This window comes from Ambystoma mexicanum, chromosome 7p, assembly GCF_040938575.1.
Source record: "Ambystoma mexicanum isolate Mex_15411 chromosome 7p, UKY_AmexF1_1, whole genome shotgun sequence".
NCBI classification, from domain to species: domain Eukaryota; kingdom Metazoa; phylum Chordata; class Amphibia; order Caudata; family Ambystomatidae; genus Ambystoma; species Ambystoma mexicanum.
In genome coordinates, this window is record NC_090939.1 from 638,587,021 (window position 1) to 638,659,109 (window position 72,089).

Below are 72,089 nucleotides of genomic sequence, written 5' to 3' on the forward strand. Positions count from 1 at the left end.
CTTACTGAGCAAAGGCCTTATTTCTCCACCTCCTACTTCATGTCCAAGGTAGACCACTTTACTCTGTCCAATATGGCATTTACTCGCCTTTATGGTCAGATTGGCCTCTCCGAGAGCCTGCAAAACATATCTCAAGTGGTCCACATGTTCTTCCCAGGAATTGCTGAACGCTGCTATGTCATCCAAGTATGCCATGCAGAAGTCCTCCATCCCATTCAGAACCTGGTTTACCATCCTTTGAAATGTAGCAGGGGCATTTTTCAATCCAAAAGGCATAACCTTAAATTGGTATAAGCCAACTGGGCTAGAAAATGCAGTTTTCTCCTTGGCATGGTCTGTCAGGGCTATTTGCCAATAGCCTGACGTCAAGTCAAATGTGCTGAGGAACTTGGCTGCACCAACTCTATCCACCAACTCATCTGTCCTTGGCAAAGGGTGGGTATCCGTCTTGGTGACTGCATTAAGAGCTCTGTAATCCACACAGAATCTAAGTTCTTTAGATCCTGCCTTTGGTGCTAACACAACTGGGCTACACCATGGACTAGTAGAGGGCTCTATTACCCCGAGATCAAGCATCTTGCTGACCTCACCTTTGATGTGGGTTCTTACATTCTCTGACATTCGATATCCTCTGCTTTTGACTGTCAGACAGTCACCAGCGAGTATGTCATGCTGTCCCCAAGGGGTCAAGCCATTTGAAAGTGAGAACCGAGAGGCAAACTGATTTAACATAGATTTGCACTCTTCCTGTTGCTCAGGTGTCAGATTTAAAGAGAGATTTACTCCTTCAATCTTTTCGTCTAAAGGTAAGCCTCTGAGGAGGTCAGGAAGAGCTTCGCTCTCTTCCTCTTCCTCTGATGATGCTAGAAGCAAAGCTCCTACATCAGGTTTGGAGATATACGCTTTTAGTCTGTTGGTGTGGAAGACTGTTGGAGCCTCCTTGGGATTGCCCAAGTCCACCAGATAGATGACCTCTCCAAGTTTACCCACAACTTTGAAGGGTCCCATCCATTTGTCTTGCAAGGCCCTCTGCCTTGTTGGAATCATAACGAGAACTAGCTGGTCTTGAGTAAACTCAACCATGTTAGCCTTTTGATCATGCCAGTGCTTTACCAATGCTTGTCCAGCTTTCAAGTTGTCACTTGCTTCTGCCATCATGTGCGACATTCTCCTTCGGAGACCTATCACATAGTCAGTCACTCTGACTGGCTTGGGAGAAGGAGAACTCTCCAACCCCTCCTTGATCAGGGCCAAGGGACCTCTGCCCGGATGACCATAAAGAAGTTCAAAGGGAGAATAACCTACTCCCTCCTGAGGGACTTCTCTATAAGCAAAGAGAAGGCATGGCAGTAGAAGGTCCCACTTTCTTTTAAGGGGGTCCTCTAAAGCACCTATCATGCTCTTCATGGTTCTGTTGAACCTTTCAACCAAGCCATTTGTCTGAGGGTGGTATGCTGTTGAGAACTTGTAAGTAACTCCGCAGGTTTTCCACATGGCTTTAATGTAGTGGGACATAAAATTCGACCCCCTGTCAGAGATTACTTCCTTAGGAAACCCAACCCTGGTAAAAATACCAAGACGGGCCTTAGCCACAGCCGGAGCTGTAACACTCCTCATAGGAATTGCCTCAGGGTACCTAGTAGCATGGTCTACTACAACAAGTATAAAACTGTTGCCTGAGGAGGTTGGAGGATCAAGGGGACCAACAATTTCAATCCATACTCTCTCAAATGGGACTCCCACAACTGGGAGAGGCACTAAAGGTGCCACATTCTTGGAGCCAACCTTACCAGAAGTCTGGCAGGTGTGGCAGCTCCTGCAGTACTTATCTACTTCAGCCTCCATCTTTGGCCAATAAAAGTAGAGTGAGAGCCTTTCCTTAGTCTTCTTGAAACTCAAGTGACCAGCCAAAGGAATCTCATGGGCTAACTGCAAGAACTGTGGTCTGTTCTCTTGGGGTACTACAAGTCGTTTGTTGTCCCCAGGTGCAGACTCCGTTGGTTCACTGTAGAAGAGGCCATCTTCCCAGTGTAACCTATATTTCCCAGGCTCTTGCCCTTCAGCCTGAGCATCTGCCTGGTGGCGAAGACCTTCCAGAGTTGGACATTCTCTCTGTCCCTTACTGAAGTCTGCCCTGTTGGGTCCACCTTCTGCCAGTAAAGACTGCAGCTCAGGATGGTCAACAGGATCCAGATCTCCAATGAGTTCCTGGCCTTCCACTTGCTCTTCCTCAGAGTCTAGTTCAACCACACAGGGTTGTACCACCCTCTCAGCCTCAGCTGGAGGGGGAGTTACTGGGGTAACTTTGGACAACCTAGGGGAAGTCGTAGTTGGCTGCACTGGAGTGCTGGCTGTGGGGTTCTTTTTAGAAGTGTTAGGTTTTCCCTTTTTCTTCTGGTTTCTTAGATACAGTAGAGCAGGAGTGATCTCTTTCTTCATCATCTCCTTGGGAGCACCTCTCATGGTTCTCTCCCTTGCAGGTCTGGTGAGCTCCTGTAAACTTTTACTAGGAGGTCTGGGGGTATGTGACACTACTCCAAGAGTTTTCAAGTCATTACCCAACAGAACCCTTCCTGGCACCTCACTTTGTATGCTGACAGGTATTTTCACAGTCATGTCATTACACTGGATGAGAACTGGTAGTTGGGGAAGCATCTGCACAGGCCCTCCAGCTAACTTGGTGAGGCGTTTGGGTGCCTTAGCAACATCCTCAGCCTGCAAAAACGATTTGTCCACCACAGTTATGCTGGCCCCAGTGTCCCTAATGGCAGGAGTCTCCTGACCATTCACCTGGACACTGTCCTTATAATACTCTTTAGTATTATCTGGGATAGAATTATAGACATCTAAGTTCTGTTGTTCCCACAAACCCAGAGACACTAAAGAAACACTGTCTGAGACTCCAATGGGTTCATCAGCCAGTGATAGAAAGTTTCCACTTGCCATTTGTACTTCCTCCTCTGGAGCGAAGGCTAAGGAGACAAGCTGGACCCCTGAAGGTTTACCCTTACATCTGGGATCTCCTTTCACATGGTCAGTAAAGCCACAAACAAATCATTTACCAAAGGCTTTCTGGAATGGTGGCTTGTTCTGACCTCCTTCTGGTTTGGCACCAGAAGGTACACTAGCCTGATTTGGTTTCCCTTGTGGCTTACCCTTATGGTTTTATTTGAGGTCCTCTTTGGAATTGGAATTATTAGAATTCTCTTTGGAGTCCTTTTTTGGCTGTTTTCTCTCATCCTTTTTCTGAGTAGCCCCAGAATCCTTGTGAGTGGCCCTGTTGGCAACCCACAAGTCAGCAGCCTTAGCTAACTTCCTGGAATCCAATTCCTTTGAATCAGCCAAGTGCTGTCTGAGCTCAGGAGAGCAGGCATCATAAATTGACTGCAACATTACAAGATTCTTCATTCCTTCATAAGTGTTAACCCTGTAACCCTTAATTCATCCCTCTAGGTTTTTCACATTTTCACTCACCCAGGTAGCCCAAGGGGTACCATCATGCTTTTTGAGGGTCCTAAACCCCTTAAGGTACTGGGAAGGGGTCTTCCCAAATCTAGCTATTGAAGCTAGTTTCACGCATTCATAATCCTTCTTATCCACCTCCCCCAACTACAATACCACAACATTTGCAATAGGGGGAAGCCTAGAGAACAACCAGGGAAGTAACTCATTCCCTGTGATGTCCTGGAGCCCATGATTATACTCAAACATTTTTAACCAATCCAACACATCCAATTTAGGTTCATACATAACCACTAATTCCTTAGGCATCCGGGGTCTTTTGGGACTGGAACTCCTAGAAGAACCAGAGGAGAGAGAAGCATTTTCCACAGACAACTTTTTCATTTCTAGTTCATGATTAAGCTCTATTTCTCTGAGTCTCAACTCAGCTTGCTTCTGCTCAGCCTGGGCATTCATTCTTCTGAACTCTTGCTCTTGGTTTCGTTCAGTTTGAGCAATAAAACGTTTGTACTCTAATTCAAGCTTCATTTTTTCAAGTTCAAAATAAGCAGGATTACATGTAGGACCTGGTATAGGCCCAGTAGATACAGTAGGTAAAGCAGAAGGAGGCTCAGAGTGGCTAACTTCATTCGGTTCACTTTCCTCTTCTGACTCATTATCAAGACTTTGATTCAGATCAATACCATCACTATTTTCTACGTTTGCTGGGGGGGTAGATTCCTCTGTACCACCCAGACTTTGGTTTTCTAACAATCTTTCTATAAGTTCCATTTTCTTGCCCTTCTCAGAGAGATTCTTATGTCTACACAACACTTTTAAACAATCAGCAGTTTTGGCAGACAATGATTCTAGGGTATAACTCTCCATAGCAGACATAGTTAAAAAATCAGCTTTTTAGTGCTAAGCTTTGTGGTTAGTTGTCCTAAAGTATTCAAAAAGCACTCTAAAGTGTATACTCATACAAATCCCACCGCTGTACACCAGTGTTAGGCAGAAACCTGTGCAGTTCCCTCTGGGACCACTGCAGAAGATTTAAGACTACAGGTGGTTGGCAGTAAACCCAATTGATAGCAGTCTGTACCACCCAGATTTACCTGGTAGCTGTGGCAGAGCAGTCAGACTTCTCTCAAGAAGAGTTAGGCAGTATACAGAGTATTCACAATAGGTCAAAAGAACACAGCAGAACAAGCAAACACTGACCAGAGCTTGGTGTAAAAGAGATGAACAAGTTACTTCTTACCTTGTAACGTTCTTTCGATGGGATGCTCCTCCGACGTATTCCTTATTTTAGATATCTCTTTCCAGCTTTGCTGGCCTCTGAAAAATTTTTCTCTAGAGGGCGCTGCGCGTCGACGTCCGCCGAGTCGATGTCCCTCGACAGCCGCCGTATCGACGTCGACCTGCCTATAAAGGCTGCGCGCAGCGTCCGTTGCTCAGTTCCGTTTTGTAGCCCACAATAATTCTTTCTGGACTAGATAAAATCACCCTGAAGGAGCGTAAGCTGCAACAACAAGGGAAGTAGTACTGCGGGGATGGATGGGAGGGTCAATAAGGAATACGTCGGAGGAACATCCCATCGAAAGAACGTTACAAGGTAAGAAGTAACTTGTTCTTTGAAGGGATTGTGTCCTCTGACGTATTCCTTATCTTAGATAGGCTCCCATAGCAGTATTCTGTTATTGGAGGTGGGAGTACTGACTTCATGCTTCCTTTTATTGATGAATAGAGTGCAATACTGCCCTTCCAAACCTAGTCTCTTGACTGGAGGAGGAATCCAAGTTGTAAAACCGTGTAAAGGTATGGACGGACGACCATGTGGCAGCCGCATATATGTCTCTAACCGGCACTCCTCTTTTGAGGGCTGATGAAGCTGCAATGCCTCTGGTCGAATGAGCCCTAAGATTTTGAGGGGGCTCTTTTCCTGCCAGTTTATAACATTCCAAAATGGCTAGAATGATCCATCTGGAAATGGTCTGCTTAGTTATCGGTAACCCCAGCTTGTGACCTGCGTAGCCTACAAACAGCTGGTTTGCTTGTCTTATCCTAGCCAGTCTACTGATGTAAAAACTTAAAGCCCTTCTTGGGTCCAGCCTGTGTAACCTCTCTTCCTCTTTCCCCGGATGAGGAGGAGGATAGAAAGATGAAAGGGTAATCTTCTGAGTGATATGAAATTCAGAAACCACCTTTGGGAGGAAATTAGGCTTCACTTGCAGAACAACTTTCTCTTTGTGAAAGATTGTATGAGGGGGTTTACAAGAAAGAGCTTGTAACTCGCTCACCCTTCTAGCAGATGTAAGTGCTATTAATATAACAGTCTTAAGGGTAAGAAATCTTAACGAACAAGAGTGGAGTGGTTCCAAAGGTGTGCCCATCAGGAAAGTTAGGACTAAGTTTAAATCCCATAGGGGAACCTGGAATGGTCTTGGGGGATAAACGTTAGTTAACCCCTTTAGAAACTGTATTATCAAGGGTAACTTGAAATAGGATGGTTCTTCCGCAGTGCGCTTAAAGATGGATAGCGCTGCGAGATAGCCCTTGAGAGTGCCAACTTGAAGGCCTGAATTCGCTAAATAGAGTAGGAAGGACAAAACCATTGGTGTACCACATGAAAAGGGGTCGATATTCTTTTCTCTACACCAGCTGCAAAATCTGTTCCAACGGCAGCGGTATAAAGATTTTGTTGCTGGCCTCCTTGCCGAAAGCAACACCTCCATAACATCATCAGGGAGGTCCCAATCCTTGTACCTCAGCCTTTCAGAAGCCAAGCGTGAAGGTTGAGGGTTTTGATGTCTGGATGGAGAACCTGACCTCCCTTCTGTGAGAGCAGATTCTCTCTGAGTGGAAGTCGAATTGGAGGGCAGATGGACAAGTCTAGAAGGTCCGGGTACCACGTTCTCCTGGCCCAATCCGGGGCAATTAGGATCATGGTTTTCCGGAATCTTCTCAACCTCCTGATCATTTGAGGAATGACAGGGACCGGTGGAAACGCGTACAGAAGCGGAAACTCCCAGTCCACTATGAACGCGTCTCCCAGAGCTCCTCTCGGGGGAAATTCCCTTGAACAGAACAGATCGCACTTCCTGTTGACACTGGTGGCGAACAGATCCACCTGAGGGGTTCCCCAAAGGGCGAAGATCTCTTGAAGGACTTCCTGAGCTAGTTCTCACTCGTGGGAGACTGTGCTCTGCCTGCTCAGGGCGTCCGCTGTCAAGTTCTTCTCTCCGGCTAGGTGAACTGCCGATAGAGAGATTCCTTCTTGGATTGCCCAAAACCAGAGCTGCATCGCCTCTCTGCACAGAGGTAGTGATCCTACGCCTCCTCTTTTGTTGAGGTAATGCATGGCCACTGTGTTGTCCGTCATTATCAGGACATTGTTTCCTTGTACAGATGGCAGGAACGCCTTCAGCGCAAGTCTGATGGCCCTCAGCTCTAACAGGTTGATATGTAGTATGCACTCCGATGGAGACCAACGACCGCTGATGGTCAAGTCGTTGGCGTGGGCTCCCCACCCCGTGAGTGAGGCATCTGTGACTACTGTTATCTCCGGCCAGGGTTGCCAAAACTGTTCTCCTTTCAGAATGTTCTCCTGACAGGCCCACCACTGAAGGGCTCGAGCCACCCTGTCGGGAACCTGAAGAAGATCTGTCATTCTCCCCGAGAATTGTGACCACTGAGTTCTCAGTGCCCACTGGAGGGATCTCATTCTCAGGCGAGCCTCTGGCACTAGGAAAATGCAGGATGCCATGAGGCCTAGCAACCTCAAAAAGTCAAAGGCTGGGAGACGTTGGGCATTTTGGAACTTGGTAACCATCTGTAGAATATCTTGAGCCCTCACCTCTGGTGGCAAGGCTTTTCCCAGGGAAGTGTCCAGGATCGCTCCGATGAACTGGAGTCTCTGCGATGGTATCATTTGTGACTTCTTTAAATTGAGGGAGAAGCCCAGTCTGTGAAGGGAGTGGCAAACGTGATTTAGCTGGATCTGAGCTTGTTCCGAAGATACAGCCCTGATCAACCAATCGTCCAGGTAGGGGTCGACGTGAATCCCTTCCCTCCTTAGACTTGCAGCCACTACCGACATTAACTTGGTGAAGACCCTCGGGGCGGAGGTCAGCCCAAATGGCAGCACTCGAAATTGATAATGAGAGTTGCCAATTGCGAACCTCAGGTATTTCCTGTGTTTGAGATGGATAGGCACATGGAAATAAGCGTCCTGAAGGTCCAGAGATACCAACCAGTCCTGGAACTGAAGGGCCTGAAGGATCTGAGAAATAGTTACCATCTTGAATTTGTCTTTCCTGAGGAATTTGTTCAATTCTTGCAAGTCCAAGATGGGTCTCAGTCCTCCGTCTTTCTTTGGAATGAGAAAGTAAGGGGAGTACCAGCCCTTGTTCCTCTCCGCTACAGGTACCAGTTCTATGGCACCTTTCTCTAGCAGGTCTAAAATTTCCTGCAGGAGGAGCGGATCTGGAGCTTTTTGAGAGCTGATCCCCGGTGGATGACTCTGAGGTATGCGTAGGAGAGGCAGGTAGTAACCTTGTGCAACTGTCTCCAATGCCCAAGCATCTGACGTGATAGCCTGCCATTCCGCCAGATGTTGAGTTAACCTGCCTCCTACAGGTATCTTTTGAGGGAAGTCCTCAGAGTGGTTTTGGGGTGGCTGATGCAGATGCCGATGGTAAAGAGGCACCTGCTGTTGCTGCGGCTTTTGAATATCTACCCCGTCCACCTCGGGTAGTTCTTCTTTGTCCCCTTTGAGCCGGTCGTCCTCTACCTCTTCCGAATGCGGAGTAGAAGCGAAAGGACTTGCCTCTCGCAGAGGATCCTGTGGAACGAAAAGGTGTCTGACGGATTGCAGCGCTTAGGGATTTTGCTGCTGCCTTTGATGTTTGCAGTTTTTCTAAACTGTCACCGCCTTTTTCCCAAACAAAGAAGAGCCATCGAATGGCATGTTCAAGAGCCTGGCTTGCACATCTGGGGCAAAACCAGACTTTCTCAACCAAGCGAATCTCCTGGTTGTTGTACTTGCCGCCATTGCTCTGCTGATACTGTCAGCCGAATCAATGCCAATCTGGAGGGATTCGCACATAGCGTCTTTACCGTCCTGTATGATATTTAGGAACGCCTCCCTTTCTTCTCCCTCTGGGACGCCGTCAGCCGCTGTAGAAGCACACTCCCAAAGTGTATGGCTGAATCTAGCAAGGGTGCAAGTAGCATTAATAGATTTTAACGCCATGCTACATGCCGAAAAAACTTTCTTAGCCATAGCATCATATTTTTTATCGTCCCTGTCCTGTGGGACGGTAGGGTAAGCAGTCTTGATGTCAGTAGAAGATGCTGCCTGTACCACCAGACTTTCTGGAGATGGGTGTTTGGACAAAAACTCTGGGTCTGCAGAAGATACCCTGTATTTAGTAGACAGTTTTTTATTTACTGCCGGGACGACATCTGGGGTTTCCCAGTTCGTCATGATTTTCCTTTGAAGAGCTTTATGAAAAGGCACTACAGGATCCTCCTGTGGACCTTTATCAAGAATATCCGTGAGGTCATCTTGTTGGAAAGCCTGTGAAGGTGTTGACCACCCCATAAATTCTGTGATCCTGGCCATTAAGGCTCTATAGGGGGTTTCAGCATGCTCCCCCGGGTCTGGCCTAGCGAACTCCACCTCAGGGGAAGTGTCTAAACCACTTGCCTCATGTAAGGAATCATGGAGTTCCTGTAATCTGCGTTCCTCTGAGGATAACTCCTCTTGAACTGGGGTTGCAGATCCCTGCAACTCAAATGTCTCTTCTTGGTCAGATAGTTCTCCCTCTTCCATAATTGAGGACATAGTTCTCAATTGGTCTGAACTCACAAAGGGTGTGAAACCCATCTCCAAGGCAGAGGGTGCCAAACTTGTTGTAATCGGCCTCGAAAACGTCGATGTCGTCGACGCCGACGTCGAAGGCTTCGAACGTGGCGTCGAAAACAAAGGTGGAGGCCTCGAGGTCCTCGACAGAATTGGGATTCTGCCTGAGGATGTCGACAATCTCGACGCCATCGTCATCGAAGACCTGGGGATAGCCACTGGGTACGCCACAACCGTGACTTTTCTTGGCGTCGACGCCGGTGTCGAAGATGGCGTCGAGTCGACAGACCCGTGTGTCGAAGGACCCTTCGACAACGGCGTCGAAGACACCGACCTCGGCGTCGACGGAACCTTCGTCGACGGCGTCGACGGAACCTTCGAAGAAGGATTCGAGGTCATAGCTTTACTCGAGGGTTCGTGACGCGCTCGAGAAGCTTCCTTCGCCGGGTACTGCGACTCACAGCGTTTTAGACCTTCGGGTCTTTCCACCACAGCATCGCTCTCGGCAGTCTTCGAGGGGGTCGAGGCCGCTTTCTCGAAGACGCTCATCATATTTTTGCCGAAGTCCTCCCATTCAGCCCGGGAACTATGTTTCGTGGGGCAAGGGATTCTCTTAGGTGAAACAGAGGAAGAGGAGGACGAAGAAGGGGATCTTCGACGTCTCCTCTTTGAGTGCTTCGATCTCGAGGAGTGATGGGACCCGCTTCGAGACCTGGAGCGCGAATGGTGACGAGGAGACGAATGTCTCGACTTCGTCGAGGAAGAAGAAGCTTTTGAAGTCTTACCTTTTTCCAGCTTCCCCCTACGCTCCTTCAGGGCCTTAGCTGTCATGGACATAGAGTCCTCGCTCTCCGAACAATGGTGTTCAGCTCCCAAACACCACAGACAAACTCTGTGAGGGTCAGTCAGCGACATCTTTTTCCCACAGTCTCGGCATTTTTTAAAGCCGGACCGAGGGGTCGTCGGTTCCGACCAGGAAGCCATCGAGTATGGATCGAATATCTCGAGGAAATTGGATTAATTCTCTACGAAAACTGAGCAACGATATTCCGAGGCACTGAGTAAGCGTGGAAAAACGGAACTGAGCAACGGACGCTGCGTGAGGCCTTTATAGGCAGGATGACGTCGACGTCGATACGGCGGCTGTCGAGGGACATCGACTCGGCGGACGTCGACGCGCAGCGCCCTCTAGAGAAAAAAATTTCCGAGGCCAGCAAAGCTGGAAAGAGATATCTAAGATAAGGAATACGTCGGAGGACACAATCCCTTCGAAATAATTATTTATTTTAAAACACATCTAGTTAAACACACTGGCACTAATATTAAGCAGTTCAAAAACACGGTCACTAAAAGATATACACTCCCTTCAACGATTATTAGACAAGTCGTAAGTAAAGCAACACTTATTTTCAGACAGCGGTGAACGCTTAACGAAGATGGCACTCTAATCAATCGGTTTAAGAGGGAGAGAAAGGCAGAGCAAAGATAGAAACAGATCCCAACACTTTCGGGAGAACACAGTAGGAGAAGAAGGCAGATTAAAACCGTAAAGTCAAAGTCAAAAAGGCGGGACCCACTTTAAGAGGCTCCGGACGAAATGTGTCCAAGGTCACACGGTTGAAAGTGCCCAAAAGTCTTGCAAAAGTTTCAGAAAGAGTTGGACCAAAAAGAAAGGGACCAGTTAGGTGGTCAAGACGGCTAGCCCAGTCCAGAAGGTTAAGGGGTTATTGTTACCTTGTAGCAATCTTTAGAAAGGGAGGCCTGGCGGACACGGTACCTTAAAATGGTGAGAACGCTCCAGCGGGGGCAGTTGTTCCTGGCAGCGGGTGCAAGTCGGTGCTTTGTCCGGGGGAAGAGAGGTTCTCGTTGTGGAGGAAAACAGGAGTCTGTTGCACTGCCAGGGAAGAAACCAGCCGCGGAGTTCTCAATTAAAAGGAGCGGTCCTTTTATTCGCGGTCCAGTGGTAAGTGGCTATCCGGTTGCCGGGGTGCTTCGCACGGGCAATTCGACCACGAGACGTCCTGGGATACGAGCAAAGAAGGTAAACTGGTTGTGCCCACCAGTCAAGGGAAGAAGACTCTCCAGCCGGGAGATCTCCTCTGTCATTGGGAAGTGGTGAGACGGTTAGCAGGGCTCCACCGGTGGTGTCGTCGTAGCAGGTCGGCTCAGCATCTCCCTCTTCGGATTTTCAGGTCCTGTGGCGACTTCTGAAGTTCCAGTCCCAAAAGCCCTGCTTTTATGCAAGAAACCCCCATTCATTCAGCCTAGCTGTCAATCAAACATGCTAAGTGGTGAGCGGGGTGGCTCACCACTTGGGCCAATCACTCAAGAGTGCGACCTGAGTTGGCAAGGCAACTTAGTACAAGGTGCCTAAACCCCCTCCCACACCCCCTGTGGTACCCAGACAGAGTGGCACCACTTTGGAGGGCTTCAGTGTAGAAGCCCGCCAAAAGTGGAACAAAGGGCTCGACTTTTAGTTTGGAGTTACAGAGGCGAACACAAACGCCATTTTAAAACCGAGTTCTGGCAGAAAATACCAACCGGTGAATTAATATTAAATAAATAAACCGACGGTATGTTAGCGGCTATGTTAAAAAAGTATTAGCCTCGAACAATGGGAAAATCCCATAGAGATATATTCGCGGTTGAATATAAAAAGTAGTATCCACTGCCACCAGCAAAAACTCGACGAGGGGGGACGGGACAGTGGCCCCTCGAACAACAGACCCATGGGCAATCGAATTGCCCCTACCAGTACATCCACAATATGATGGTTTGTACTGGTTCTGTTAGTAATTTGGGACTAGTAAAGCCAATGGTGACTTTACATGCCCTGGGAGACAGTAGTCAGTCCCAGGGTATAGAGTCTATGGTGGGGGGTCACTATGACACCCCGGTGTTACTGCACGGAGGGTGCTGTGTAACACACCTAGAAAAAACAAATAAGACCCTATGGAGTAAAAGACCCCATAGCCCATGAAACACATTAACATTCAAAGGAACACCACAAATCATGTCCAAGAGTGGGAGAAAAAGAGTCTCACTCTTGGCAGGAGAAAAAAACAAACTCCAGAAATCCAGCAAAGCTGCTGGGGGACTCACTAGGCTAGGAAATTCAGTCTAAACCGAGAATTCTCGCTAACACCCTCCCCGGCACCTGGGTTTGGCGGCGGGGGGTCTTTGGTGCGGGGGACGACGTCGGGTCCGGTGCGCAGCCCTGGGGGTGAAGCGCCCGGCGGAGTTGGAGCGACGGCGGCCGGGTGGCCTGGGCCCGGCGCCGTGTCTGCCGCAGGAGGTGGAGAGGTACCCTGCGGCACCTGAAGTGATCCTGGGAGGCTCCGGCCGGGGGCTCATCGTGTGGCGGCCGCCCTGCCCCCCGGCCCCCACAAAGGAAAGGAATCGGGCCGCTCCCGCTCGCCGGACACCCGCGGGGGGAGCGGGCGGCCCACAGAGCTCAGGGCAGCTCGGGAGAGCTCCAGCCATTCGTAGACTGAGGAGGAGGAGGCACGACCGCCTTGGCTTGCCGGGAGGCAGCTACAGAAGAAGGGCACTCCCCCACTGAAGGTGCGAGGAGGGCCCAGAAAGGGTGCGGGGGGGGCCGAGGAGCCCACCCAGGAGCAGGGCGCCTTGGACAGACGGTTCGGATTGGGCCCTGGGATCTGGAGAGTGAGGCACTGCCGCGAGAGAGGTGTGTAGAGCAGCGCACCCGGTGCATGAATTGGGTCTGCGCGGCTGGAGGCCACTGGCCTTAGGACCTAGGGGGATTGCCCGACTGCCGCCGGGGTGGGGCCCCCACTGGACATCAAAGGTCCACGTTTTGGAGCAGCCTCGGTATTTGACTGGTATCGGGTCCACCCGGGGATTGAGTCTCCTGTTTGGGGTCACTAGAAGGGGGGGTGCCCTGAACCGCCCAGGGAGTGAAGCCTGGCTGAAGCAGGTGGTGATATTTGCAGTTCGGCCCGGGGCGGGTCAGGATTTCCCTGCTTACTATCTGCCCTCCCATCGGTGAACTCGCCTTGGCGGCGCCTCCTTGCCAATAATCCGGCTCCCGTTCTTCCGGAAGGGGGGAGGGAGCCCCTCTGTCAAGAAATGTCTAGGAGCAAGGCAAAGGACTGCCCATCTCAAGGGAAGACCCCCAAAAAGACCGCAGACGGCACTCTCCCAAAACTTTGGACTACGGAGCCCGAAATGTCTGAAGCGCAAGAGTTGACCCAAGACCCGGGCAGCAATCCCCCAGCGGTGCCCCGAGAAGTCCAAGATAAGCCGATAACCCAAGCAATGCTAACACAGTTCATGGGTGAACTGGTGGAGAAGATAACGGCGGCGGGGCTACAACAAATGGATAAGTTGCGTGAAGATCTGGCTGAAGGCCTAAGGGAAATCAAAAGAGATGTGAATAAGATTGAGGAGAGAGTGGACATTAATGAGCGTGCCATTCAAGAGCTCACGGATGATGCGAGAAAAGTGGACAATTTGCTGGAGACTTTGGCGGCAGCCACGCAAAACCTAGAGCTACAAGCAGCAGACCTGGGAAACAGATCGAGAAGGGCGAACATTAGAATCAAATCGCTGCCGGAAGATGTCCAAGATCAGGAGCTGGCCACGGTGTTAAAAGTAATATTTGTGGATATGCTAAACTCGGGCACAGAGGCAGATGTGCAGTTTGACAGAGTCCATAGGGTGGGACCCCGTAGGCTCGAGCCAGGATCCAGACCGTGCGATGTATTGGTAGCTTTCCACAAGTATGCGGTCAAAGAGAAGATTATGGAAAAGGCGAGAAGGTCTGCTCCCATTATTTACAATGGCCATGAGATCTCACTCTACCAAGATTTGGCAAAGATTACACTAATTAAACGGAGACGGATGGGCCCGGTTCTGTCATTTCTTAGATCGCAACAAATTCGGTACAGATGGGCCCACCCCTTCAGCCTGTCGTTCACCTGGCAAGGTGCTCAACATAAGATCACGACTTGCAAGCAGGGGATTGGAGGATCAGGCCTCCCCCCACCGGTGGAAATGGAAGCACAGTCGGTGCGTTGCAAGCCATGGGAATGGTCCACTATCAAGCCTAGGAAAGGAAGGAAGAGAGCTATGGACATAGCATCCAGGGAATTGACCAGCAGTGAAGCCCAGGGGGAGCCCTCGGGCTGTTCCATAAGGTTTTCAATGGCGTGTAGATGTTTCGAACTGGGGCCCGGGGAGGGCACTAGCGGAGATTGTTCAGTTGATGTTGAAGGGCAGTTTTCTTTTTTTTTCTTCGTGGTGTAATATTGCCCAGGTCTGGGGGATCGGGGACTGTGAGGTCTTGGAATGGGAATGGGTTTTCCCACGTGGGGAGTTTCTGGGTTTGGTATTGAGTTCGGCTCTCGTGGTGGACTCGTGAGGGGGGACAAGGGGCAGTCGATCTCGCCTGGAGGGGAGGGGGGGTTGGGGGGAGGGGGGTTAGGAGGGAGGGGGGATTGTCTCCGAGGTTCAAGTTGGCACAACCCAAACAGCGACGCATGTTGAGAGTGCTCCTTGCACATGATAAATGGGGATGGTCTCAGTGGCCCCGAAATTGCTGGTAAAGCTCCATTTGAACATGCCTTAAAGTTTCTCTCCCTAAATGTAAACGGCCTTAATTCCCAGGTGAAGAGGAGGAAGGTGAAGAGGTTTCTTAGGAGGGAACAGCCCGTGCTAGTGGCACTGCAGGAGACTCATGTACACACTAAAGATGTCCACAGGATTAGATTCTGGGGATATTCCCAAGTGGTTCAGGCTACCCAAGCAAGCAAAAAGGGAGGGGTCTTGATAGCTTTGTGGGACGGGTCGGGTCTGATCTTTAGGGATCTGCAGAAGGATAACCAAGGAAGGTATCTGGCGGTGCAAATTGAGGACAAAGGAGAGTTTATCACAGTAGCGACTATTATGCTCCAAATCAGGCGCAAGACACCTTTATACAAAATTCCCTCACTCGCTTAGGGAAATTTGCACGGGCGAACATCCTCTTGATGGGGGACTTCAACATTGCTTGGGACCCTTCCATCGACAGGAGTTCTTCCACATGGGAGACTCAGGGGGGGCCGTCAGGAGACCTGCTGAAGAAAATACGAGATTTAGCCCTGGTTGATACATGGCGGGAACTTTATGGACAGGCTGACGGCTACACCTTTTATTCACATGCCCATAGGTCCCACTCGGGAATTGACTATATCTGGATCTCGAAACCACTAATGGGAAGGGCAATATCATTGGAGGTGGGGGTGATCACCCTTGGCGATCACGCGCCGCTTACTCTGCTTCTAGCTAAGCCCAGGGGATCCCCAGGTATTTGGAAATGGAGATATCCGGTCTCATTGTTTAGAGACCCGCTCTTGGTCAGGGAAATGGAGCAGGAAATACTGAACTATACGGATCATAATACGTGGGAGGACACGAGCCCTCAGACTTGGTGGGACGCCCTTAAGGCCACTCTGCGGGGCAGGATCATAGCAGTAAAGGCTAGAAGGGAATGGGAACTAAGACTGGAGGAGCAACAGTTGGAAGCTAGACTTAAAAGAGGTCATGGCCCAGATGGGTCCTTATATGTCGGCAGCCATCAAAAAGGAATAGAGGGCAGTGAGAGGCCAATTTAACCTTATACAAACAAGAGTGGCCAAACGCAATCTCCTTAGGTTACGGCAAAGGTTCTATATCAAGGGCAACAAAGTTGACCGATTGCTGGCCAGAAAATTGCAAAAGGAGGCGGGTGATAAAACTATACTAAAAATAAAGGGGGAGGGAGGGGTCTTGCTCACATCGAGCTCAGATATTGAGGGGGAATTCACTCAATTTTACGTGGCCCTTTATAGTTTCAGCTACCCCGAAGGAGCTGACTAGGAAGCATATTTACGAGATGTTGGCGTCCGGCGTGTTTTGCAGGACGATAGGGATCCGCTGGATGTCGAGATCTCTGTTGACGAGGTGAGGAGGGTTATTAATAACCTCCCGACTAGCAAAGCCTCGGGCCCTGATGGGTTTGTCTCCAAATTCTATAAAACCCACAAAGAGGTGTTGATTCCTATTCTAACCAAATTATTTAACTACATAGGGTCCTCGGGACTCCTTCCCGATTCCATTAACAAAGCCAAAGTTATTTTGATACACAAACAGGGCAAGGATCCGACAGATTGCGCATCATACCGTCCAATCGCGTTAATAAACGTGGACGCCAAGATATATGCTAAAGTGTTGGCAAATCGCCTCGAGACCATATTCCCTAAACTTATTCATAGAGACCAATCAGGTTTCATAAAGGGCCGACAAACTTCAGACAATGTCAGAAGACTGGCTCACCTGATCGAAAAGGCCCAGAAAAAGGATATTCCAGCCCTTCTTTTGGCAATTGATGCCGAGAAGGCTTTTGATCGGGTCGAGTGGGGGTTCCTGTTCGCTGTCCTAGACAGAATGAGGTTTGGCCCGGGCTTCATTTCACGGGTAAGGTGCGTACTATGGGTCTCAAATTTGGGTGTGTCTTGGGAAAGTCGAATTTGGGTGTGTTTGGGAAAGTCAAATTTGGGTGTGTTTTGTTCACCTACATTGCTACCTGCTAGCCCAGTGACCGCTCCATACCTCTGATCTTGTATATTTCTCCTACTGCCTCCTCTCTCTACCTGCCCATGGCATTATCTGTTTCTCCTATCTATTCCAACTGTTTCTCTATCAACTTTCCTTCCCTTCTCACTAAGTCTGGTAAAAAGAAATTCAAAAAGAATATCTTGGTTTCTAACCCTGGTCTCCCCATCGCTGATACCTATTCCAGCGCCTCTGCCAAACAAACCCTCACTGACATCCTCTTTTTCGTTCCTTCACAAGATCTCTGGACCCCTCATATGATCTCTGTGCTCTGTCCTGTCTCCTCCTCTCCCATTAATGGTGGCACCCGCTGGGAAGTATGCATGGATCTCTTTGACTCCTCCAGAGTCTTTATTAACATCTATCTAAATGGTACTGTCATGGTGCAAGGCCCTCAGGCCAACCTCCTCCTCTTTGATAGGCAGTTCTCTCGCCTCATCAACTTCCTCTCATCTCCAGCTGTCACCTACTCTCTTCCTCTGGCTACCCTGCCCTCCTCCGCCTTCTCCTTTGCCCCATCTCAAGCTCCTTCCACTCCTCGCAGGGCGTACCTACGATCTGTACCCCTCCCCGGAAGTCTTTCAGTCTGGCAACCTTCTCCATCTCGCCAATCTAAATTCTCGCTCGGCCGTTAAACACTCATCTAACATCTGTCACCTCCTAGAAGAACTCGACCTTGATGTACTTGGTCTCACCGGGACATGGTTCACAGCCAGCTCTATCATGAGTTTTAACACTCTCCTCCCCGACGGCTACAAGATCCTCTCAGTTCCCAGATCCAATCGGCCTGGAGGGGGTGTAGCCCTTATCTTCCCTGAGTGGATCCCTGCCTCTCTTATTCCCACTCAAGCTTACTCCTCGTTTGAATGCCTAGTCTGCAGGCTCGCTCTCTCTCCTAGCCACTCTCTTACTGTTGCTACTCTCTACCGGCCCCCTGGTCAAATCACCTCTTTTTGCTCTGAGTGGGCTGACCTCTCCTCTTCCATCTTGGCCTCCACCACTCAACTTCTCCTCCTTGGTGACCTCAACATTCATCTTGATTCTACCTGTCCCTTATCTTCACTCTTTTGCGACCTCTGCGATTCACTCTCCCTCTCCATCCTTCCTTCCGGCCCGACTCACTTGGCTGGCCACACACTTGATGTCTTGATCTCATCCGGCCTCCCCCTCTCTACACCCCTTACCACTCCTCTCTCCTGGAGTGATCACTGCCTCCTCTCCTCTGATCTCTCCATCCCCTCCCCTCAAGCCAAGTCCACTCCTAGATTGCCACCCACCTTCTCAGATATCCGGCCCATGAAGCGTGTGTCAGTCGAGGCCTTTGCTGCAACCTTCTCCCCCCCTCTTCCACCCCAGGCTGACTCACACCCTGACACAGCCCTCTCTCTTCTCTACTCCTCTATTTCTGCTACTCTTGATACTCTTGCCCCCGTCATGAGGATCCGTTTGAAGTCCAGAGCCAAGTGCAATTCTTGGTATGACTCTGATCTAGCTACACTTAAACGGAAGTGTAGGGCGGCGGAAAGGAAATGGAGGGCTTCTTGCTCATCCTCTGACAACCTGGCCTGCCGCCTGCTCCAAAGGCAATACCGACTTGCTGTCCACACTAAGAAGAGTGTCCACATACAAGCCCTCATCTCTGCGGCATCTAACAACTCGGCCGAACTTTTCAAAATCTGCAAGGAGCTGTCCAACCCTGCTGCAGTCTCCATCCCTCCTCTCTCCTCACAGGATCTTTGCAATGCCCTTGCCTCCCACTTTATCTCTAAAACCCAGGACATCCTGTCCACCCTCTCCTCTGCTCCCCCTCCTCCTCCCTCTCCTTCTCAGCTGGCTGACCCTCCCTCAGCTACCCCTATCCCCCTTTCTCCTCATTTCCTCTTTTCTCCCCTGATAAGATATCTAGACAAGTCCGATCTATGAAAACCTCATCAAAACAGGTCCATCCCTGTTCCTCTAAAACCATTAAGGACTATATTGACACCCTTGCGCCGGCCCTTGCTGATTTCTGCAACCTCTCCTTTGCCTCTGGCTCTTTCCCCACCCCTATTAAACACTCCTTTGTGCATCCCCTCCTCAAGAAATCCACTGCTGATCCGTCATGTCCGGCAAACTACCGCCCAATTTCCATTACTCCCTTTTTGGGCAAGCTCCTGGAAAAGCTGACCATCTCTCAGCTTAATCTCCATTCTGACTCTGTTGGCTCCCTCCATGACCACCAATCTGGCTTCAGAGCTGCCAGAAGTATGGAAACTGCTCTCCTGAACATCCGTGAATACCTGCTCTCCAACCTCGATTCTAACATTCCCTCTGTCCTCATCCTACTTGACCTCTCCTCTGTGTTTGACACGGTCAACCATACCACCCTACTCAATCGTCTTTGTGACAACCATGGCATCACTGATCAGGCTCTCGCTTGGTTGACCTCTTTTCTCTCTGATAGACCCTCCCAGGTACAACTTGGGTCCTTCCTATCTTCTATCTCCCTCTCCACATGTAGTGTTCGCCAGGGGTCTATCCTCTCGCCCTGGCTTTTCAACCAATACCTGGCAACTCTCGCTTACTGCATCTCAATGTTCTGCTCAACTTTCCAGTGCTATGCTGACGACACCCAACTCATTTTCAGGCTTCCTTCAGCCTCCTCCTCTCCTTCCCTCAATTCCGATTGTCTAATCGCCATTCAGAATTGGTGTGCCGCCAATGATCTATGTCTAAATTCCAACAAGACTGAGATCCTCCTTATTGGTACACCATCTCCATCCTTTCCTCTCACTCTCTGGCCGGCCTCCCTTGGCCCTCCTGCCACCCCCACTTGCGCCGCTAAGAACCTTGGGGTTATCTTTGACTCTACACTTTCCTTCTCCACACACATCTCTGATGTCTCCAAAAAATCTAACTTTTTACTCCACCGCCTTAGAGGTACTACACCTTTCCTCTCCTTTCCTCAAAAGCTCACTGTCTCCCAAGCTCTGGTTCTTTCCAGACTGGATTACTGTAACAGGCTATTCCTAAATCTACCTGCCTCCACTCTCCGCCCTCTACAACTAATCCAGAACAGGACTGCGAGACTTGTCCTTGGCCTCAAGCCCTGGGATTGTATCTCTCCAGCCTTGAAATCCCTTCGTTGGCTCCCAGTGGATTCAAGGATTAAATTTAAAACCCTCTGCATTGTCCACAAGGCTTTCTGGGGCCTGGGTCCAAAATACCTTCAACTATCCCTCCGTAAATACCTCCCCTCTCGAGCCCTTCGCTCCTCTACTTCAAACTCCCTCAGGGTTAGTCGTTTTGCAAAAAAACGAGCTGGGGGTAGATCTCTGTCTTCGGCTGGTGCCTCCCTTTAGAACAGCCTCCTGGCCACCTTGAAACTTGAGGAAAAACATCTTCGGTTCCAGAAACTTCTCAAGACCTTCCTCTTTGCCTCTGCCTTTGCCCCCCTTCTCCCCTCTTGATCTGTTTCTTCTCATGGCATTGTGTACCTGGCCACCCTCTGTTCTTTCGGGCCCAGGTATCTGTTCATCCTGCCACCCTCCTGCACTGCCTCCATGCCACCATCTGCACTAGAGTTCTGTATCTGTACCCATACAGTCCCCCTCCCACGTTTCTTCTGCACTTATCAGATATACCTTTCTGACTAACTTTCACCTGCCACTTGCTGGCTGCACTACCATGGTTTAAAGCCCTTATTTATTATTTATTCTATTTAATATTTATTTATGTTTCCTCTCCATTGCTTCGCACTTTCCACTCCCCCCACCCCCTGCAATTCTCCCCCATTTTCCTTTCCCTTGCACTTGCGCTTTCTTAAATGTCACTGGGCCTAGTAAGATCGCTGTTTTCTGTTTTTTCTTTGTTCCCCTCCCTTTCTGCCTGGTCACGCTCTGAAACACTTGTGTACGAGTACAATATAAATAAAATATCATTTCATTTCATTTTCATTTACTACCAAAACCCAGTTATACGGCTGGCCATAAATGGCCAAGTTTCTGCCCCAATACGTGTGGGAAGAGGCACCAAGCAGGGTTGACCGATGTCACCGCTCCTCTCCACTTGGAACCGTTCCTGGAAGTGGTGCGGGCGATTGAGGATATCGGGGGAATCCCGTTTGGGGGCGAGATTCACAAGATCGCAGCCTTCGCTGACAATATGATCCTGACATTGACTTACCCGATCACCTCACTGCATGCAGTGGCAAGAGAATTGATTAGATTTGGCCAAGTGGCTGGCCTAAAAATTAATACCCACAAATCGGAGGCCCTTCCTCTCACTTTGTCGCCAGACGCAATCAGAGATCTAAGGAAGGCTTATAATTACAGATGGGTTGACACCTCGTTGAGATATCTGGGGATCTACCTGACCAAGTCGGTGGAGCAATTATATGTAGCAAATTACCCTCTGCTCTTTCAGAAGGTTAAGTCGAAGCTGGTGGACTGGGGCCCCCTGGAGATCTCGTGGTTGGGTAGGATCAACACTCTAAAGATGACAATCCTGCCGCTGCTCCTCTACCACTTTTCAGTTTTACCGGTCGGTGTCCCAGCATCCTTTTTCAAGGCTCTGCAAAGAATAGTCACCAGGTTCGTGTGGAACCGAAAGCGCCCGAGGATGGCAGCTTCCATCATGAAACCCTTGCCGGATCGCGGGGGAGTGGGGCAGCCGGACTTTCGGGTGTATTGCCTAGCAGCACAGATTAGGGTGATTAGGGATTGGCAAAGGAACAACAGGGACAAGGTGTGGAGATTAATGGACAGAGCGGTAATAGGAAAGGACCTGGAGGGAGTGCTGTGGATGCCGAAGTTTGATAGGCCAATCAGAATGTATTGTAGTGTAATAACTGCGACGACAGGGGATGCCTGGGACCAAGCTATTGAGAGGGCTCAAATCACTTCTTTCCCCTCTCCGTTCTCGCCCCTGCATGGTAACCCACAATTCACTCCAGCAGCAGCAAATAATCCGAACTTTGTTCCTTGGCTTCAGGGGGGCTGCAGGCTGCTACGGGATATGTTAGTGGGGGGGAGGTGAAAAACTTTGAACAGTGCAAGAAGGACTTTGGAGTGGGGGAGAAACAGAGGTTTTCATATCTTCAGATTAGACATTCGATCTCCCATCCATCAGTAAGGCAGGCGGGGCTTCGTTCCCTTACCCAGTTTGAAAAGTATCTTGATACGGACACGGGTGACAGAGGGGTGGTCTCGTCCATTTATAAACTTATAAAGTGGGAGGAAACTGTACACTCCAAAACTTATATGAGCAAATGGACGCAGGATCTAGACAAGGGCATAGAGGAACAGGAATGGATTAAGCTGAGGTCCCAAATCCCGAAACTTGCAAGGTCTATCCAAATCCGGGAGATCTGGCTGAAGCTGCTATTGAGGTGGCATCTAACCCCTCTCAGGTTACATAAAATATATACCAAGGTGTCTGTTTACTGCTGGAGGGAATGCGGCGAAGTGGGCTCATGGGCTCACATTTGGTGGGAATGCCCAAAAATGGATTCCTTCTGGTCTCTAGTTCAGCGGGCGATCGCCCAGGTTGTGGGGGTCCAGCAGGGCTGTGGCAGGGCGCGGGACTTATTAGGCCTTAATGCAGTGCTGACGACTTTGCCCACCAGAGCGGACCGTAAATTGTATACAATAATGATGATGTCAGTGGCATTGGTACTGGCCAGGAAGTGGAAGTCTAAGGATCCTCCACGGGAACACGAGTGGGTAGCAAAACTGTGGGCTCTGGTATTAATGGAATGGCTTACCTACTCGATCCAGGGGTCTCACAGGCGATTCGTTTCAGACTGGCCAACCTGTTGACATTTCTAAAGGCGGAAGCCCGCCGCGCCTGGTGCCCCAAAGCTATGGAACTATTGGACGTTGTTCATCCTCAAGATGAGTCGGACCTGTGACGTCTTACATTCTGTTTCTTCTCGAGGTTACTTCACCTGGGCTGCTGGGCTACTGGGCTGTATTCATGAGAACAATGTACCTAATTTACTTCTTTAACCTGACCTGTCGCCAAACCTGTAGGATCTGGGGCGGGGGAAGGGAAGGTGGAGGGGGGACAGAGGGACAAAGGGACAAGGGGGTTTTCTGTACCTGTTTCATTCATTCAAAACTGTTAATAAAAACTTATTGGAAGCAAAAAAAGATAATTCCCCATACATTCTAACAATGTTGTTCACCAAGGCCTCTATGATCATACCGCCAGATGTTGAGTCAACCTGCCTCCTACAGGTGTCCTGTGAGGGAAGTCCTCAGAGTGGTTTTGAGGCGGCTGATGCAGATGCCGATGGTAAAGAGGTACCTGCTGTTGCTGCGGCTTTTGAATATCTACCCCGTCCACCTCGGGTAGTTCTTCTTTGTCCCCTTTGAGCCGGTCGTCCTCTACCTCTTCCGAATGCGGAGTAGAAGCGAAAAGACTTGCCCCTCGCAAAGGTTCATGTGGGACGAAAAGGAGTCTGACGGATTGCAGCTCCTAGGGATTTTGCTGCTGCTTTTGAAGTTTGCAGTTTTTCTAAACTGTCATCCGCCTTTTTCCCAAACAAAGAAGAGCCATCGAATGGCATGTTCAAGAGCCTGGCTTGCACATCTGGGGCAAAACCAGACTTTCTCAACCAAGCGAATCTCCTGGTTGATGTACTTGCCGCCATTGCTCTGCTGATACTGTCAGCCGAATCAATGCCAATCTGGAGGGATTCGCACATAGCGTCTTTACCGTCCTGTATAATATTCAGGAACGCATCCCTTTCTTCTCCCTCCGGGATGCAGTCAGCCGCTGAAGAAGCACACTCCCAAAGTGTATGGCTGAACCTAGCAAGGGTGCAAGTAGCATTAACAGATTTTAACGCCATGCTACATGCTGAAAAGACTTTCTTTGCCATAGCGTCATATTTTTTATCGTCCCTGTCCTGTGGTAGGATAAGCCGTCTTGACTTTCTGGGGATGGGTGTTTAGACAAAAACTCTGGGTCTGTAGAAGATACCCTGTACTTTGTAGACAGTTTTTTATTTACTGCTGGTACTACATCTGGGGTTTCCCAGTTTGTCATGATCTTTCTCTGAAGAGCTTTATGAAAAGGCACCACAGGATCCTCCTGTGGGCCTTTGTCAAGAATATCTGTGAGGTCATCTTGTTGGAAAGATTGTGAAGGTGCAGACCACCCCATGAACTCTGTGATCCTGGCCATTAAGGCTCTATAGGGGGTTTCAGCATGCTCCCCCGGGTCTGGCTTAGCAAACTCCACCTCAGGGGAAGTGTCTAACCCACTTGCCTCATGTAAGGAATCATGAAGATCCTTTAACCTGCGCTCTTCAGAGGAAAATTCCTCTCTAATTGGGGTTACAGGTCCTTGCAACTCAAATGTGTCTTCCTGTTCAGACAATTCACCCTCTTCCAAAATTGAGGACATAGTTCTCAATTGTTCTGAACTCATAAAGGGAGTAAATCCCATTTCCAAGGCAGAGGGTGCCGAACTTGTCATTATCGGCCTCGAAAACGTCGATGTCGTCGACGCCGACGTCGAAGGCTTCGAGCGTGGCGTCGAAAACAAAGGCGGAGGCCTCGAAGACCTCGACAGAATTGGAATTCTACTCGACAATCTCGAAGCCATCGACGTCGAGGACCTGGGGATAGTCACTGGGTGTGTCGTAACCGTGACCTTTCTTGGTGTCGACGCCGGTGTCGAAGCTGGCGTCGAGTCGACAGACCCGTGTGTCGAAGGTCCCTTCGACAACGGCGTCAAAGACATCGACCTCGACGTCGACGGAACCCTCGTCGACGGCGTCGACGGAACCTTCGAGGAAGGTTTGGAGGTCATAGTCCTACTCGAGGGTTCGAGACGCGCTCGAGAGGTTTCCTTCGCCGGGTACTGCGACTCGCGGCGTTTTTGACCTTCGGTTCTTTCGACCAGAGCATCGCTCTTGGCAGTCTTCGAGGGGGTCGAGGCCGCTTTCTCGAAGACGCTCATCATATTTTTTCGGAATTCCTCCCATTCAGCCCGGGAACTATGTTTCGTGGGGCAAGGGATTCTTTTTGGCGAAACAGAGGAAGAGGAAGACGGAGAAGGGGATCTTCGACGTCTCCTCTTCGAGTGCTTCGATCTCGAGGAGTGATGAGACCCACTCCGAGACCTGGAGCGCGAATGGTGACGAGGAGACGAATGTCTCGACTTCGTCGACGAAGAAGAAGCTTTAAAAGTCTTACCTTTCTCCAGCTTCCCCCTGCGCTCCTTCAGGGCCTTAGCTGTCATGGACATACAGTCCTCGCACTCAGAACAATGGTGTTCAGCTCCCAAACACCACAGACAAACTCTGTGAGGGTCAGTCAACAACATCTTTTTCCCACAATCTCGACATTTCTTGAAGCCGAATCGAGGAGTTGTCGGTTCCGACGAGGAAGCCATTGAGTACGGATCGAATGACTCGAGGTAAATAGGATTAATCTGACTAAGAACTGAGCAACGGTATTCCGAGGCACTAATTAAGCGCGGAAAAACAGAACTGAGCAACGGACGCTGCGCGCGGCCTTTATAGGCAGGACGTCGACGTCGATACGGCGGCTGTCAAGGGACATCGACTCGGAGGACGTCGACGCGCAGCGCCCTCTAGAGAAAAAATGTTCCGAGGCCAGCAGAGCTGGAAGGAGATATCTAAGATGAGGAATACGTCGGAGGACACAATCCCTTCGAAATGGAACTTTGCACAGCCACTTCATTGGGCCTCATTACGACCCAGGCGGTAAGGGGTTTACGGAGGCGTAAACAGCGCCGACCCTTACCGCCTGATTCCGAGGTCCCTTAGCGCCATGGAGGTTTTAACACCTGCTTTTAGCAGGTGTTAAAATCCATGGCGCTAAGGGACCTTGTTGTTAATTACGCCACCGTAATTTACGGTGGCGTAATTAACGCCTTCCCCACTCCCATTATGCCCTATGGGGCAAAAATGGGAATGGGGAAGGGTAAATGGGTTAATGGGGACTTACCGCCCCACTCACCTCAGAATGGGGCGGTAAGTCCGCGAACCACCATGGCGTAAACGTAGTTTACGCCATGGTGGTAAAGGTACGACCCAGGCGGTAACTTACCGCCTGGGTCGTAATGAGGCCCATTGTCATCATCAATATACGTTTCGCCCCATTCTTTCAGTTCTGCTTTCCTTCCTTTGCTAATCATACTACGAGTCTGTCTAATACTTCCTTGCGCAGGCCCCATCTCTGTAGAACTGCCTGCTAAAGCGGCTAACTCATGCTCTGAAGGCGGTGGAGGAAATGATGTCACAGGCACAGGGGAAGATGAACTGCTTACTGCAGGTGCGGATGGAATCACGCGAATAGGAGGTACATAAGGAGGACGTGCAACTGGGTCAGTATTTTGATGTTCATTTCTTGGCTCATTTAATATTTTATTAGTTCATCTGATGTATGCAAATCTTGTGATGGATATATTTTCTGTACATCTAATTGAAAAGCCCTGTCCATGTTCCTAATGGCTTCTGTCTGCTGATGCTGATCATGTTCTAGCACTTTCTCTACATTTGTTTTATGTCTACATGTGTGTTTCTCCCTAATTCTCAAACGGAGATTAGCTTCCCTCCTCCAGTCTCTTATAACGTTGAACGCTGCAGGTCTGGCCTTTTTGCGTAGCAATACTGATTCTAGGTGTTCTATATGTGCTAATTCAAAACTCCCATTATTAGGCTACTGAAGGTCTGATACATGTCTGGTCTGCCTATGCCAAATCGCATTAAACACTATTCCCCTATACCATACTTGATATATATTTCATGTGCCGGCGACCCTTCGGGTGGCGCGACCTGGCTAGTTTCCAAAGATTGTCTACCGCAGTGAAAATAATTCACTAAACAGGAAGACAATTTCCCAGGCATGGTTAATTCTTACCCTTTTCTTAGCCTGGGCGTTTGATCTTGCAAGAGCAACACTCGACCAATATCAGGACGTTTAAGAATCGGGGCACGACTCACCTAATCAATCAATTTGTCACTCAGGACGCAATTCGCCCGTATACAGACGCAACCAAGAATCGTCGCAACCGCGTGTCTGGCTCAATCTGCCTCATTCCAGGACCCTCGCCTTGATGCTCTCTGGGCGCTGCTCGTCGATCAGGGATCGGCTGTGTACAGATCTGTGGAGGAGTCTCTCATCACTTCTACAAGGGTGCCCCCAACACCTTCCGATACCGGTTCGACGGCTTCGTCCTCGACTCGTTTTTGCCTTCCTTCAACTTCAACGTATACGATGGAGCATTAATGGGAGGGTCCCTATTCGTGCGCCATATTTGCTAGGCCATAAAGACAGCATATGGAAACTAAGGCACAATAACCATATAATATAATCACATGTGAAACGCGAGGTTCGTTTTCCAAACAAGTCTGGTTTATTTCAAAGTTTTCTCAGTCGGCCAACTGGGTCTCAACGCCTCACGAAGTGTGTTCCCAAACACTGTGAGAAGCGAGAGAGCGAACAGCGCTCAAGCAGCAATATATATATACATTATACAGTATCTTTTGTTAAGGCAATTCGACCCGCCCTCATACATGTCAGACAGGCTAGGGTTCAGTGATTGACAATTATGACACGTTATGACAAGTCTTCATTCAGTCTAAACATAGTTATTCTAGCAAAGGCAGCAGAGACAGCTTCTGTTATGGGGACCATGGAGCTCTGGCTCGGTAAGGATATCTTGTTTTTAGCAGAGAAACATTCCATACTACAGTATCTGTGTGTTACGGCTCAAGAGCTATGGGTCAGATAGTTCTGAAGCGGAGAATACCATTCTTCGCAGAAGAGCACCGCTAGGAGAATATAATTCATGTTTAACTGCCTTTTACAACAGGGTTTTTAAGACAAACCGGCACCTGGACTACTGATTATATGCAGCTTCTGCTCAGCTTCAAGGACTTAGTGAGAGAGAGAAACAATATATTTCTGCACAGTTTGATATTCCTGTCTGCATTAGCATTTCAACGTTCAAGCCGTGGCCTTGCATTGTGTGCGAGTCTAAAGCATAGAATATATTTGCAGAGCGCTTAACAGGAAAACCAAAAAGTAAATGGCCGACATTTCACAAAATGGACACCCCTTGGTTACATTGACGATTCTTGGATTGCGATGTTTGTCACATGATGCGATTTGCTTCTGGCCAACATATTATATGTATCATTCGAATATGCGATTACTTTTCTGGTCTAACACTTCCATCTATTACCGTCAGTGGCCAATTGCTGCCTTTGCCTTCGAGGGATGCCAGGTGCTACTGCTGGGTCATACCCTGCTCTCCCAATTGATCTGGGGTGTTTCATGGTATGATTGATGTGGTTTGTTTTATAATTGATAAGTGGATATGTTACAGATCTGTATGTCCTTATTTCTAAGGGTTGATGATTTAGGGGGTCAGGGTAGGTTCTTCACTTGGCCTAGTTCCTCTGTGTATGTCCTTATCGGCATTCTTTCTGGTTATGGGGTGAAGAGCCATGATTTGAGGAGTTTCCTGAATTGTAGGTGATCTGTTGTGTTCTGTATGTTCTTTGGTAGTTCGTTCCAGGTTTTTGGGGCTAGGTGAGAAAAGGAGGATCCTCCGAGTTTCCGCTTGTTGTATGATTTGGGTTCCAAGCGAATGTTGCTGCTGGATCTGAGTGGCCTTCTAGTGTGGTGTACGTTTAGTTTTCTTCTGAAGAACTCTGCACCTTGGTCGTGGATTGTTCTGTGGGTTATGCACATTGATTTGAACTTGATCCGCTGTTTGATGGGTAACCAGTGTAGCGTTTTCAGGCATGGTGTGATGTGTTCTCTTCTAGGTAGTTTAAGGAGCTGTCTTGCCACTGCATTTTGTATGCGTTGGAGTTTATTTAAGAGTTGTTCAGGTAAGCCTAGATATAGGCTGTTGGCGTAGTTTAGTCTGGACATCTGGACATGATGAGGGCGATGATGGCCATAGTTTTGTTGGTGAATGAGAGGAATTGTAGGATCCCTTTAACCGATCGCAGGAGAAGAACAAGTTACTTCTTACCTGGTAACGCTCATGTTCCTCCGACGTATTCCTTATCTTTGATAATACGTTCCCAGCTTGCTGGCCTCGGACATTTTTTCTGTAGAGGGCGCTGCGCGTCGACGTCCGCCGAGTCAAAGTCCTTCGACAGCCACCGTATCGGCGCCGACGTCACTATGCCCATAAATAGCCACGCGCTGCGTCCGTTGCTCAGTTCCGTTTTGTAGCATAAGAAAAGTCATGCCTGAATTGGTTATTGACCTTGAAGGAGCGTAAACTGCAACCACAAGGGAAGTTATCACTGCGGGGATGGTTGGGAGGGGGGATAAGGAATATGTCGGAGGAACATCCTGTCGAAAGAACGTTACCAGGTAAGAAGTAACTTGTTCTTCGAAGGGATTGTGTCCTCCGACGTATTCCTTATCTTTGATAGACTCCCATAGCAGTGGCATGTAATTGGAGGTGGGAGTGAGAGTGTTATGTATCCCTTTAGGGATGGACCGAATGTAATACGGCCTTGCCAAATCTGGTCTCTTGAGCAGTGGAGGAATCCAGATTGTAACATTTTGTGAATGTATGTGCGGACGACCATGTGGCAGCCGCACATATGTCCTGGACCGGTACCCCTCTTTGGAGAGCCGAAGAGGCTGCGATACCCCTGGTTGAATGAGCCCTGAGATTTTGGGGTGGCTCTTTCCCTGCTCGTCTATAACATTCCAGGATTGCCAAAATAATTCACCTGGAGATGGTTTGTTTTGTTATGGGTAGTCCCAACTTGTGACCTGAGTATCCTACAAATAGTTGGTCTGCTTGCCTGATCCTAGCCATTCTGCTGATGTAAAAGCTGAGAGCTCGCCTAGGGTCCAGCCTATGTAGCCTTTCCTCCTTTTTCCCCGGATGGGGAGGAGGGTAGAACGAAGGTAAGGTAATTTTCTGAGCAATATGAAATTCAGAAACCACCTTTGATAGGGAATTAGGCTTCACCTGTAGGACTACTTTGTCCTTGTGGAAGATTGTATGTGGGGGTTTACAGGAGAGAGCTTGTAGCTCGCTCACCCTCCTAGCAGATGTTAGTGCTACCAATAGGACAGTTTTAAGCGTGAGAAATCTCAGCGCGCAAGAATGAAGTGGTTCGAATGGAGTGCCCATTAAGAAGTTTAAGACTACATTTAAGTCCCATAATGGAACCAGGAATGGTTTTGGAGGGTAAACATTAGTTAGTCCCTTGAGAAATTGTATCACTAGAGGAAGTTTGAAATACGTTGGTTCCTCTGCAGTGCGCTTGAAGATAGAAAGCGCTGCGAGATAGCCTTTTACAGTGCCCACTTGAAGGCCTGAGTTTGCCAAGTAGAGTAGAAACGATAACACCGTTGGTGTACCACATGAAAAAGGGTCGATATTCTCTTCCCTACACCAGCTGCAAAATTTGTTCCAACGGCAGCGGTAAAAAGACTTTGTTGCCGGTCTTCTGGCCGAAAGCAACACCTCCATGACGTCATCAGCGAGATCCCAATCCTTGTGCCTCAACCTTTCAGAAGCCAAGCGTGAAGGTTGAGGGTTCTGGTGTCTGGATGGAGAACCTGACCTCCCTTCTGCGAGAGAAGATTCTCTTTGAGTGGAAGACGGATTGGAGGACAGATGGACATATCTAGAAGGTCCGGGTACCACGTTCTCCGGGCCAATCCGGGGCAATTAGGATCATGGTCTTCCGGAATCTTCTCAACCTCCTGATCATTTGAGGAATAACAGGGACTGGAGAGAACGCGTAAAGGAGTGGAAACTCCCAGTCCACTACGAACGCATCTCCTAGAGCTCCTCTCGGGGGAAATTCCCTTGAACAGAACAGATCGCACTTCTTGTTGGTGCTTGTGGCGAACAGATCCACCTGAGGGGTTCCCCAAAGGGTGAAAATCTCTTGAAGGACTTCCTGAGCTAGCTCCCACTCGTGGGAGATGGTGCTCTGCCTGCTCAGAGCGTCCGCTGTCAAGTTCTTCTCTCCGGCTAGGTGGACAGCCGATAGAGAGATTCCTTCTTGGATTGCCCAAAACCAGAGCTGCAACGCATCTCTGCACAGTGGCAGTGATCCTACGCCTCCTCCTTTGTTGAGGTAGTGCATGGCCACCATGTTGTCCGTCATTATCAGGACATTTCTCCCCTGTACTGATGGCAGGAAAGCTTTCAGCGCTAGTCTGATTGCTCTCAGCTCTAATAGGTTGATGTGTAGCCTGGACTCCGATGGAGACCAACGACCGCTGATGGTCAAGTCGTTGGCATGGGCTCCCCACCGCGTGATTGAGGAGTCTGTGACTACTGTTATCTCCAGCCATGGTTGCCAAAACAGTTCTCCTTTCAAGATGTTCTCTGGATAGGCCCACCATTGAAGGTCGCGGGCTACCTTGTCCAGAATCCGGAGGAGATCTGTCATTCTCCCTGAGAATTGCGACCACTGACTTCTCAGTGCCCACTGAAGAGATCTCATTCTCAGGCGAGCCTCTGGCACAAGGAAGATGCAGGATGCCATGAGGCCTAGAAACTTGGTGACCATCTGTAAAATATCTTGAGCCCTCACCTCTGGTGGCGAGGCTTTTCCCAGAGAAGTGTCCAGGACCGCTCCAATGAACTGGAGTCTCTGTGATGGTATCATCTGTGACTTCTTTAAATTGAGGGAGAAGCCCAGTCTGTGAAGGAAGTGGCAGACATAATCTAGCTGGGTCTGGGCCTGTTCCGAAGATACAGCCCTGATCAGCCAGTCGTCCAGGTAGGGGTAGACGTGGATCCCTTCCCTCCTTAGACTCGCCGCCACTACCGACATCAGCTTGGTGAAGACCCTCGGGGCGGAGGTCAGCCCAAATGGCAGAACTCGAAATTGATAATGAGAGTCGCCAATTGCGAACCTCAGGTATTTCCTGTGTTTGAGATGAATTGGCACATCGAAATAAGCATCCTGAAGGTCCAGAGATACCAGCCAGTCCTGGAGCTGGAGGGCCTGAAGGATCTGAGAGAGAGTTACCATCTTGAAGTTGTCCTTCCTGAGGAACTTGTTCAATTCTCGTAAGTCCAAGGATGGGTCTCAGTCCTCCGTCCTTCTTTGGTATGAGAAAGTAGGGGGAGTACCAGCCCTTGTTCCTGTCCGCTACAGGTACCGGTTCTATGGCACCTTTCTCTAGCAGGTCTATAATTTCCTGCAAGAGGAGCGGATCTGGAACTTTTAGAGAGATGTTCCCTGGTGGATGACTCTGAGGAATGTGTAGAAAGGGTAGGCAGTAACCATGGCAACTGTTTCCAATGCCCAAGCATCTGACGTTATAGCCTGCCATTCCGTCAGATGGTGAGTTAACCTGCCCCCTACAGGTGTATTGTGTGGAAAGGCCTCAGAGTGGTTTGGGGGCGGCTGATGCAGTTGCCGAGGGTAAAGAGGCACCTGCTGCGGCCTTAGTACTTTTGACCTGTCCACCTCGGGTGGATCTCCTTTGGCCTCTTTGAGCCGGCTGTCCTCTGCCTTTCTTGAATGCGGAATAATAGCGAAAGGACTTTCCTCTTCCAGAGGTTCCTGAGGGGCGAAAAGAAGGTTGGCGGATAGCGGCTCCTAAAGATTTTGCTGCTGCTTTAGAAGTCTGTAACTTTTCCAGACTGTCATCAGCCTTTTTCCCGAATAATGAAGAGCCGTCAAAGGGCATATTCAAAAGTCTGGCCTGTACATCTGGAGCAAAGCCCGACTTTCGCAACCACGCATGCCTGCGGATTGTTGTACTTGCCGCCATGGCCCTGCTGATACTGTCAGCTGAATCGATGCCAGTTTGAAGTGATTCGCACATGGCATCCTTGCCATCTTTAATAATGTTAAGGAAGGCTTCCTTTTCCACTCCTTCGGGTATGCAGTCAGCCGCTGATGAAGCACACTCCCATAGTGTGTGACTGAACCTGGCGAGTGTACAGGTGGCGTTGATGGACTTCAACGCCATACTACAGGCAGAGAAAACTTTCTTCGCCATAGAGTCGTACCTCTTGTCATCTCTATCCTGTGGGACAGTAGGGTAAGCGGTCCTACTGCTAGATGAAGTTGCCGCTTGAACCACCAGGCTCTCTGGAGTCGGGTGTTTTGATAAGTATTCAGGGATTCAGGGTCAGCAACTGCTACCCTATACTTGGTTGACAATCTTTTATTGACTGCAGGGATAACCTCGGGAGTTTCCCAATTAGATGCAATTTTCCTTTGTAAGGCTGCTTGGAAGGGGACCACCGGGTCCTCCTGTGGGCCTTTGTCTAATATATCTGTTAGGTCATCCTGTTGAAAAACAGGTGAAGGCACAGACCAACCCATAAATTCAACAATTCTTGCCATCAGGGTTCTATAGGGTGTTTCGGCATGTTCCCCTGGGTCTGGCTTAACAAATTCCATTTCTGGAGAAGTGTCCAGCCAACTTGCCTCATGTAGTGACTCCTGTAGGTCCTTCAGTCTTCTTTGTTCAGAGGAGAAATCCTCTGAAATAGGCAGTGTGATCCTCTGAAACCCAAATGTTTCCTGGTCAGAATCTTCCCCTTCTTCATAAATTGAAGAAAGTCCAGGGTACTCTGACCTCCGAAATGGAGTAAAACCCATCTCTAAGGCAGAAGGAGCCAAACTCGTTGTTATTGGACGAGAAAACGTCGATGTCGTCGACGCCGATGTAACAGGCTTCGAAGGCGCCGAAAACGCCGTCGAAAAAACTGGAAGGGGTCTCGAATAACTCGAGAGGATCGGGATCCTACTTGAGGGCATCGACGACTGTCTCGGCGTCGTGCCGGAGGCCCTTGAAATCACTGTTGGCTGTGGAGAGGCCTTGGACCTCTCTTTCATCGGCGTCGACGTCGGCGTCGACGATGGCGTCGAGTCGATCGACCGATGCGTCGAGGAACCCTTCGACAACGGCGTCGAGGGCGCCGATCCGTGCGTCGAAAGACTCTTCAACGACGGCGTCGAAGATGGTGCATTCTTACCCGATGGCTCATGGTGCTCTCGGGTGGAATCTTTCGCCAGGTGCTGCGACTCGCGGCGTTTTGATTTTTTAGGTTTTTCACCCGGGGTATCACCCTCAGCTGTCTTCGAGGGGGTCGAGGCCGCGTTCTCGAAGACGCTTAACATTTTCTTTCTGAATTCCTCCCACTCAGCTTGAGAACTGTGTTTAGTGGGACAGGAGACCCTTTCTGGGGACACAGAAGACGACGAGGAATGGGACCGTCGACGTCTCTTTTTTGAGTGCCTTGATCTCGACGAATGGTGGGAGCTGCTTTGAGATCTAGAATGGGAATGTTTTCGACGGCGAGGAGACAAATGCCTCGACTCAGCCGATGAAACTTTCGAGGAGGTTTTGGCTGACTTACCTCTCTCGAGCTTCCCCTTGCGCTCCTTCAAGGCTTTCGCCGTCATGGACATGCAGTCCTCACACTCCGAACAATGGTGCTCGGATCCCAAGCACCATAAGCAGATCCTGTGTGGATCCGTTACTGACATTTTTTACCGCAGTCTCGACATTTCTTGAAGCCGGATAGCGGCATCATCGGTTCTGATGGAGAAGCCATCGAGAACGATAAGGTATATTCGAGTAGAAATATTTAGTTATCCTGACTGAACTGAGCAACAACTTTCCGAGGCCCCACGAAGCGCGGAAAAACGGAACTGAGCAACGGACGCAGCGTGTGGCTATTTATGGGCATGGTGACGTCGGCGCCAATACGGTAGCCGTCGAAGGACATCGACTCGGCGGACGTCGACGCGCAGCGCCCTCTACAGAAAAAATGTCCGAGGCCAGCAAGCTCAGAACTTATTATCAAAGATAAGGAGTACATCGGAGGACACAATCCCTTCGAAAGAAAGATTTCTTGATTAGGGTGTTTACTTGTGGCTCTAGCGTGAGTTCGTTGTCCATCAGGACTCCCAGGTTTTTTACAGTCGATGATGGGGCTGGGGTTTCACCAAGTCCGGTTGGCCAGGGGATGTAGAGGTTGTCTTCTCCATTTTTTGTAATGATTACTATTTCTGTTTTGCCTGGGTTGAGTTTAAGGTAGTTTAAGTTCATCCAGTTGTATATTTCACAAAGGCAGTTCTCTAGTGTTGCTTTGTCTTCTTGTGAGTCTTGTATTTTCTAGATTATTTGTGTGTCGTCAGCGTAATTGTAACAGGTGAGACCATGTCTTTCGATGATTTTAATTATTTGTGACAGATAAATGTTGAATAGTAGTGGCGAGAAGGATGATCCCTGTGGGACTCTGCATGATGATTCTCGTGGGCTCGATTTATAGGGTTTCATCCATATTGTTTCTGCTCTGTTTGTTAGGAAGGATCTGGCCCAAAGTAAGGCATTGTCAGTGATTCTGAATTCTTCCAGTCTCATGATGAGGATGTCGTGGTGAACTGTGTCGAATGCTGCAGTGAGGTCTAAATGTATCAGAGCGGTGCTGTTGTTTGAGTCTGCGTTAGCCTTTAGATCATCCCAGATTGAAATAAGTGCTGTTCCTGTTCCTCTCATCGGTCTGAATCCTACTTGTGCCTGGTTTAATAGGTGATGTTCTTCTATGAAATCTTGGGTTGTTCTATATATGTGTGTTTCCAGGAGTTTAGCTGGGTAGGGGATGGTGGAGATGGGTCTGTAGTTAGAGAGGTCCTCTATGTTTCCTGTTGTATCCTTGAGGAGCGGTTTGATGTATGCTGATTTGAAGGTTTGAGGCACTCTTCCTGTCGAGATTGATTGGTTGAGGACGTTCCTGTAGTATTCCATTGGTGTTCCTTGTGCAAGGATTGATTTGTAGATGTCAGGGGGGCAGGGATCCGCGGGGGAGCCAGATTTGTTGCTTTGATTTACGAGTTTGATGAAAGTCTCCACTGATATGTGCGGGAAGTTTCGGAGTTTGTTCTGGTGTTTCTTGCATCGGTAGTGTCTTCATCCATCCATCCATCCATCCAGTTGGTCAAGTGGCACAGCGATTAAAGCGCTCACTTTGTCATCAGTGCAGAGTCTGCTAAGGCAGGTTCGAATCCCGGCAGCGCCAAACTCAGTCTTTCATCCTTCCGAGGTCCATAAATGAGCACCACACACCGTGCGTAATAATAAGCAGCGCTCAGATACCTAAGGGTTCGCAGCGCTATATAAATGCCAAATTATTATTATTATTCAGTGTAGTGGTTGCATGGTCTGTTTTGAATGCTTTGTTGGATGGTCTTGATTTTATTTTTGAAGTGGTCTGCGAGGTCACTCCATAATTTCTTCGATGGTATTGTAGTGTTCTTGCAGCCGGTAGGTGTTTTTAAATTAGTTTATGATTTCAAACAGTTCTTTTTGGGTGTTTGGTTCTTTGAGGATTCTGTTGTCGTGGTATTTTCTTTTTGCTTTTTGTATTTCCTTTTCGTATGAACGGGTATGTTGTTGAAGTTTGATTTTTTTTTCTGCAGTCTTTATTGACCCTCCATTCTAGTTCTAGTTTTTGTTTTTTCCGTTTCACTGCGCCTAATAGTGGGATGAACCATTTTGCCGTTGCTATTTTGCGGGATGGACTGAAAGGTTTTTCTTTTGCGATCTCGTCGATTGTTGTGGTGATCCAGTTGTGAATTATATCTATTTTAGTGTCTAGGTCAGCTTCGCCCATGGTCGTTGTTTGTGGTTTGGTGATCTCTAGTCGTTCCGTTAAGTTGGAGTTTTTTTTTGGGTGTCCGGTTTCTTTTCATGATGATTGATAGTTTTTCTTGTTTCCTGGTTATTGGGGAGGGCAGTGTGATTACGAAGGGGATGATGAGGTGGTTGCGCCAGAGGATCTGAATCGGTGGTGCTGTGGTAATTAGTTTTCTGTTGGCAAAGATTGCGTCTAGTGTATGTCCTGCCGTGTGGGTTGCTCCTTTGACCAGCTGATGAAGTTCCTTTGTTGTTAGTTGGCCGGTAATAGATTTTTGTGAGGTTGTGGTTTCTTCATCGAAACATATGTTGAAGCCTCGGAGGATAATCAGTTGGTTACACTCGATAGCTAGGTTGGTGATTGCTTCTATGAAGTTGTATATGAAGGCCGCATCGTCTGTTGGTGGTCTGTATATCAGTATGAATTTCAGGTTTGTTCTGGGATTTGTTGATAGACGTATGATTAGGGATTCACATTTATTGATGTTTAATGGGTCTTCCGCTTTAATTTCCAGGTGTTCCTTGTGGATGATTGCTAGTCCACCACCTCTTTTTGTTTTCCTGTTTACTTGGATGCACCTGAAGGTGTCGGGTAGGCAGTTATTGAGGGTGATCTTGTAATTGTCATCTAGCCATGTTTCGGTTACGAAAAGGATGTCCATGCCTCCGTCACTTAGGAGTTCATATATTTTGGTGGCATGTTTGGACATTGATCTTGCGTTGATAAGATTGCAGTGGAACTTTTTGGTGTCGTTTGGTTTATTTTTCGTTCCTGGTTTTGGTTTGTGGGTAATCAGTTTGGGTGCTTTTGTGTTGCCTCCGGGCGGTAGAGGTTCTGGGAAGGTGGCTTCATCGTTGAATCGGTGTGGGTCGCTGACTTCTATTGTTTCTTCATCTCTTGTCACTTGGAGTGGGTATCGATAGTGCCCATCTGTTCTTGTGATGTAGGGAGTAAGGGGGTTGGCGTCATCCCATTCTCTTCTCTGGTCCCCTCTTCTTTTACTCCGTTGTTCTGGTGTTTTTTAATCCATCTGGAAATGTTGGTGTCATTGGGAGTATCTAGGTTCCTCAGATGGTGTGAGGTACGGTGTAAGGTATAACGATTTTTCTCTTGTGATGTATGTTATGTCGATTTTATTGTTTTGCGGGGTCTGTTCTGTAATGAAGGCGTCTTCTGCTGGGGCCGGTTGAGCTTGTGTATCCGTGTTATTTGTACCATGTTCCTTTTCTCTTTGTCTGCATCCAATTCTATGTCGGGTCATTTTGGTCTTAGTTTGAAGGAGTTGGTCTGGGTGTTAGGTTTATAGAGCAGTTTCCAATTGTGGTACCTTGTGCTAGGCTAGTGTTGATTTTAATCTTCAATAGTTCCATCTGCTAGTTACGATGGTGTGTCTTTGTTCGGTCAGATGGGTCTTGTGTCAGTGGGACTTTGTTCTGTCAGCTGTTTCCAATTCTCTTAAGTTGTTCTGTCTGGAGGTTTTCGAGGGGTTGTCTTAGTTCATTCAGTTGGGTATGGTGTTCCTCTTACAATGGGAGGGCTGTCCTGGGGGTATTGTACGTTAGAGGGTGGGTGTATAGATTGGGCTAAGGGTGCAGGTAACTGTGGGGAATTATGGTATTAGTTACATGCTTAGGTGCTTGATGGATGTCCTGGGTGTCAGGTTCCTAGGATTCAGTAGTAGCAGCTACTGATAATACCTAGACAACTAAGGGACAGGAGGTGGAGAGTTAAGAATTTTACAGGCGGTTTACAGAGAGATTGTGTTCTTGGTTGTGGGGTATCCGAAGCGGGTTTCGGCGGGTATCAAAGCTGATTGAAACGTTAGATTTCTGATCCTTGGACGGCAAAGGGTAGGTTCAGTTGCACAAGGCAGTCTGTGATCAAGATTGGGTCCTTAATCTATCGGGAGAGGGTTACGTTTCGCAGGTGGCAGGGGTGATCAAGTTTCCAGTTGGAGACCCCTGGATGATAGGGGGGGTTTAACTTGAAGGAGGTTGCTGGTAATGAAAGCCAAATTGACGCCTAGATATCGGGAGGAAGGTTCAGGGCTCTAAGTGGCCGGCAAAAATGAACACCCAGACTGGAGACCTAGGCAGCAACTGTACACCTAGGCTAGAGTATCTGGATAGCGGGGGAGGTTCCGGCCTCACATGTGGCAGGATTAAGTTAAGAGATGGGGGGGGACACCTAGAGTAATCCTTCTCACAGTGAATGTAGATACAGGAGAGAGGAAGACCTGAGGGTCATGTATTGAGGTGGAGGGCCTAGGTTTCAGAGTGCTGTATATTACCGGAGAACACGCTGAGATTCGAGTCCTGTCTATTGTGGGAGAGGTGCAAGTTTTAATGTGGTTTCAAAGGTCAAATGTAGTTTCAATGAAGTCTCAGAATAGGGGAGCGCACTTAGAGAGTGTGCTGAATAGTGGGTTGGGAGGCCTAAGTTTCAAATGCAATTTCAAGGGGATTTCAAATGCAGATTAGGCAGTTTGGTGCACTTTCAAAATACCGGGGGCCCACTTGGAATGGTCCTGTATAGTGGGAGAGAGGCCTAAATTGGAAATGCAATTTCAAATGCTACTACAGATGTGATTTCAAATGCAGTTTAAAGCAGTTCAGTGCACGTTCAAAGGGTCCTGTCTAGTGGGAGAGATGCCTACATTTCAAAAAGCAATTTCAAGTTGATATCAAATGCATTTCAAATGCAGATTAAGTAGTTTGGTGCACTTTCAAAGAAAGTGGGCACACTTGGAAGGGTCCTGTATAGTGTGAGAGTCTACATTTCAAAATGCAATTTCAAAAGCAGTTTAAAACCTAAGAGGGCTATGTTTCACAATGCAGTATGGTAGAAGGGGTTTGTATGATGGTGTCAATATATGTTGAGGATAGAATATGAATGTGAATATGAAAAAATGTGAGAGGTGGTGGGCCAGTGAATCCCAAAGGACAAAGACATCTAAGAGGAAGGACCAGAGGATGTAGCTGATGTGCCCCTGATCTTCTGGGTATAAAGGTATTGTAAAACAGGTTTTTAACAAGTAAAACTGCATGCCATTATTGCAAGCAAGAGGGACATTGGAAGTTCAAGTACCCTAACAGGTTACAGCATCAGACTGCCGGAACTCCCACTGGCCCTTCTTCTCTGAATGTGAATGCACAAAGGTTCCAGCCCTAAGTGAAGTGCAATGGTTTGTGTAGCTAAAGAGAAAATGGCGCCAACAGCTTCACAAGTATATGCTGATGATGTTGTCTCAACATGAGATGGAGCGACGAGAGGAAAAAAGTCAAAGATGGCTCTGGAATCACTGCCTGATGGCTGCAACAATTTTTCCAGGGCTCACTCAGCCGAATGGGATATTTCAGAAGCTGAGGAAGTTGTGGGAGGAATGTATCCATTAGAAGAACAAGTTACTGACCAACTGTAACGTTCTTTCGATTGGATGTTCCTCCCACGTATTCCTCATCTTAGATATTCGTATCATCAGCTTTGCTGCTTCGGAAAAAAACTGTTCACACCAGAGGGCGCAGTGCTCGATGTCGTGGCCTCGATGTCCCTCGAGGGATGCCGTAGAGTGTCGATGTCATCTGCAGCATAAATGGCTTGAGCCGCGCTCGTTGCCTTGAGTTCTGTTTTTTCGATATTCTCAACTGATGAGTTGATAAGGCGTCCCCATAGATCTCAAGGAACATTGCGTGTAAAATAAGTAAACTGTACGGCGGGGTAGGTTGTGAAGGTCGATGAGGAATATGTGGGAGGAACATCCAATCGAAAAAACGTTACAGTTAGTAAGTAACTTGTTCTTTGAATGGATTGAGTCCTCCCACATATTCTTCATCTTAGATAGACTCCCAAAGCAGTGAAAATATGGAGGGAGTACTGATTAATTTTACTCATGGACCGTATGTAGAACGGCCTTAGCAAAAAGACCCCTTTGAGATGATGTGGAATCTAGACAATAGTGTTTCACAAAAGTGTGCATTGACAACCAGGTGGCCGCTGCACAAATATCTTGCACCGGGACACCCCTCTGAAGAGCCGTCGAAGTCGCCATGCCCCTAGTAGAATGAGCCCTTAGCCCATCTGGAGGTTCTTTACCTGCCAGCTTGTAACACTCTCCTATTGCTAGAATTATCCATCTAGATAAGGTCTGTTTCGTTACTGACAGGCCCAATTTGTGGCCGGTGTATCCAATGAAAAGTTGGTCAATTTGCCGCATTTTTGACAATCTCGAAATTTAAAAGCTGAGAGCCCTTTTTGGGCCCATCCTGTGGAGCCTTTCTTCCTCCTTACTTGCATGAGGATAGAAAGATGGCAATGTCATCTTCTGAGACAAGTGAAAGTCAGAGACTATTTTTGGTAGAAATGAAGGTTTGACTTTAAGTATAACTTTGTCTTTATGAAAGATGGTGTGAGAAGGCTTAAAAGAGAGAGCCTTTAACTCACTCACCCTGCGGGCTGATGTAATAGCTACTAGTAGGATTGTCTTCAAAGTGAGAAGCCTTAGCGGACAAGAATGCAAAGGCTCGAAAGGAATGCATGTAAGGAATTTTAATACTAAATTTAGATCCCAAACAGGGACTTGAAATGGGACTGGAGGGTACACGTTAGTGAGACTCTTTAAGAATTGCACAATCAATGGAATTTTAAAGTAAGATACCTCTTCTTAGGAGCACTTAAAAATAGAAAGCGCAGCTAAGTATCCTTTTATTGTACCAATCTGGAGGCCCCGATTGGCCAAATATAATAGGAAAGAAAGTACCATAGGTGTATCACATAGGAATGGATCCACATTCTTATCTTTGCACCAGTTACTGAACTTGTTCCAACGAAACTGGTACAAAGATTTTGTTTCTGGTCTTCTGGCCGAAAGCAAAATCTCCATTACGTCGTCCGGGAGGTCCCAATACTAATATCTCAGCCTCTCAGAAACCATGCCTGAAGGCTGAGTGTCTTGACCTCTGGATGGAGAACTCGACCTTCCTCTTGCGAGAGAAGATCCTCTCTTAGTGGAAGACGTATTGGAAGGCAAATGGACATGTCCAGAAGGTCCGGGTACCATGTCGTCCTGGCCCAATCCGGGGCAATTAGGATCATGGTTTTCCTGAACTTTCTCAACCTCCTGATTACGTGAGGAATCACGGGGACTGGAGGAAACGCGTATAGGAGTGGAAATTCCCAGTCCACTACGAGGAGATTCCTTTGAGCAGTACAGTTTGCACTTCCTGTTGACACTGGTTGCAAACAGATCCACTTGTGGGGTTCCCCAAAGGGTGAAGATCTCTTGAAGGACTTCCTGAGCTAGCTCCCACTCGTGGGAGACTGCTCTGCCTGCTCAGAGCGTCCGCCGCCGTTTTCTGCTCTCCGGCTAGGTGAACTGCAGACAGAGAGATTCCATCTTGCATTGCCCAGCACCAGAGCTGCATTGCCTCTCTGCACAATGGTAGTGACCCTGCGCCTTTTCTCTTGGTGAGGTAGTACATGGCCACTGTGTTGTCCGTCATTATCAGGACATTCTTTCCCTGTATAGAGGGCAGAAAGGCCTTCAGCGCTAGTCTGATTGACCTCAGCACCAAAAGGTTGATGTGTAGTTTGGACTCTGATGGAGACCAAGGATCACTGATTGTCAGATCGTTGGTGTGGGCTCCCCACGCTGTGAATGAGGTGGACGTCACCACTGTTTCTCCGGCCATGGTTTCCAAAAAGATTCTCCCTTGAGAATATTGTCCTTGTAAAGCCCACCATAGAAGATCTTGAGCCACCCTGGCTGGAACAAGCAAAAGATCTGACATAGTCCCTGAAAAATGGGACCATTGAGTCCTGAGGGCCCATTGAAGGGATCTCATTCTCATTCTGGCATGTGGCACCAGAAAAATGCAGGATGCCATAAGGCCGAGCAACCTCAGAAAATCGAAGGCCGGCAGATGCTGGGCATTCTGGAACTTTGTTACCATCTGCAGAATGTAATGAACTCTCACCTCGGGAGGCAAGGCTTTGCCCGAGGAAGTATCCAGGACTGCTCCGATGAATTGGAGTCTTTGGAATGGTATCATATTTGACTTCTTGTAATTGAGGGAGAAGCCCAGTCTGTTCAAGAAGTGGCAGGCCATGTTCAGATGTTCCTGGGCTTGTTCGGGTGAATGTGCCCTGATTAACCAATCATCCAGGTAAGGGTAGATATGAATCCCACCTCTCCTGAGACTCGCTGCCACTACCGCCATCAGTTTGGTCAAAACCCTTGGAGCGGAGGTCAACCCGAATGGCAGAACTCGAAAATAATAGTGTGAACTGCCAATCGCGAACCTCAGGTACTTTCTGTGCTTGAGATGGATAAGCACATGAAAGTAAGCATCCTGAAGGTCCAATGATACCAACCAGTCCTGGAGTTGGAGACCCTGAAGGATCTTAGAAAGAGTTACCATCTTGAACTTGTCCTTCCTGAGGAACTTGCTCCAGTTTCTTAAGTCCAAGATGGGTCTCAATCCTCTATCCTTCTTTGGGATGAGGAAGCATGGGGAATACCAACCCTTTTTCCTCTCCGCTACAGGTACATGTTCTATTGCACCTTTCTCTAGCAGGGTTCAAATTTCCTTCAACAGGAGCAGATCTGGAATCTTGACAGAGTTGTATCCTGGTGGATGGTCTTGAGGCCTTTTTTTAAAAAGGAAGGCAGTAACCTTGAGCCACTGTTTCCAGTGCCCAAGTATCTGTAGTAATGCCCCGCCATTCGTTCAGATGCTGAGAGATCCTGCCTCCCACCGGGGTCTTGTGGGTCAAGGCCTCAGTGTGGCTTTGCGGCAGCTGCAGCAGCGGCTGAGTGGACAGATGCTGCTGCTGATCTAGCACCCTTTCCTCGTCCACCACGATGGAATCTCTTTTATCCTCTTTGACTAGCCTGCCCTCTTCCTCTTCCAAATGTGGAATAAAAACAAAAAGGACGACCCCTCCAGGCAGATGAGCCTGAGTAGGAGTGTTGTTGAGGTTGTCGCATGGAGGCGCTAAGTGACTTAGCTGCCGCCTTAGAGGTCTGCAGCTTCTCTAAACTTTCATCCGCCTTGCTGCCGAACAACCTTAAGCTGTCAAAAATCATATTGAGAAGTCTAGTCTGCACATCAGGTGCAAAGCCCGACTTTCTCAGCAACGCAAACCTGCGAAGCACTGTGCTAGATGCCATGGACCTGCTGATGCTGTCAGCAGTGTCCAGTCCTGATTTAAGGAATTCCCCCGTAGCCTCCTTTCCATCTTTCACAATCGCAAGGAAGCTGTCTCGCTCCTCGCCTTCAGGACTGTGTTCAGCCGCTGCACTAATACAATCCCACAGGGTGTATGTGAATCTTGCAAGGGTGCAGGTCACATTTGTTGACTTTAAGAACCATACTGCTGGAAGAAAAAATCTTGCGAGACCAGGCATCAATTCTTTTATCGTCCCTATCTGGGCGAATAGAAGGATATGCAGATTGTCTAGTGGATGTAGCTGCCTGGACTACTAAGCTCTCAGGTGTAGGATACTTAGTTAAATAGTCAGGGTCAGAAGATGAAGGTCTGTATTTCTTAGCAAAATATTTGGTTCACCGTTGGTCCAGATTCTGGGGTTTCCCATGTGGCCTTAACCTTCCTCTGAAGTACTGTGTGAAAAGGAAGAACTGGATCCTTTTGAGGACCTTGACTGAGAATGTCTGTCATATCATCCTGTTTGACGGTGGGTGAATTTATTTTCCACCACATGAACTCCACCACCCTATTCATAATATTTCTATATGCTGAGTCTGCATGATCAGCAGGGTCAGGTTTGTCGAATTCCAATTAAGGTGACGTGTCTATGCCACTAGCTGTTTGCAGACAGTCATAGAGGTCAGACATTTTGGACTGAGGGTCAATTAGTTCTTCAGGAACATCCCTTGTACCATATTTTAGCCCAAAATGGGAAATCTCCTGTTCAGAGGATTCTTCCTCATAAATAGAGGTCATAGACCTAAAAAGTATTTTCTTGGCACAGGGTGAAAAACTTTACCCGTGGTTTGTGAAGGCGTTGACCTTGGTTTCGCCAAAGGCATCGATATTGTTGCCGGAATCAATATTGTCCTCGACAAAGGCGTCAATGGCGTCGATATTTTCAGCACTGGCTTCGATAAGGTCGAAGGAGCTTTAGATGTAAGCACCGTCGAGGAAGGTGTCAACGCTACCTTCGACACTGGCGTTGAGTAAGTCTTCGACAGAGGCTTCGAGGAGACCTTCGACACAGACTTCAATGACGTTTGGCACCTGACACCATTTTGTCTGGTGTCGCCTTCGCTTTATGCACCAATAGGCCTGTCTTGCTCTTTTTGTGAGGTGTCAGAGAGGTTTTTCTCGACGACACCCTTGATTATTGTTCGCCGGATTTAGAGCGTTTAGTCTCCGACCTTCCTCTGTCATCTTTAGAATGAGCTGGAGCATGGTCTTCACCCGATTTCTTTGAGGGGGTCTGGGCCGCATTCTCAGAGATTCACATCATCGAGGCACTAAAAGCCTCCCATTTTCTAGGGGAATCATGTTTTGAAGGACAGGTGATAACCCCTGTATCAGAAGACGACGAAGAAGAGGAAGATTTTCTTGACCGACTCCTCGACCTAGATTTCTTCGATTTTACGTCAGGACTTTTCCCTAGACTCCCCTGAGTCTTTATTTTTCTTCGAAGAGGCCTTCGAAGATTCCTCCACCACTGCCAATTTACCTCTTCATTCCTTGAGAGCTTTATTTGTCATAGCCTGACAGAAAGAAACCGCATTTGTCAACTCGATGGTCCGACCCAAACACCAGAGGCAAACTCGATGGGGGTCAGTTATAGACATTTTCTTCTGACAATTCTGGCACTTTTTAGAACCAGTTTTAGGGGTAGAAGGATTAGATGAGGAAGACATCTCGAAAGACTGAAGTGCCGTTTCCATAAACACAACGCGAAAGCTTTCGAACGGGCGAGGCTCGAGCCATTTATACTGCGAATGACGTTGACACTCTACGGCAGCCATCGAGGGAAATTGACACCACAACATCGAGCACAGCGCCCTCTGGTGTGGAATTTTTTTCCGAAGCATCAAAGCTGTTGATACAAATATCTAAGATGAGGAATACGTGGGAGGACACAACCCATTTGAAAGTTTATTTTGCTACAATTGAAAAACTACAATTGCAGTTATTCAGCATTAGTATCTATTATAGATTTACATGCTGTTGAATATTACAATAAAGATCTTTAACAAATTATTAGATATACCATTGCCTAAATTAAGACTAAATCCATATCTCACAGGATCGATTTGTTAAGATCCGAAATTCCACGCACTTTATATGATTAATTGTCATGTTCCCATATTAATGAGACCAATTATCTCTGGAGTTGGTGAACTCCAAATCACATGGCCATGGACTTACCAAGGACTTGCTCTTAATTTAGACACTGGTATATCCAATAATTTGTTAAGGATCATTATTGTAATGCTCAACCATGAATGAGAACATATCTTAGAATCACAAGGATTGCAATGTATCACCATTTCAATTGGGCTCCATTGAGAAGCACTGGGCAATATTGCACAATCTGCAATGAGGCGGGACATCCTATCTGGTTAAACCAGCGGGACGTGATGATGTCACGCGTTGCCTACGTGTGACATCATCACGGCGCGATTTCTAAACTGACAACATGGTGGACGAAGTTGCATGCGGAATGCCGGTGACATCACGGGTGATTCCTTGCAGGACACCATAGAGACTTTAAGGGAATCATCCATTCAAATTCAGGTACTCCCAAGCGGAAACTAATGATTATTTAGGGAAATTCAAATATAAAACTATGGTTTTTTGGGGCCCTTAAGATATGGGGCTAAAGCAAATCCTTAATTTTTTTCAGAAAGAATCGTTATTATCAGAAGGATATTGGGTAACCAGCACTATCAAAAGGAGACTGTGACACACACAGACCCTGAGGGGTGAGTTATTTACTGGTGTCCCAACAAACATGGTAAACGTAATAACAATAAAATAATGTTTTATAGTTTAAACCAGCTATTTGAAACCATAGTAATCTCATGACGTGATGATTTTTACAGATTCAAGAGAGGTAATCAGGATCATTCTACCTGGCATATACAGGCAGCTAACAGTAATGACATTGGGTGAGCTATGCTAATTTACATGTTTGAAATTGACATAATTTATATATTATTTATCCCATATTAAGTATTCGTCGCACTTAAGCATGTTACCTATGGAATTACCAACTTGAAAAGGTACATTGACCTCAATGATGAATTGTGCATATATTTATGAGGGGGTAATACAGCAATAGATACCGGCACAAGCTGTAAACTACAATACATAATAGCTGAACAGTGCAGATGTGCAGCTCTTCTTTCAAATACCACAGAGGTAATATGGACTCTGCACTTGGTACATTGTGATTAGGGCCCATCTAATGGGATGCATGTGACACATAAAAGTAGATATAACTTGCACATAAAGAGTTAATTTAGATGTATAAAATAATGTTCTTGGTTTGTATTTACAATCTTTTTGTGTTTTATTAATTATGCTGCATGAGGTTTGAAAATTAATTTCTGTTTCTATTTGTATGCTCCCCATTCTTCTACAAACTTAATGTTGTGATTATGGTATGTACCATTTATTTTTATCACTATGGTGCATGTAACAGATTTGGGTTTTGCATCATTTGTAAGCCTTGACAAGGACCAGTGATCGAAACACGTGTTGGATGTGGCTATGAACCGGCAGTGAAAATATTGTCACTATCAATTGGCTGAGGACTTTGTGCAATATCATTATGTTCATTTAAATTCTGTGTGAATCCAAGGCTCTAATTTGACTGATAAATCAATTTATGGATATATGACCAAGAAGCTTTTGAAAGAATCTTTTGTGCTAAGTAATTGTTTAGACTAGTCAAAGGATAAGCGCAATCAACAGGGTTAGGGCATAGTAACCTCCAGATGATCAACCCCACACTAAAAATGCTACACCCTTTCCCTTAGAGCTCTCAACAGGGTACGGGCATAATAACCTCCAGACGATCAACCCCACACTAAAAATGGTACACCCTTTCCCTTAAAGCTCTCAAAACCCTGAAGCATTGCCTAGAGCAAACCTGGAGGACCAACCCTACCTCACAAAACAAAACACCATCACAAGACTGAACAGGGCAAATGTCTACAAAATCAAACAAAGTACAAAACAAACACTATGGATGGCGGGAATGCCCTCATATCCAAGGGTATTGGGAAATGATAATGAAAGCTATATGAAAAATAGTGGGGACCAAACGACAGACTACTTGGGGCCTAGCAATCTTAGGCATAGGTGATATAATAGAAGACCTACCCTCTAAGGCACAACAAAAGGTATACGTGATACTAATGCTATCAGGGGCTCTGGTGATCGCCCAGAAGTGCAAATCGAAGGTAGCACCGACGGAACACGAATGGGTGGGCAAAGTGTGGCGATTTGTGGCCTTAGAATGGGTAACCTACTCATTGCAAGGGAACTATCAGAGTTTCAGGGCAGACTGGGACTTGGTATTGACATTTTTGCAGAAAGACTCCAAAGGATCATGGTACCAGAAAAAGAGGAAACTGCTGGGCCTGATCTGAGCAGTGAACACAACATGGGAGGAGGGCTCTATGGGGGAGGGAGGAAGGTGGAAGGAAGATCATTGAGGAGTCCAGTATACAATTTGAAGAGGGCTCAGTACTAATAAACGCAAAGGTGAAAAGGAGGACTGCCTTGGCCTATGGTTGGGACAAGGGGGGAAGGGAGAAGGGGGAGGGAACCAGGGTGGGGGAAGTTTGTTCAATATGCTAATAAAAACGCAGGTGAAAAAACCCCTACCATGAAAACAGAATTTCCAACAAAAAATCCATTTAGTGAACACCACAAAATCCTTGGGGAATTCAACTCGCCTAGTTGCCTAACCCCTCTCCCCCAACTCACAAGCTCTGTGCGATAAACTTTGCAACCACTTTCATAGCATTGCGCTTGAAAGATATCGTACCATCACCACAAAACTAGCTCGGATCTGGCCATCCACATCTGGCCATCTCTCAAACCCTAAACTTTCCTCGCCCTCCCAACCAACTTTCTACTCACTCCCCGCTCTCCCATGTTGATTTCTGCAAGCTGCTAGCACTTAGCCGACCATCGGGCTCACCTAGTAAACACTTTATTCGGTTTACGCCATTTACAAAGTAATAGAAATAAGCATTTCAAACATATACATATACAGAATTTAAAATTGACTAAAATACATACAGACCTGAGCAACCATTTAAATAAACTGGTTGCCAAATTAGAATACATAAAACTTGCTTAGTTAGGCTCAGTTAAAATTTTCTTTGTAATCGTTTAAAAGAGGTATTTACATATTCACAGAGATCAGAGATAAAACACTTATCATCACAAGACAAGATGAATAACATTGACTCAGAAAAGGATCTAACATTGTTATGTATAAAATTACAACGCAGCCACTGCCTCCTTAAATTCAGTAGTATATTTCAGACTAGCAGAAAATGAGGTAAATCCTTGATAGCTCCACAAAAACAGTGCTTATTTTTCAACCTCTACCTAAGCCCACTTCCAGCTCTCATCCGCTCACACCACCTTACCTGCAACTACTACACAGACGACACCCAGAGCATTTAAGAAATCCCCAAGACTTCAGCCTCCCCACTTCCCGACCTTGCCACTTGCCTCTCGAATATCGACCTAAGGATTACGACCAACCACATTATCCTCAACCCGGGCAAATCAAAAATCCTAATATGCTGCAAAACTGCCCTCATCCCCCAACCATTACCATGCCCAAAGGCCCTGGGAGCCCCACCTGCCGCCTCCATCTTTGTTAAATATCTTGGATGCACCATGGAGCAGACCTATCTCTCTCCAAACACATCAGCTCCATATCCAGAACCTGCCACTTCCACTTCTGCATCCTAAAACTAATCTTTCCCTACATCTCTTATCCCCAAAGAGTCTACACAATCCTGGACATCATCATCTCCCGACTAGAGTATGCCAACTCCATCTATCTCAGGCTCCCAGCACGACAGCTCAGAAAACTTCAACAATTCCAAAATGCATCAGCCAGACTGCTCCTTGCCCTCTCGCCCAGAGAACACATCACGCCTGCACTCAGAACATTGCACTGGCTTCCAGTTAGTCTAACAGCAACCTTCAAAGCCATGTGCATCACACACCGAGCCCTCCATAACACAGGACCTGAGTTCCTTCAGAACATAATCATCCACTAGCACCCCCCAGAAACCTCTGATCAGGCTCAGCTCTCCTCCCCGCTATCCCCCCTTACTACCCCACCTGAGTTGGCGTCTCAGCTTTCTCTATCCTTGCCCCCACCATCTGGAACACTCTTCCTCTGCACATCCGCCTCACCGAAAACTACCTTTCCTCAAAACCTGGCCATTTGCTGGATTATCCTGAAACGCCCCCTAAAAACGTCCAATTCCCAAATTTGAAATTAGAAACACTAGCACATGGCAGTGCCGGCTGCATTCGCGTTGACGCCGACCTCTTTCACCACACAATTTGTCATGCACCTATCATGACCCTGGTTTCCCACAAGCATCACTAGCTAAATCACAGCCCTTCACATATGAAATGTCACAGGATTACTGAGTCAGTGAATTTGACATGTACGGGAAACTGACAAATCGCACTTGCAGTGGTAGAGTCACAGTGGTGTGAAAGAATCACCTCCATCGCAATCGAACAGATTGGAATACACTGTGGGGAATTGTCATGGGAGGTGTGAGGAATTCGACCATCCGCACAGAGAGAGTGCTCTCGCCTGGGCTTTTTGATTTTTTGTTTACTTAAAAAGAATGAATGATGGGAGATCAACCTCTGGAAAATATGTGGGGCCATTCCAGCACATATTTTCCACGCTCACCACACAGCAGAAAAATAGTCATGTACTCTGGGAGGACACGGCTTAACAGCGACACCCCCTCCTGTCATGTGTAGCTGACACCTGACAGCTGTGGGTACATGAAAAGCCTCTGGCCGTGGTCAGCCTGATTAGCATTCCAAGGCTCCATGGATTTGCATCTCCATTGTTACACCTTGCTGGTGGCAGTGAATTTGTATTTGTATTTTATTGAATTTATATAGCACTTTAATCCAACGTGCTTTACATAAGAACTAGAAGAAATACAACAAGCAAAAGATGGTAATTGAATCACAACTCAAAAACAGTATAAGGAACAATTTACATTATTGCTGAAGTGAGGAAAGAGTGGAGAGGGACAAAGGAATAGAGGAGGGGAGAGACAATAAACAAAAGGTAATAATTGAAACACAAATTGAAACGGTATAAGGAACAATTAACATTATTGGTGAGGAGGGAGTGGAGAGGGACAAAGGAATAAGAGGGAGTGGGAGATACAACAATATAAGATGGTGATTGAATCACAACTCAATGGAAAAAGGAACAGTTTACATTAATGCTGAGGTGAGGAGGGAGTGTAGAGGGACAAAGGAGTGGGAGGGAATAGGAGGGATGAGAGGAGATGTCAGCGGAAGTAAGATGGGAGGCAAGAGGGTGTGAGGAAGAGGAGAGGGAAGAATAAGATTAGGTAAGAGCAGGAGGTAGGATAAAAAGGGAAGTAGATGGGAGGAGAGGGTGTAGAGATGGAGAAGTAAGAAGTGAGGCAAGGGCGTAGAGAAGTAGAAGAGGGAGTGAGAGGTGTTGGGGGAATGGAAGAGATAAGATTTTGGAGAAGAGTGAAAGGTAGGGTAGGAGGGAGAAGAGCGGATGGGTAGGGGGAGGCGGTTCCAGGGGAACGAAGCAAGGAGTTGGAAAGAGCGGAAGCGGGAGGAGGCGCAGGGAGGCGGAGGAGGGGAGAGTAGGAAAGGATCAGCAGAGCAAAGAGAACGAGAGGGGGAGTAGAGAGTAAGAAGGGAGGTAAGGTGGGGGGACAAGACCCAAGGACGTCATTTCACCAAAATGCCAGGGGTAGCGGAAGTGACATCACACGACCCTTGACCCCCTGAGGACATCACAGGAAGTGATGTCATTTGACCCCACCCCAAAGTGATATCGCGGGAAGCGATGGAACACGACCTTTCACCCATTGACAAAACAGGAAGTGGCATCACATAGCATTGTACACTACGAAAAATATGGTTACGATATCACTATAATGTGATGTACATTTCATACCTGAATGGATCGCCATATGTATCATTAAGATCATTGTGTATAGGCCCATATTACCAAATTACTGTGATTGCAAGCAGATGTCCATGACCAAATGAAAATTATGTGTTATTATATAACACTTATGCTTAAGCGCTATCCATAGAAGTAATATACACCCAATATCACCCAACCTGTGTTGGTACCCATTTATCGACCTCAGAAGGATGAAAGGCTGAGTTGAGGCGTTTGAGAACAGACTAAATCAGTGACTTATCCCCTGAAGTGTGCCTGAAATAAACCTTTAATGAGTCTAGAAATTATTGTATAGAATTCCAGAAAGACACTTTTTTGGCATTCCTATTCTTTCTTATTTAGGTTCAGTGCTGAAAGTGTTAGACTTGTGGCCATCATGTTCTTTTTCTTCTTTTTTTAAGGGGCCTGAACAAGAAAGCTAGCCATTCCAGAATTAAAGAGCCACATGGTGCTGGCCACAGCCCAGGAGCTTGCACTGCAGAAAAAAAAAAAAAAGATTTTTCTTTCTTTTTTAGAGGTCGCAAGGGAGACCTCAGAGGTCGCATTTGCGACCTCTGGCGACCCCAAATGACATCCCTGGCAAGACCATGGAGGGATATGAAGACAAGACAGAACATGAATTTAAGCTGGGAGTGAAAAGAAAGCCAACCTAGAGTGGTGAATACTGATGAATGTTAATCAGCAGGCCTCGGGGAAGGCCTGGGTGCAGGAAGTAACAATGGAGACTAGAGACCAGACACCTCTTTGTAATGCAATGTGTCAACTTGGTACTAACACCCCCCTTGGTATGAATGGGCAGTGAATGTCCTGTCTGGGACCACTCCTTTCAGAGCAGAGAAGTATATGAATTGTAGGAGACGAAAGTCTGCCTGCAACCCCCTACTTCAAAGGAGGCCCATGTTGTGACCAAGCGCTGCATAGGCTTCAGTTAATTAGGGAGACAGTTTGATGTACAGCAGACAGGAAGATGGGTGGGACTTAGAAGTATATGTTGTCATCCTTCCCCTGTCTGTTGCCAAGCGCCCTAGTTATGACCTGAAGCATCACTGAAGATTGTTGGTGGGGACCCAGATTGGTTCATAAAGGTGAGCTTAGCCTACACCAATCGCTTGGGCCCATTTGTCGTTAAGAGAGGGCTGAGCCCCTCACTGATGAGATCATCTGAAGACTTTGCAAGGAGTAAGAAGAAGGACTCATTTGGACCAGGGCTGAAGGTACAATCTACCTCAAATCTTCTGCCAGTGAAGGAAGGCCAGGAGCTCCAAGAGGGAAGCAAGTTCCCTCCCCTAAACATCTCCCAGGGAACAGAAGGAGATACCTGACTCAGAGGACTTGTTCGGCAGCTCCAGAACCGGTACCCAGCCAGCACACAGGGTGCCCTGCTAGGTTCTGACAGCAAGCTTCCTAGGTGGAAATTGCCAGAGAGTCTCTGGACAAAGGACATGGCCGTTCCCTGTTGACACCCTCCTGAGCTTTGGGCCATCTGCCTTGAAAGGACACAAGCCCTGCGAAGAAGCTAAGAGGAGTGCCACTCAAGCATCATCCAGCGTCCATCTTTTTAAGGACAATTTCGAGGCAGTCTTGTCCTCAAACCACATCCGGCTGCACCACTGACTGTTGTCACGCCGCAGTCACCAGAGCCGTCCGAGACGCCTCAACCAGCATTCCAGATCTGACAACCAGCACAGAGACAACAATTCTTTGCCCTGAGCCGCCACGCCGTACAGCCTGCAGACATCCGTCCAGCCTCGCTTGCCGAACTGCCTGCCGCCTGGTACCCGCAGCTGTCTCCCACCACTGTGTCTCACGGGCTGCGAAGTGCCCTGGAACCGCCTCGATGTTGTCGAGCACCAAAAACTGCTTCAGCACCAGGTACATTGTGGTTCTGCCCCCCTGGTCCTTCTCCGAAGGCCCCTAGAGACAGTTATGACCCTTTGCTCCTTTGGTGTTGAAACCAAATAATCTTGAACTATAAGACTGATTACTTTACCAACTACCCTCCTGTCAGTATCAGAGTGCATCTCTTTCCTTTGTGAAACTGTTTGTCCTCTGTGTTCCTTTACAGTATGGGTTGTAATTACAGTGTGCTAGAACTGTCTGTGCTAGTAATAATAAAGTAGATATTTGTATACAACCTTGACTGAATAGTCCCTTTTATCATTGGGTAATAATTGTATTTTCGCTGTGTTGCAACTAACCAATGATCCACGACCTTGCAGAGATAAGCCTGCCGTTCCGTCCACGTTACCAACATTGGACAAGAAGGTTTATAATTGACTTGTGTTCCAATCTGTTTGCATTCCTTCTGATGCACTAGAGGTGTGGGGTTAATTGTTGGTTTAGAAACCGATATTCATCCCTGGACCACTGGTGCCCTGGAAGTTGATTCATCACAGGAGGACATGGGCCATGACCCGTGCTACTCTTGTTGCAAATAGTTGGAGTATAGACAGTTGCTGTCACTAACGGTTTTATAGCAGCCTCAAGAATCGACAGAAGCCGTTTTCCTGAAGGGGCATACAAATAACAAATCTCCACCAAATTTCTGCTGGGTATGTTTAAAGCACCACCCTGGTGGACACAGGCCGCAGGCATGGGTACCCGCACACATCAAAATACAGCAAGGTCTATAACAAAATGTGGTTGTGCTGTTCACATAATTCTCCACCTATTTACACCAGAGTACCCCATAACACCTCTGACATCAAAATGCAGCGCAGGTCTATGACAAATTTGGGCCTGCTGAACACATAGCAAGTCTATATCACTCGCACTGACTCCTCTCAGCACACATCCACATGACTGACCTCATGGGTTGCTCTCTACCAGAGTCTGGCCAGCCCTACTAAGCCTCATATGGCCAAATGCATACATGCATCATAATCATACTCTTTGACCTCCAATATTCTATACTTCGGTCCTCTGAGGGCATTCCCACTAATAGCGAATTAAGACTATAATAATGGTAAAAGGCGCTATATAAGTGACAAGTACAATACAATACAATACATGAACAAGAAAACTGAACTCACTTTAGTGTTCTATCAGTCTCATTTCAAGCCATTTGCCCCCAAACCATATGATATAAGTAATTGATAACGTGCCTGTACACAAGTGTTTCTAGGCGCGACAAAGACAAGGAGGAGGGGACAGAAGGAGGACAAAACATTGTTCTTACTAGGCCTTGTGTCATTCATATCGCACAAGGGAGGGGGGAGGGGAGAAGTGCCGAGGTGAGGGGGAAGTGCAGGTAACTCAATAAGTGCTGCCGGAGGGTTGCTCATAAGTACAGCAAGCCAGGGGAATGTAGGGTTGCAGATACAGACCTGTAAGTGCTAGGGGATCCCGGAGGCAGTGCAAGGTAATTGGACATGCAGGAGTGTGGGCCCGAATTTCAGTGGGTTGCAAGGTGACCAGTGTGCAGAACAGTCAGGGACACCAGCAAGGGAGAGGAAAAGAGAAAGCGGAAGCAAAAAGGAAGGTCTTCAGTTGCTTCCGGAACCAGAGGTGGTTCTACTCATGTTTGAGAGAGGCAGGGAGGCTGTTCCAGAGGGAGGCCCCAGCCGAGGAAAGAAATCTACCCCCCATTTCTGCTTGGAGAAGCGTCTGACCCTCAGAGTGTTGGTGGTGGATGAGCAGAGGTCTGGAGAAGGAAGATGTTTAGGAAGAGAATGTTGGAGGTAGTGCGGTCCCAGGACCCAGAAAGCCTTGTGGACGAGACAAAGGGTATTAAACTTGATCCCTGCAGCCACAGGGAGCCAGTGGAGAGATTTCAGAGCTGGAGAGATACAATCCCTCGGCTTGAGGCCAAGGACAAGTCTTGCATTCCTGTTCTGGATAAGCTATAAAGATTGAAGAGTAGAGACAGGCAGATTCAGAAAGAGGCTGTTGCAATGGTCCAGCCTAGAGATGACCAGGGCTCTGGAGACAGTGAGCTTCTGGGGGAAAGTTGGAAAAGGCAAAATACCTCTGAGGACGTGCAGCTGATAGTGTGACTACTTACAGATGTCAGAGATATGAGGAGAGAAGGAGAGGGTGGAGTCGAAGATGACACCAAGATTCTTAGCCTCGCTGGAAGGAGCAGGAAGAAGGACCATGGTGGGTGGCCAGAGAGAGAGTTAAGGAGGGAGCAGGTATCCCGATGAGGAGGATCTCAGTCTTACTGGCATTAAGGCAGAGATCATTGGTGGCACACCATCCCTGAATTGCACCAGACAGTCTGGTATGAGAGAAGGAGCAGAGGTAGCTAAGGGGAGCCTGAAAGAGAGCTGGGTTACATTTGCATAATACTGAAAGTTAGAGCAAAATGTAGTGATGCGGTGGGGAAGAGGTGCAGGTAGGGGTTGAAAAGCCAGGGAGAAAGGCTAGACCCCTGGGCAACACCACAAGTAGAGAGAGAGATAGAAGAGAGGAAAGACCCAAGTTGGACCTCATAGGGTCAGTCAGTGAGAAAGGCGGTCAACCAGGCTAGGGCCTGACAAGTGATACCCAGGTTGTCGCGGAGGCGATTGAGCAGGATGGCATGATTGACCATGTTGAAATCAGAGGATAGATCGTGGAGAATGAGGACAGAAGGAAGGTTAGAGTCAGGATTAGAGAGCAGGTCTTCATAGGTGTTTAGGAGTTTCCGTACCTCTGGCAGCACTGAAGCCAGACTGGTCATCATGGAGACAACCAAAAGATTCAGCATGCAGATTAAGCTGGGAGATGGCCAGCTTTTCCAAGGGTTTGCCCAGGAAAGGAGTAATGGAAATTTGGCGAAAGTTAGCCGGAGAGGAAGGATCGGCAAAGGACTTCTTTGGAAGGGGGTGCACAAGGGGGTGCTTAAGTGGGGAGGGGAAGGTTCCAGTGGCAAAAGAGTGATTTCAGAAATCGGCCAAGCCTGGAGCAAGTGTGTTGATATGGTCCTTGATGGTTCTGGGTGAGCAGAGGAGAACCTGCTTTGATGATACTTGTCTAGCAACATTGTCAGCGGTGAACAGGGGAAAGGAGGAGAAAGGAGGAGGAGAAGGAGACGAAGAGGGGCCAGGGGTGGTAAAGGAGGAGCAAGAGGAGGTAGTGGAAGAGAGAGTAGACAGGATGGCCTGAGCTTTAGTGGTGAAATGCGAAGCCAGGGCTGTGCAGAGTGCCTGGGAGGGAACAGGAGAGATAGAGACTGCAACAGCATTGACCAGCTCCTTGCAGATTTCAAAAGATTTCGGCCTAGCTGTTAGATGCCGCAGAGACGCAGGCTTGGATGTAGGCTCTCTTCTTAGAGAGGATAGAGAGTCTGTACTGCCTTTGGAACAGGCAGCAGAACAGTTTGTCAAGTGATGCGCCTGACGCCCTCCACTTCCTCTCAGCCGTCCTACACTTGCGTTTAAGGGTGGCGGGGTCAGAATCGTACCTAGAGTTGCATTTGGATGTGGGTTTCAAGCGGATTCTCATGACAGGGGCATGGACGTCAACAGTGTTAGAGATAGAGGGATAAAGGTTAGAGTGTGCTTTTTGCAGTTTACTATTTGGTGAGCACTGCTCCTGTTTCGCACACAATGCTAAACAAACAATATTCATGTTTGTTTAACTACAAGAGTGAGTTGCTGGCACTTTGCCACAACCACTTGCAGTTAAACATTTGGTGAGCTTCACCCCTTTTCTTACCCACACAAAGCTTAACAAACATTACTTATGTTTGTTTAATTACAGAACTGTACTCCACCCATTACCTTCAACCATTTGAATTACTGTACCTGAACCAAAGGCATTGACGTGGACTTCCACCTGTGGGTTGTTAGCAGCTTAACTACCTGAATTGCAGAATTTGCTCCTCCTGGGTCCTATCTGGCCAGTTCCCTACAGATCGTGCCCCATTGATTGGGTAAGCTGAATGTTAGGGTTTCGTAGCTATTAAGCAGTCAAACAACAAAGAAATTAATTTTTAGATGTCTAGCCAAACTGATTCAGCAAGCCACAAGAAATTAATTTCATTTTTTTCTTTGTGTCTGCTTCCCCATAGGGTCAACTTGCCCTGAGGAAGGCATTCTTTGAAACCATTGCCTGGCAGGAGGCCCTGTTTTTTGCGAAACGTGTGGCAGATGTCCAATTGGACACCAGCACGTAGGCAGACCTGCTGAGAAAATTATGAATAAAGGGTGATAAAGGATAATCAACCAATGAAATTACAAGTTTAGAAAGAGAAAAGAATATACTCTTTCCTGTCCCTATACTCTTCCTTCAAATTTATTTTTTAAATTCTCTTTTTCTCACAAATGTTCTTTTTCACACTTTTTCTTGTTTCTAATTTTTTTTCTGCTTGGATACTATTTACTTGCCTAAGTGTGATTTGGTTTAATTATGTCCAAATATGTTTATTCTTTCTTTTGTGAGTACCAACCCACACATATGCTGTTGATATATGTTTTTCTTTCTGTAACTAATTGAATAAATCCAAATATTTTTCGATATAATTTCTTGATGGCTTTCAGAATTTGGAGTTGGCTTACATCAGAACCTCAGTAAAATAACTATAACACTGTAATACTAAGAACTATTTTTTAAAGTTTTTTTAACTTGTCCCTCATTACGGTGGAACCGTCGTTTTACTGTTTAAGATATTTGTCCTATTCCACTGCAGTACACAGGACACTCCCCACTATTTGTATGTAACTGTGTCAGAGTGTGAGTCAGCCAAAGGTGGCTTAGGAGAGAAAGTAGCAGTGAAAGCCTCAACTGACACACGTTTTGTGAGCCGGATGACCGAGAAGGTGGGTGGCAGTGCTGGGGTCGGCTTGACCTGAGGGATTGAGAGAGAGAGAATGGGGTGGGAGGAAAGAAGAAAGTAGTCACTCCAAAAGGGAGGAGTGGTGAGAGGGTTAGAGAGGGGGAGGTCTGAAGAGATCAGAACATCCAGGATGTGCCCTTCAGAGTGTGTCGGGCCGAGGGAAGAATAGAGAGAGAGAGAGAGAGAGAGAGAGAGAGAGAGAGAGAGAGAGAGAGAGAAAGAGAGAGAGTTGCAGAGGTTGCAAAAGAGCCTCAAAGAGGGGCTAGTAGCATCCAGTTGGATGTTCAGGTCTCTGAGAAGAAGTTGAGAGGTAGAGGCAAGGAGGCAGGAGGAGATGTCAGCCCACTCAGAGAGGAAGAGGGCAACCTGGCCAGGTGACCTGTAGATGGGGGCCATAGTGAGAGAGAGGACAGGAGAGATAGGGAGCCTGCCTACCAGGCATTCAAAGGAGGAGTAATCCTGTGTTGGAATGACAGAAGCAGCGATCCACTCTGAGAAAATCAGAGCTACACCCCTACCGGGACAGTTGGTTCTGGGTTCGGAGTGGATCTTGTAGCCATCGGGAAGGATAATGTCAAAACTTGTGACAGAGCTGGCTGTGAAACAAGTCTTGATGAGACTGAGTACATCCACATCCAGGATATGGCAAATGTCAGAGGAATGTTTGACAGTGGCGCAAGAGTTGAGAGTAGCGATGTGGAGCAGGTTGCCACCTTTGAAGGATTTCCGTGGAGGGGTACAGGCCAGAGGTATGCCCTGCAGAGGTGTTGGAGGTGCCCGAGAATGAGCAGAGGAGCAGCAGAGGGTGCCAGAGAGGTGGCGATGGAAGGAGGTGGCAGAGGAGCCAGAGGAAGAGATGGCAGGTTAGTCAGAGAGGAAGAACAGAGTTCCAGAGAGGTGGCTGAGGAAGGAGGCAACAGGCTGGCTAAGGAAGCAGCGGAGGGTGTGTAGGGGAGGACTGGCCGCGAGGCCCTCCTCACCTGCAGCCTTCTCCCCAGGTGAGGACCATGACTCGGTGGGCGTCCCCTCATGCCACCCGGGCCCAGGTGGAGGAGGGTTCACCCGCCGACGACATTGCCCACACGTATCTGTTCCCTACATATACAAAAATTCAGTTAGGCCTAGAAGCCATCCTGTCTAGCAAAGATGGCGTGAGTTCAGCACACTGTAGCGCGGCCCCCACCTTTGGAGGGCTTTCCAAGCATCCCTGCCGCCGCAGCACCATGGTAGATCCACTGCGAGCGCGTTCCCATGAGAAAGCCGGGTATGAGCTAACCCGAGATGCTAACACTGTAACACTTCGTCGTTCACAATGTAATACTGCATCCCGTGTGACCTGGTCCGCGAGGCCAGGGCGACGCAGAAATGAATTCAAGTGGTGATATTAGTGAACTGCTCTTCTTAAACAGAATCTGCAAACTATGAATTAGCCATAAAAGTGAAATGTTTATATGACTTCACATTGTGACTGTACTAATGCTGCTAGATCACAGAGGGAGTGTCTTTAAGTCATATGTATACACATGAACCCCTATATGTCGTCTTAAGTCACCCATAGTGGCAATCGTCAATCTCTGTGGTCCATAACATAGTTCTACCTCATGTACCGTCGAATGTATATAAATACTTAAACACTGTAGTAGATATAATACCATGTAATGAAAAGGTACTCGGACCGAATGTATTGAAGAAATGTGTAACAAAATTGAAATATAAATGTGTGTTTGAAGAAGTATCAAAATAAGGCAAAACATTATAAAAGTTCTGCATTCAAAAGTCAGCAACGTACGAGGAAAAAACCTTTGTGAATATATGCAAGGCCATTCTCCCTCCCACCCTACGAAGCCTGCCAAATGAAGAAGCTAAGGCATGTGCCGCGCTCCCTCTCCTCCCCCAACCAAGCTGGAGCCGCTTCAGAGAATCAGAGGCCCCAGTACCGCACCCAAGGCCACAGCACGCCACCTGTGTTATTTACAGCACGGTAATAAACCCACGTCTGAATCCACAGATCTACCAGCACCCTCTCGTAAATCCCATAACCCCCCCCAGACCACCCCAAGAATCATGACCCCGTGCAAAGACGACCCCCAACGCCGGGACAAGACACAGAGACCCATTTATATAATAACTTCTAACGCAGCAGACAGACATGTATCATTCGGCCCAGGCCCCAGAGCCCAGCCCCTCGACCTGAAATACCAGACGTCAGAACACCGGTAAATCCAATAGATGACCACCAGACCCCTCACAAGGTGCATTCCTCCTGTGTTGTATTTCTTTGATTGAAAGATTTACTGTAGCAGTTAGATATGGGGTTTTAAGTAACTGCAATGTGCATGATCTAGGGCACCCAAGTCAGGGAAGGTATTCATCTTTGTCACAGGCTGCCCCAGCGAACCAACACCGCCCGGATGACCTCAAGCCGGCCTGCCAGGCCCAACCCTACCCACGAGGCTGACCAGTGACGTCCTCCCACCCGGACCAACCAAGCTGCAGCAACACCTATAGTTAGTCGACGCCACCCAATCCCAATTAACTTGTGCCCCCTATAGTGTGTAGGTTCTGATGACGTTTTTTGTATTAGAAATACGCCTGTCTTTGCTATTGTCAGACAGAGCGCTCTCGGAGGTTGCAGAGTTCTTTGCATGCCATATTCTTTCGATAAACTCCCACTTACGCTCACCCGCACTCTGTCTTGGCCTTATTCCCATTACGGGAGTGTCCATTATTGTCTCCCATTGCGGGGAGGATCGTGCTAACTTGGGGGCGCTTCCTTTCAGGTGCCAGAGAGGTGGCAGAGGAAGGAGCTGGCAGAGGAGCCAGATGAAGAGATGGCAGGGCAGTCAGAGAGGAAGAAAAGAGTTCCAGAGAGGTGGCTGAGGAAGGAGGCAACAGGGTGGCCAAGGAAGCAGCGCAGGGTGTCAGAGAGTTGGCAGAGGAAGGAGGCAACATAGTGGCCAAAGAAGCAGCAGAGGGTGCCGGAGAGGTGGCAGAGGAGAGAGGTTGCAGAGGAGCCAGAGAGGGGTAAGTAGGGATTGCAGGAGAAGAAAGGAAGTTGATAAGGCGCGGGAATCGTCTATCAAAAAGGAGGAGATTGGCCTGAGGGGCCTGGACCAAGACGGTGCCATTTAAGTAGATGTTAATGATGGTCTTAGAGTAGTGGAAGGGGGCCAGGAGGGCCTCCCACTGGGTGCCACCATTAATGGGAGAAATGCAAAAGAGACCACATGGGGGGTCCATAGGCCTGGAGAGGGAACGACAAAGAGGATGTCGGTAAGGGTCTGTCTGGAGGAAGCACTGGTGTAGGTATCAGCGATAGGGAGGACTGGGATGGAGACTTGGATGTTCCTATTGAGCTTATTCCTGCCAGATTTAGTGAGAGGGATAGGATAGTCGATAGAATAGCAGTTAGAGAAGATAGGGTAGACAGAGAGCACGATAGAGGGTGCGGATGGAAAGAGGGGGGGAAGAGACAGGAGCCCAAGCAGGGGGGGCGTAACGTGGGGGCAGATAGAGGGAGGCAGAATGGGGGACACAAAAGAGATGGGAGCACAGCACAGAACAAGAAACATCGGATCTACAAAATAATGTGCAATACAGAACCCATCAACAAAGCACAATACACAACCAAGGAAACCTAGAAGTAAAGAATGCAGGCAATGCAATGGAAAGCCAATGCAGTAGAGAAAAAACAACGGCAGTATCAAAGTGCAGTACAGAGACCCAACCCAACAAAGGCATAGTACACAACTAAGGAACCTACAAGTAGAGGAATACAGGTAATGCAAAGGTACAGTAGAGAAAAATAAAACAATGGAAAGACCAGGGAAACATCGCACAAGGGTGACTATACAATAGGTCAGAGAACGAAGGGGCGAAGATGCGAGAGGAAGGTAGGGAAAAATGCGGGGAGGGGAAGCGTAGACAGGAGGAAGGGGGCCAAGATGTGAAGGAGCGCACGCGGCCTAAGTTGTGGCACGGCCTGATGCGAGGGAGCACATGCGGCCTGAGTAGCAGGAAGCGCACGCGGCCTAAGTTGCGAGGGAGTGCACACCGCTTAAGTTGCGAGGGCACGCACGTGGCCTAAGTTGTGGCGCGGCCTGATCAATGGAGCGCACACGGCTACGCATCGCCGGGCAGCATCTCCTGCGCACCTGCATCGCTCAACACTGCGGCCTTGTCCTGTGAGGGCTTTAGTGTCACCACTCCATCACAGACATGGAGTGGTGTCACTCATGAAAAGTTTTAAAGCCTGACTCATAGGGAGGCATAGGCCTCATTACAAGTAACCTGGTCCAGCATTTTTTCCAAACCGGGTTACTCTGGAGTCTGACGGTAGGGGCAGAGAACAACCGGCAGGCCTGACCTGCCGGTAGTTCAGGCCCATACCGGCAGAAAAATCATTGAACCACCAGCACAGTTAGCGAAGGTGCTGGTGCGTCAGTGTTCCTTCCGTCGCCCATAATATACATGGAGATGACATCACTCCAGCCACAAGATAACGTCTATTAAAAGTGATGAACTAACCTCAGAGTCACACAACACCACCTAGTAATTAGATAAAATATTTTCCAGAGCTGACTTTGTCAGGAGAATATGTCAAATGAGGAGGACTCTTTCAGAGGAATGTATCCATTGGAATAAGTAAGTTACTGTTAAAGAATCAGATCAAGTCATTTTTCAATAATACATGATAATGTTAAATGGCCACGGGTCCTCAGCCTGTAGGTGGGACCTTTCAAAAGTATGTAAATCTAAAAAAGACCCATTACTGGTGGACTCTTAGTACATGTTATTCTTACTAACCCTTACAGTGAGTCTACAAATAGTGTCAAACTAGTTAGTATGTGAAAACATGACTCAACTACCCCAAATTCAGAAATTAGATATAGTAATAAGAGGTACTTGCCAGTTTTTCTAGTGTTTTGTCTTCCAATTTTTCAACTGCAGGTTGTGCTTCCGATTTAGTCTAGAAAGGACAGTTTACAAACAGTGTCAATAAGTTTAAGAAGAAAGGGCATCATGTTACTTATACTTTAATTTCAAAGTGTGTTACAGCTGATAAGTTTTGGTATCATGATGATGCCTAAACACAAGTAAGCCTCCAAAGTTCTATGCACCACACATCTATGTGAGGATGGTGGAGGATGATTAAAATGTAAAATAAATGTGATTTACCTGTAACTACAGTTCTTTGGAGTATTCTCCCAGAGATTCCTCATCTCATAGATATCTTCCAGCGTCAGCTTTCGGAAACGTTTTCGACAGGGGGCTCAGTATGACTTGACATTGACTCCTCTTTCCTTGGCCATGCCACTGCTCGAATGCGGAAGTGATGTTGGCTGCATATATATCTCGCCACTGCGCCCCGGCAACTCAGTTCCCCACCTTTTTCCCCCCAAGCCCAGCAGCCGTTAGGGAAGAATCCATAGGATTCGGCTTAAAGACACCCTACCGAAATCAACGGACAGACAGTACACAAAACAAAGGCACCAAACGTGCCTAACACCAAATAGTCATCACCTCAAGTTGCCATCTTTAGTAGAGAACAACTTGAACACAGCAGCAGACCACTTTCATAGTGGGGCAGTATGGGAGGGCAATGAGGAATCTGATTGAAAAAATATTACTGGTAAGTAATTTCTCCTTCAATGGATTTCATTCTCCTGCAGATTCCTCATCAAATATACCCCGAAAGCACTACAGAGTGGAGAGGCGGAATGTCTAAGGGATTAAAGCCCTCAGCCAACGAAGCCCTGCAGCAGCGCGCTGCTGAATCGAGCGCCAGAACTAATGCCACATCTAAGCAGTAATGCCTAATAAACATGTGGAACAATGACCACGTTGCTGCTTGAGCAGTCTCCTTTACCGGCACCTCTCCTTTTAAGGCGAATGATGATGCCACGCCACTGGTGACTCTTTCTTTGCGGGGGAAAAGCCTTCCCCACCCATGCGTCCAGGACTGCTCCAATGAATTGGATCTTCTACACTGGTGTGACGTGGGACTTCTGGAAGTTCAGGGAGAAGTCCAAACTGTGAAGCAGAGAAAAGGTGTCCTCAAGCTGCATTGGTACCTGCTTCAGAGACCTCCCTCGGATCAACCAGTTGTCCAGTTATGGGAATACGTGAACACCGGATCTCTGGAGGTGCGCCGTCACCACTGCCATCAGCTGGGTGAAAACCCTGGGCACAGAGGTTAAGCAAAAGGAGAGCACCTTGAACTGGTAGTGAGTGCTTCTGATGGATTGGCACATGGGAATATGCGTCCTGAAGGTTCAACGACACTAACTAGTCCTGTAGTTGCACAGCTTAGAGAATTTCTTTCAACTTCACCATCCTAAACTGGTCCTTCCTCTGGAACTTGTTTAACGCCCTGAGGTCCAGAATGGGACAGAGTCCTCCTTCTTTTTTTGGGTACCAGAAAATAGCGAGAGTACCATCCCAATCATCCCTGCTAGGGTGGCACCTCTTCTACTGCACCCTTCAAAAACAGAGCCCTCAGTTCCACCTGGAGCTCTTGTCACAATTGTTTTGGAGGGTGGAGGAGGTCTCCCTGGTGATTTTCTCAAGAATGGTAGACAGTAGCCCCATTCGACGAGCTGCAAGACCCAGGCATCAGAGGTTAACTCCTTCCATCTGTCCCATTGTCCAGAGATTCTCCAACCAGAGAAACATGTGGGAAGAATTCAAAGCGACTTACTGAGTGTCGTAGCCCCTGCTGCTGCTGCCGCAGTCTGTCAGCCCTTAAAGACCCCTCTGGCCCGTCTGGGACATGAGAAGTGCATCTGCTCTTGCCTGGCTTGTGGGAGCTGTGCCCTCCTTCTAAATCGAATATACTGTCTTTAGCCTCTACCCCAAGGGGAGAAGCAGAAAGATTATTTTTCTGGTTGCTGCACAGCTAGATCCAGTGACTTACAAGCCAACTTAGAGTGCTTGCATTTCTCCAAGTGCTCATCAGCCTTCGGGCCATCAGGTGCTCACCATCAAAAGCTACGTCCAAAGGTTTAGCTTGGAGATTCAGTGAGAATCCTCCTGAGCTGTGGAAGTAAGCCGACCTTCGTAGTACTGTGGACGTCCGCATTGCATGGCCTATACAATTTGCAGCATACAGGCATTACTGCAGTGCTTGGCATGTCACATCTTCTTTGCTATCATCAATGATGTGTAAAAACCCATCACTCTTCGCTGTTGGAGGCAACCAAGAGTACCCTGGGGTATTGGATGAAACCTTGCGGTGAAAAAACCCACCTTCTGGGAGCACTAGGGGGTAGGCATGCTGCCTTAAGATTGATGGACTTCTACCAGGAAGGAGTCATGTTACTTTTTGAGGAATGCGAGGATACATTTCATGTAGGGAAGGGAGAACGGTTCAGGTACATTCAGATAAGGCATTGGATTTTTCACAGAAGGTAGTGAAAGAAGCAGGTACAAGGGCACCATTGGTATTAGAATTGACTATGCAAGAGGAAATGGTGGCAAAAGTTATCTCATGGCTCTAACGTCTGCTGGATAAGGCGCTGCCGGATGACAGATTATCATACATGGACAGGTGAGAAAGGTACCAGAGAAGTACAATTTCAGGGGACAGATTTGAAAGTGGGTCTATCAAGCACCGAAATGTACAACCATTAAGGAATCAACCTAAATCTGTTACAGGTGGCCTGCCTCCACAGCAAATACACAAAATGAACACTAGGGCATATTAAAGAGATAGTGGGGGTACAACTCCTGGACCCCCCAAGTGAGCAGCGACGAGCGCTGTGTCGCTGAGGGGCACTGGAGCCCTGGAGGTACATGGGCGGCAAGGCGCACTGCGTCTGGGACACAGTGGGAGGCAGCATGAGCCCTCACCCACAAAGAACGGAGCAATACAGAACAGTGCGCCACTCTGGAATTCTTCCGTAGGCCAGTAGCTGCGCCTCGCTCTACAGCCTGACTCGACTGCATCCAGAAATGCCCTCTCCGGACAGCGCTTAACTAAACAGCAGCCTGAGCGGTGGACCTCTGGTGCCGTGTGAGGTCACCTGAAATTTCGCCCTCCCACACGAGCGGTGGTGCAGCAGGAATCCTTCAAGGCCTCTGAGGAGAAAGGGCACAGAAAACAGAGCAGAGGCCCGCCCCCAGAACTGGAGGGCCTCAGTGAGAAGCAGCCTGAGCCCAACCAGCCCACTGCTGGGACCGCGGGCAGGGCTGGCATTCCACTCCGTGCGGGAGTATTTCCGTTATACAGGGGTTGTATGCCGTACCCTTTGGGTGCACTACAACAACCCTGACCTCCTGGCAATAGGAACACAACCTTTGGTATAAGTCTATACTACACAGGTTGGTAGCATGTTGAGCAGCCAGGCTTATCTCAAGAGGGGTCAATGTGAGCTGTAGGGGAGTTACACAAAGGTTCACAGTGACAAGTATTAAAAAAAACTCTTACGCACAAGGTTTCTTGATTAAACAGTTATTAATTTATTTAACAGTCAGTTAGAGTAAGCCTTCTTCAGAAGGGGGCAATATAAAACAACACACAAATATACTTCAAAATACACACTCTTAGTTTTCTAAATCAGTAAATACCCTTTCGGGATGGTCCACAGGCACTACCTACACCCTCAAGTGACTTCAATAGTTAGGGTGCTGGGGACATTAACATATCACTGTTGCATTTAGAACATTATTGAGAGGAGTGTCAAAAGAAAAGAGGTCTCAAAATAAGACAAGTATTCACACAATTATTCTTAAGCAGGTAAGTACTTTCAAAATAACCCCCCAATGCAAAGTCAGTTAACCCCTTCCTCGAAGGAGGATGCAACACATAAGCAGAGGAGAGAAGAGTCATTCAGGGAGCCAGGCCAGCCAATGTTAAGTTAGCAAAAGTCAATGTGAACTGAAGCACTTCTTGCAGTTAAGTAAAAGTGTTGCACAATGTTTTAGAAGTCTTTGTAGAATAAAAAGAAATCAAATTAGGGCCACAAGCTGATTAGGCCTGCGAGGTAAAGAAGCTCGTAGCAACTTTACAGATGCAACCAAGACAAGTCTCCAACGAGGACAAGTGCGGCTACACGACAAGAGGAAAGTTCTCTTAGACTATACAGTACCTTTATGTTGAAGAAAAGTGCAGCGGATGGCTTCTGTTCCTGTGCAGCTCTGCAGATCCTGGTGTTACTGGGCCTCAGTCGTGGGGACAAGAGGGAGGACCGCTAGGGACTCCTGCACTGCAATGGGACTGTAACCATGGCACTTTGGTGTTTCAGCTCCTCGCGTCTACTGCAAATAGCAACACAGCGGTTCCTGGCTGTCAAAATGGGCTTTCCTTGCATCTGGGGTCCAGCACTCTGTTGAGGTGGCTCAGGCTTGGTCAGTCCTCCTTCCTGGGAGTCTGGATGATCTTCCTGGAGCTCTTGGCCAGCTTAAAAGCAACGCACACAATCTGGTGTTTCTCTACCTGGCTTTTCGGTTCCAGCAGCCACTGCAGTGGAATTTCAACCAGCTCCGAGAGGATGTCCAGGTGGGTTACTTTGGAGTTGATTGGTCCCACCAACACAAGGGGAGAAGTCGTCCTTGCAGGGCTTCTCTCGTCAAAACAAAATTGGAGTTTCAGCACAGCAGCAGGGCTTCACCGGGCAAACAAACGGTCCAGGAGTTGCAGCAGGTGTCCTCTTCAGGTTCTTATTCGGATTCCTTCGTCCAGTGGTCAACTCTGCCTTCTGTTAGGCAGAATCATATGCAGTACCCTTTGGGAACACCAAACACAATTAAGACTACAAGTGCAAGTACAAATTCACCTTTGGTACAAGCATGTGCTACACAATAAAGTGGTAGCGATGGCTGAGCAGCCAGACGTATCTCAAGAGTAAAGTGAGCAGTATCAGAAGTTACACAAAGGACAGCAATTACTATGGTTCAAACAAACACTGATTCAGGGTTTCTGAGTAAAAGAATATACATTTATTTACACCATCAGTTATAAAACAGTTCAATATTATAAAGCAGCAGAAAATCAAAATCTTGATACACTACACAACACCCAATCAATTCTGGACAAGTTAAGCTCAAAATGAAGTGTGAGCAAAATGGCACTCCAGCAATTTAAAAGGCGAGGAAAGACAAAGGTTAACAAAATCAACAACACCAACAAGTGATCGGCAGGGCAATCTAGAAAAGGTTTACTACAACTAGAATTCAAATCAATAGGCCTGGGCCAATGTTAATGGTTCAGAGTATTTGCAGAGGATGTCTTATTTACTTACCTGTAACTTTATTTCTCCAGCATTGGTATCTTTCATAGATTCACATGCTTGAATATTCCCCGTCGTCAGACTGGGAATACTCGGTGATAAAATTAATGATTAACATTTTTTAATATACATCCCTTCTCCCCTAGAGAATGCATGTAGATACTCCATTGTGGCTTATGAGACACTCCATTGTGTAGTCCCTGCACCTCACTTTGGTCCTTTATGGCCCCACACCAATGAGGTGGCAGGGCTTAACCCCCGCCCCAGGCAGCCATCTTCAGATTTTGAACCGTAGGAACTACAGTATGATGGGTGCTGAGCATAGGAGCAGCCTCTCAGGGGAGGCGGGTGGGCGCATGTGAATCTATGAAAGATACCAATGCTGGAGAAGAACAAGTTACTTACCAACTGTAACGTTCTTTCGACTGGATGTTCCTACCACGTATTCCTCATCTTATGATAACTCGTTATCCTCAGCTTTGCTGCTTCGGAAAAAAAGATTGTCCCTCGACGGACTCCGTACTCTGTCGACGTCACCGATGGTATAAATAGCTTGAGCCGCGCCCGTTGCTTCAGTTCTGTTTTTTCGATGAAACATATAGGAGGAACACCCAGGCGTGCCCCATGACAGATACATTCTTCGTGAGAGGAAAGTGTAAGAAAACGTAAACTGTACTGTGGGGTAGGATGGGAGGGTCGATGAGGAATACGTGGGAGGAACATCCAGTCGAAAGAACATTACAGTTGGTAAGTAACTTGTTCTTCGAATGGATTGTGTCCTCCCACGTATCATTTTATGATAGACTCCCATAGCGTGGCAATTTTGGAGGCGGGAGTACTAGTTTCAGTTTTCGTGGACAGAATGCAGAACTGCCTTGGCGAATAATCCCTCATTGGAGGAGGCAGTATCCAAGCAGTAATGCTTGACAAAAGTATGCATTGTTTTCCAAGTTGCAGCTGCACAAATATCTGCTGCCGGGACTACCCTCTTTAGAGCCGCAGAAGTAGCCATTCCCCTTATAGAATGGGCACAAAGCCCATCTGGTGGGTCTTTTCCCGCTAATCTGTAGCATTCAATTATGGCTAAGATGATCCAGCGGGATATGGTCTGTTTTGTTACAGATAAGTCTAGTTTATGACCAGTATAACCCACGAATAGTTGGTCATCTTGGCTCAATTTAGACGTCGTTAGATGTAAAAACTAAGAGCCCTCTTGGGATCTAGTCTGTGCAGTCTCTCCTCTTCCTTGCCCAAATGAGGAGTAGGATAAAAAGTTGGTAGTACTATTTTTTGTGACAAATGGAAGTCTGAAACTACCTGGAATGAATGAAGGTTTAACTTTAAGGACATCCACTCTAAGCTGCAAGCAGTAACTTTAGGACATTACTGCAAGGCACAGAGAATTCCATGAGGACTTAGAATCGGTTTAAAACCTACCTTATGCAAAGAAAGTAAAGAGTTCGTGAAGAAATGGGAACAGATTCTCAATAAGTGCTCTTTGGATTTAATTTTGTTTACTATCAGAGAATTGTCAGCAAACTTATTAGTTTTGGAGCAAGAAATAAAGGATCTCACAGTTGAGATCACTACACTCACAAGCGCGGACACGTTTAAGCACATCTTGATTGACAATTGGAAAGCTATACAACAGATTTAGAAGCCAGGAAAATAAGGAAATTTAGACGCGACACCTTCGACTATCTACGGGACGAAGTCTATATGTGGGCAGACAAATATCAGAATCAACCACAACGTCCAAGGAACACCAACCCCAACTCAGACAATAGCAGCTCAGACACAGATTCTAGCAGAGACGGGCATATTCCAACAGCAACAACAACAGAAACAGAGGACGGTGCAAGAGGGTTCACAAGACCAGGCACAAGCAATACCACTTCTCATCCTTCTCATCCTTCTACTTTTTTAGACGCAAACCAAAGAGGAAACGAACGAGGAGGGGGCAGAGGAAAAGGCCACGGGGTACAGACACGACACCAAGCTCAAACAAGTTAGTGGTAAGCATCTCGCAACGCATACTGAGTCAACAAGAAGAGGCAGTATTGCAAAAAGGTCTAAAATTCGTACCAACTTTTGGCACCAATTTATTCAACACCAAGGTCGAACTTCATAAACTAACCAGAAAATTGAAATTAAAAGTGTTCTTTGCAGAAATGGAACACGAAGCAAATGAACGGGAACCAGCAGAATTCGTTACGTATAAACCAAAAAAGTACATTCATTCCACCTATTAGTGTACCTGCAATCGATATTTTTGAAAAAAATTGTAATTTCTGACCTGAAGAAAATCAAATATGGAACACCACAAAAGAAGAACTTGAGCAGAGGAGAAATGGCGTTAGTACGCAATCTATACTCTGATGACAGCATAATTATAAGACCAGCCGATAAAGGGGGAGAGTTGGTGATACTAAATACACAGGATTACGAAAGAGAATGCAAAAGACAACTGGATGATCAGTCTGTTTACTTCAGAATTGAGCATGACCCTACCAATGACATCAGCAATAATCTGGCAATCCTTTTAACCAGGGGGGAAGAAAGAGAAATGATCACAAAGAAAACCAGAGCATTCCTACAGACACCGAGACCAACTATTCCACACTTTTATCTTTTACTAAAGATACATAAAGGATTGATAAACCCACCCGGAAGACCAATAGTGGCGGCAACAGGGGGTATCCTGCAACCACTCGGCACCTACATTGATTATTTCCTTGACCCGATAATACAAAAAACACAAACTTACGTCAAGGATAGCACACACTTCCTGAACATTTTGGATGGACACAATTGTCCGAGAACGACATCCTATTTACAATTGATGTGGCAAGTCTTTACACGAGTATTCCCCATAACATGGGTCAAGAAGCGGTCGAGTGGCTCCTCTTACAAGAAGGTGAGATAGGGGCAGCTAAAGAATTTATAATGTCTCTTCTGATTTTCATTTCAACAAACTCCTACTTTAGATACAAGAATGACTATTACATCCAAACATCAGGCACAGCCATGGGCGCAACCATGGTACCGTCCTATGCCAATGCCTTCATGTATCGCTTTGAAATGATGAATATGTTAGAAAATGCACAGTGGAAGGACAAGCTCAAATTGTGGGTACGACATATCGATGATATTTTCGGTATATGGCAGGATACGAGAGAAACATTGGATGAATTTCTTCAATATATCAACAGCATTAATCACCGGATACAATTCACCTCTGAAATAGGGAACCCAGGGATACATTATCTCGACATACAAGTCAAAGTACATAATCAACAGATCACAACGACTCTTTTTTCCAAACCTACAGATAGG